A 72,089-nucleotide genomic window follows, 5' to 3' on the forward strand; every position below is an offset into this window, starting at 1 on the left:
TTAAGTACTCAGTATATATACCCCTAATTTCTTTAACTTTATATATTCCAGTTGCATCATGTGGAGTGTGGACAGTCTCTATCACTTTAGAATGAGAAAACTTCTTGATATATGCTAGAGAAAACTTCTAAATATTTGGATGTGTTTCTAAAAAAAATAACATTGTCACAAGGTTTTGAGGAGTCAATTTATAATTCCATCATTTTTTTACGGCTACCAATGTTGAGTTTAAGAGAATTATTTATATAATTATTTTAAGATTAAATATGCTTTTGTCCCTAAAATATCTCAAGTTTTGACTTTTAATCCATTTAAAAAAAATTATGTTTTAGTCCTTATAAAATTGGTTTTGCATGACTTTTTAATCCTTCTAAAGAGACTAAAACTGCGTGCATAACTAATTTTATAGGAACTAAAACATGATTTTTTTTTTATAGAGACTAAAATTCAAAATTGGTAATTTTGTAAGGACAAAAAAATATATCTAACTCATTATTTAATACAATAGAATTATATTTTCATTGTCCATTCCAAAATTAAAAATCACTCATTTTACTTGCATGTTCATCTAAATTAATTTACCCAACGATGTAATTATTAATCCTATTAATATGTTACTATTATAATTTTTTTTACTGATCACTATCACAACAATACTTATTTTTTTAATTAACCATTATTTTTATATAAGAAAATTTACTATTAATTCAAATGTTTTTATAATTGATACTAATAATTTTATTTTGAAATTATTTTAATGTTATTGATCGAAATATTTTTTTATTAATTATACATTCAATTATTATTTTTTCACGGGTACCAGACATTTTTTTATTAAAATATATATCTAATATAAATGCGCGTCCCGTATCAGAAACCGTGCGAACGCACGGGTTTGTCACTAGTTAAGAGTAAAGACTGTACAAATTTTCTAATATATATCATTTATTTTATAACCGAAAGAATGTAGTAATATCGTGATTAAACATGTTGCAATTCAGTCTCTAATTATAAAATTCATTTTTCATATTTGTTCTCTTTTTATATATCATATACAAATTTTCACATGAATTAATAACTTCTTACTAAGATATAACACATTAAATTCAAAAAAATTAAGTCAAAACAGTCTCAAGTTTTTTTGGATATTACATAGTTGGTTATAATTTAATTATGATAAAAAAAATAGAAGTCTTATTTAATTACAATTTAATCTTACAAATATATTATGAAGTTCAATTTAAATATAATTTAACCTTAACAAATTTATATTATGAAGTTCAATTTAAATATAATTTAATCTTAACAAATTTGAGATTATGTGCAGTAACTTGTGTTACACGATTTCAAAGTATCATTCTATTTATTTCGGTGGTTCTACTATAATATAAATTTCGGAGAATTGTGAGTTATAGATATTTTTAGAGAATATTTCAATTCATCCCTTGATACTCTTAGGCACCTAACAAAATTTCATTTATGTCATATGATTTCGGAGATACGCATCAAGAAGCACATTTTTTTGCCAAGATTTGTTTTTTTTTTCGGAGCTACATCTACGGAAGCGTTTTAAACTAGTAAAAGTTGTGAAAAACTTCAAATTAATTTAGTTCAGGGGTTTTTTCGTAGCTACATCTAGAGAACGTCTTAGCGCCAAAATATTTTGTAGATGTAGCTCCGGAACTATCTGATATACTTTGAACCAGCATGATCACTCCCCCATTGTTGATTTTCTTCGTCAATACTCACCTCCACTAACCTAAAAACCCTACATCATCAATAACATTTGTCATCCTAAAATTATAACTTTTTGGTGCAACAAATCAAAGGGAGTAAGAGAAGACTGAATTTTAGGTAAAAATTCAACTTAGTCCATTACATTGCTCACATTAAGCATCAAATTTATGTAAAAAAAAATGTAATGTTGCTTCTGTTGAGAATCAAGTGTGAGGAAGAAGTCTCACATTAGTTAGAAAATGAAAGAATGAACACTTTATAAGCGAGGGAACCCACACACCTATCACCTTAAGGTTGGTCTCTCACAAAGTGTGTCCCAAGTGTAATATGCTACCTCTTTGTCCCCCTCGTGTTGCCTCCAACAGTGGTATCAGAGCCTTTGATTCGAGAAATGGACCAAGCTTTCACATGAGGGGGAGCATTGTGTATAGACTCGCACTTGAGGGGGGTGTTGAGAATCAAGTGTGAGGAAAAAGCCGCACATTAGTTAGAAAAAGGGAAGAATGGACAATTTATAAGTGAGAGAACCCACACACCTATCACCTTAAGCTTTTAGGTGGAAAAGTGGTGTGTCTCTCACAAAGTATGTCCCAAGAGTAATATGCTCTCTCGTTGACCCCCTCGTGTTGCCTCCAACAGCTTCCGTAGGTATAACTCCGGATCGTGTTGAAGATGAACATGTTTCGTATGTACATCTACGAAACATGTCTGTTTTATTTTTTCCAGCAATCTTATGATTTTGTGTTATTTTTATTATTGTTTACAAATAGGTATGGTGCACCCCGATAACATTTTAAAATAATTAGTTTCTACAAATGATATTTCTCTGAATGTTGAAGGAGTTGTCGTAAAGACGGTAGATATCGGCGGTGACTTAAATCCCGTAGAATTAAATGACAACAACACTTTGGTTGAAAAAGTAATCTTGATTATAAAATTTTATGTATAGAATTATATAATTTCATCCTTTATATTGGAGTTGATGGATTTTGTATGGACGGGGTGATTGCAATTATAGATGTTTTTAATTATTTTGACAACTATTTTAAGTCTAAGAGGTTGTCTCCAAAGTGGAAAATGTGAAATTTCTGCTTAGTTTTTTAATAGTGAATCACATAAACTAATAGAAGTGTTTTGCATGGTTAAAATGAAGTAATATTTTTGGTTTATATGAAGTAAATTTGAATTTTGCTAAATAATTTTGAGATGATATCAAAATGGATTTCATGATTTTTTTTTTAATGAATGTATTTCAATTAGAGACTGGTTAAATGTTCAAAGTGTACATTTAATATTTTGATTCTATAAAATGACAATCATAAAAAAATAGTTAATTTTTGACTATGGATTGTATGTAAAATGCTTTCAAAGGTTTTAACAAATATATTGAATGGCGTTTCAAAAGTTGAAAGATCTTTTATCACATTTTTTCGTTCTTGATTGTAGTTAAGGTCTAAATGTGATGTTAAATGCATCAAAGAATATGGGCCAATTTACTCGTTTTCATGGAGATTTATGACAGCTCACAATTTTATACTTTTTGTAAAGTTTTTGTAAAAACAGAAGAAAATTTTTTTGGCCACCTCCCTATGGGGTCACCCCAGCGAAAATCCCAAAATACCCCTGCTTCGGAAATGAACTTCCGAAGCGCTTTTTTTTAAAAAAAATTTCCTTAATTCGGAAGTGCATCTCCGAAAACACCTCATGGGGGGTGTCTGCGGAGATGAACTTCCGAAAACACCTTTGTTCAGATTTTGGGGGGTTTCGAAAGTTCATTTCCGAATTATGCAGAAACTGTGTTTTTTTTTTTTATGTTTTATCTAAAACAGTCTCGCATTTTAATTAAACGTAAACGCCAAATAAAATAAGCAATAGATAAACTGAAAATACTAATATAATAAATAAACAAATAAAAATACTAATCCGATGAAAATAATATATACAAACCGAAAAAAATAAAAATAGTGTGCTAAAGATACAATCCGATAACAAAAAATATATAAACCCGACCACTACTGGGTGTGCCTAAACCTCTCGCCCTGAGACCTCCTCTGCCGCGTGTATGTCGCCGCACGGCCCGCATCAGTGACGATCATCTCCATCACGGCGACTGCCTCTGGACCGCCCCGCTCCACGATACCTCGATCCAACGCGTCCTGCCCAATCATCGATATCCGCTGGCAGATCGGCATGAGATCAATGGCGTGATCATCCTCGGCCTGCTGGTTCTCCAGGATCTCCTCGTGTGCTGGCCTAGGAGCGCCGGGAATGTCGGGTCTCAGAAGAGGATGTGACACCCGGTAGAACCATGTGACGTATCCCTCCTCACTGTGCCAGTCCTGGGTGACCCGAGTGAGACGGTACTCCAGCGGTACCACATGATCCTCCCAATGCTCCCATATGGCAGTGAGTTGCACTCGGGTAACAGTGTCGGGAGCAGCCTCAAAGGGTGACCTGGGTATCCGCTGCACGAATCCGAACTGACGCATGCACCGCTCAGGGAGATATCGAACCATGATGCCGGTCCCACAAGCCAACCAGCCAGAATAAAGTGCAATGCCGTCAAAGGGGAGAATCTGAGCGTAGTCGATGAACGGCCTCCAGGTGACGTCGTCGTGCAGAGTGCGGTCCAGGTATCCACGGTATGGTCCCACCGCATCGTTCCCCCTCTGGAGATCGTATCTGGCGGCCCTGGGCAAGGCGTCCACGTACGCAGGATCGAGGTGGTAGCCGTGGATGCGGGAGAAGTAGGAGATGATCCAGCTCTGAAACAGAAACAAGATAATGTATTAAAATTAAATACGAAACATATATAAATAAATAAATACGATAATGTATTAAAATAAAACGTACCGTAAGCAGTGTGCAGGATCCGACCAACTGCCTCGTCCTCCAGTTGGAGGCCTCATTCAGCTTCTGGTAGAGATATGCCAGAGTAGCTGACCCCCAGTTCCACTGGTGAACGGTATCCAGGTCCATGAAATAGCGGAGGTAGGCCACGTCGACGTACCTGGCACTCTTGTCCACAAAGCATGTAGCGCCTACCACATGCATGTACCAGCACCGGAGAGCGCAGCCGCGGTGGTACTCCCTGAATACGTCGTTACCCTCCTGCTCGGCCTCGGCCGCCGCGTCCAGGTGGAACTCAAAATAGAGGCTCAGTGTGTTGAACCAGACATGACACCCAGAAGTCGAGACGCACTCCAGGTGAGCAACCTCGTGCGGCATGCCCAAATAGTGCATCATCCACTCAATGGCCTCGACCCTCTGGATCCTGGAGTGGTTCAACAGCCACCCCCTGATGGCAGGTGGAGAAGACACTGGACGTCATGCAAGGTGATCGTCAACTCCCCCACCGGCAAGTGGAAAGAAGACGTCTCCTTGTGCCAGCGCTCCACAAATGCCCCCTGCATGCCGGTGCTAATGGTGGTGTACCCGGTCATGCAGAGCCCGCTAAGCCCTGAAACTCGCACATGGTCGTTAAACCACTGAGCTGCTGGTTTAAACAGACCGAAAATCTTCCTGGAGTGGTTCACCATTTTCAATGGCTCTCTCTCCTGTTACAAAAAAAAACAAATAAGCGAGAAATAAACGATAAAATTATAAAAAATGGTGACAAATAAACGGCTAAGTTAAAAAAAATACCTCTCCCTCCCAGATCCGCCGAGCGACGTGATCCTGGTAGTGAATCAGCAGGGAAGTGTCAAAAGGCCCTCCCGGATAGCTATCCACCTCCTGCTCCTCCTGCTCCTCCTCCTCCCCGACTGGAGAGTCAACATCCGGTATCACCTCCTCCTCATCCCCATCCTCCTCCTCTCGCTGGCGGGAAGAAGATACCCGAGCCAGCCTACTCCTAGAGCCTGAAGCAGATGAACTCTCCACCAAGTCCTGTGGAACGCGCACACGGCGTCCCCGGCCCCGCCCGCGTGTCGACGCCAGCTGCGCCGCCGCCCGCTCGCCTCTAGCCGACGCAGTCTGGGACTCCCTGCCCTGTCTGATGCGTGCTGGCTGGTTGCCTGACATGTTCCTGTAAACAATCGAAATCGATTAATATGCGAGACAAATAAAAAAACAAAAAAAAATGCACTTCTGATACAGTTCGGAAGTTCATTTCCGAAACTGGGATGGAGGTGTTTTCGGAAATGAACTTCCGAAACACCCCTGCGCAGAGCTTTTCTGCAACCTTCAATGGCAGACCCCAAAATCAAAATTCAAACATATGTATACACATTCTAAACATCCTAAATATCACTATAAACCTAACCTAATACATTTTTTGCTATTTGTAAACACCCTAATATACATTTTAATCATAGATCTTAAAATCAAAATGCTTACCTATTGAATAGATTGGAGGACTTTAGAATGTAATAGAGCAAGTAGATGGAGCCTTTGAGGTAGCTTGGAACTGGTTTGCACAAAAAAATCTTTGGGGTTGAGTTTGAAGAAGATTAGGGTAAATGATTTGGGGGAGGGGGCTGTTTTGCTTAATCTGCAAAACGCGCATTATTTCGGAAATGAACTTCCGAAATGGTGTTTTCGGAAGTGCATTTCCGAAATAAGTTAAATTTTTCAAAAAAAAAGGCGCTTTCGGAGATGCATCTCCGAAAACACCTTTTTCTTGCATTTCGGAAATGCATTTCCGAAGTCAGGGGTAGTTTGGGTTTTTCACCAGAGGTGGACTAGAAGGTAGGGAGGTGGCCAAAGAAATTTTCAAACAGAAAGCACAAAGAAAATGATAGTGCAAGTAAAAAAATTCGGGAGTGTGTTTTAAATTTGGTATGCGTTTTAACAAAAAAAAATACCATACCGGATTTTGTAAAAAACACGGTATATAATTGTTTTTTTTTCAAATTGTTGAGATATCCAGTAGTGTAAAATTATCAGTTTTTAAAAATTTTCATGCAATTATCGAATTTTTAGATGGGCTGTAAAAAATTCAATAGTGTAATTTTAAACAATTGAAATTTTGTCAACAATTTTGTATGACTGTGATTGCACTGACAGTTGTGTGGCCCATAATCTGAACGTGTATACATAGGGATCATGTGTTGTAAAAAATATCTTAGAATGTCTCAATATTCGTTTATAGCAGGTGTGTCCTATAACGGTGTGAAACCTCATATTGATTTTCGGCAACCCAAGGAGGCCGCCAGTCTCGCTGTTTTGAGATCTTTATTGGATAATCTGTTGCCCCACACTAAGAACAGAAATGTGGGTAAGGTCGAGTTTCGTGCACCCTAGATTGATATTGGAGAAAATGTGAAATGCAACAACATTGGGCTGAAGACTGGTGAAAATTTGAACATTATGTGGAGAACATATCACTGTAGGCAAACAAAAGGATCATTCGAGTTTGATGTGACAATTGCTAGATTTGTCGACGATATGATCAAGATGTTGAAATGTCCAAAATCATCTAGTACGGTCTAGGTTTTGTTATTTATTATTGTTTTGTTAAGTGATGTAATCGTTTGTGCTAAGTTTTGTTAACATTCATGAATTAAGTTATGTTAATCGTCATGTGTTAAGTTATTTTAATCCAGCAATAATAAAAACAATAATTTGTTATCTAATAAATTGTACAAATAAGATGTTTAAGTAATAATACAAATAATATATGTATAATACAAAAATAATAAGTTCTACACAGGTTCCCCACATATTATGTAGGATACCAAAGTATAAACCTCACCATCTGGATTTACCAAGCCCATAAAGTTATACCATAATGATTTCTATCATCTGCAGATGTTGCTAGTCATCCACACAATATAGAGGCGGTGGCACGTCATTAGAAGGTCTCATAACATTGAAAGGTCCAAAATCATTTGCATGCTCAACTTATGGGATGATGCGAAGGTGTGATATAATAAGGTACCACTCTATGTAACCATCCACACACTGTGCATGGAACTGAACTTCCAGTGCATGATCTGTAATGGCACATGTAAAGCTAGAAATGTTACCCATAAACCATATATCAATGCCCTCAGTTGGAACAGTGGGGATTGGTCGTGGGATGTCCTAGACTTACCCAAACTAACACAAATTATGTATGGTGTATAGGTGTTATCGTCTATAGAGAGCGCATTAATCATCCTCCTATACTCCCGTAGACCTCCTGAATGTGCATTCCCGACCTTCGATCTCTTAGCATGTGTGAAACTAACAGTATAAGAGCCAACGGGGCATCTAAGAACTTCTTCATCTTCATCGAGGCATCCAAATTTTCCCATGGATGGGCACCTTCAAAGGCAGACAGTCCTGTAATAAATAAAATAAGAAAGCATCAGTTAATAACGTATCAATGATAAATAAAAACAAATTCAAAATAATAAGGATTATCAATTTCGTTTATAGTTTAAATATGTGTAGTATTGTATTAGAGAGATTGTTAATTTTAGATATGTTTAATTTTAAATGTATTCTTATTTAGTATTTTAATTTTTTTTTTCAAATCAAATATTAACTTATGTAATTTTGTTATATTGGTTTTGAACAAACAATTGATATTGAAGAAAAAAATTAATAAAAAATTAATATTAAAAGTGTCATTTAACATGATTATAAGACAAATGTGCTATCTAATAATGATATAAGACAATATTTAGGGGTAAAAAGACGTCCTCTAAAATTGACCTAAGACATCACTTTTAAAAGAAAACTATATGGGTGTGTTTGTTTCAAGTATTAAAATTTCTATCACGGAAGTATTATTATACGGAACTTTATTACCAGAAACTTTATTCTTATCTTTGTGTTTAGTAAATCTAATAAGTTCATAGGAATATTTATAAAATATATTTTATTTAACATTTTAAATAATAAATAAATAAAATAAATATATAAATGTGGGAAGTTATTGGAGGTTACCTCTTATTCCCAAGGGAATATAAGATTCTCACACTTTTACATGGGAATGAAAACTAAAAAAATCAAGTGAAAATAAAATTTCCAGAAATAAAAAAATTCCAAGGTATAATTTATAAATACGTGAAACAAACGTGGAAATGTAAAAAATTAAAGTAACATTCCTGGGAATAAATCTGGAATACATGAAACAAACACCCCCTATGTAATAGGTAACATTAGACAACATAAAAGAAAATACTATAATTAAAATCGTTGTGTAAATGACATAATATAACCTTTTTTTATTAAATCCATTGTCTAAAATTTATATAAATCGCTTATAAAAAATAAAAGAGTGAAGGTCCATTTTAGTCTCTCAGAAAAATTGCAGAGGTCAGATTAATCTCTGAGAAAAAAATTCATATTAAATCTCTTACAAAATTTAACCGAGTCATGTTAGTCTCTCTACTAATATTTTTTTCAAACCGCTTTTTTTCTTACTTTTGAACCGTGACTGGATTGCTATTTTTAAATCGTGACTGGACTCCTATTTTACGGTTGATTTGAAATTATTTGTGAAGGGATTGGAGATAAATCATCGCGATACACGATGTTCTTTTTTTTTTGTTGGGTTTATTATCAGGCTTATGGGTGGGTGACTACGGTTTTTCTTATTATGTATTCTTGTATATTAGGTGTTGTTATTGTTTCAGTTGTCTAAGATCTTTTAGGAAGGTTTAGTTCTGCTAAAAAAAGAACATCGTGTATCGCGATGATTTATCTACAATCCCTTCACAAATAATTTCAAATCAACCGTAAAATAGGAGTCCAGTCACGGTTTAAAAATAAGAAAAAATCGTTTGAAAAAAATATTAAAAGAGAGACTAACATGGCTCAGTTAAATTTTGTAAGGGATTAAATATGGACTTTTATTTTTGGACTAATTTGAATTCTTTTTTTTTTTTTGCGAGAGACTAAAATAGGTCTTCACTGGCAGTCCAATCACGGTTCAAAAGTAAGAAAAAACTGATTTGAAAAAATCTTTATGGAGGGACTAACATGACTCAATTAAATTTTATAAAAAATTTAATAGGGACTTTTTTTCCTTAGGGACTAATATGACCTCTGCAATTTTTGTTAGGGATAAAATGGACATTCACTCAAAATAAAATGTTGTTGCATGGGGACACGTAAGAAATTTTACTTTGTACCCTTACAATTATATCTATACCCCTACACGAAAAAAATTTAGACCAAAATACCCTCATATAAATAATATATATTTTAAAAATTTTCACTTTTTCCTCACATTTCAGAAAAAAAATCTAAACACCCAAAAATATATAAATCGGAACATTTTCTCAAAGTCTTCCGGTGTAAAAAAACACATCGGGACACTTCGAAAATGAGTTCCGTTAATTTTCAAATTGTTTAAAGTGGGGTTTGAATGTGTATACCGGAAGTGTTCCGGTGGTTTTTTTTATTTTATTTTTATATTCTAGATTTTAGGCACAGTTATAAAATGTTGCTTAAAGTTATTGGCCAGAGAAATCGTTGTCTAAGGTGATTGCTTATTAACCGATAGACGTTTTTTACAAAATACACCTTAGACAACGGTTTTATTTTATTTGACATTCACTTTAGGCAACGGTTTTGAAACTGTTGCCTAAAATCTACAATTTTAAAAAAAATCCACTGGAACACTTATTTCTTTAAATAAGTGGTCCGGTATGCACATCTAAACCTCATTTTAAACAACCTGAAAACTATCGGAACTTTTTTTCTAAGTGTTCCGGTGTGTTCTTTTTACACCGGAAGACTTTGAAAAATGTATTACGATTTATATATTTTTTGGATGTTTCGAAAAAACATTGAAATATAAAAAAAAAAATGAAACCTCTATACAAAGGTATTTCGGTCCAATTTTTTTTATAGAGATATAAATATAACTATATAGGTATAAAGTAAAATTTTCGAACATGTAACATAAATATTGTTTTAAATTGAAACCTCTATACAAAAGTAACATAAGACAATGCTTTTAACTAGTTTCTAAGAGTGTGAGTGTTGTCTATGAATAAAATAAGTGATGTCTAAATTCATTTTTGGAATACTCCCAACCCTCTATTTTATTAGGATTCAACTAGAACAAAGAATCTCGACCATCCTCAACCACCTTAACAAGATTGTCAGAGAACAAATACCTTAATCTATTCCACTTTTAATCTCACGTTCAATAAGATGATAACATAAAAAAATAAATTATAAGAGGGAAAAATAGTGCACAATTACTCAATTAAAAATGCTAGGCCAATATCGTATCAATAGAACAAATACCGTATCAATGAAAAATGCTAGGCCAATATTTATCCCTCAATTATGATATTATTAGAACTTATATCAATCGAACTTTGGGTTGTCCACCACTCTCAATCTTAATAAAAATATAAGTTGATAACATAAAAAAAATATCAATATCTTTTAAGCTGAGTTTGGATAGATAGACTAAAACATAGAGTGGAATAAACGTAACGTAATGGAATGAAGCAACACTTCATTCTTAAGTTTAAGTTTATATTTGTGGTATTAGATGGAATGAAATCAAATGAGGTGATAAATAATTGAATTTCTTTGTTCAGTTTTGCAAATAAAATTGGAATGGAATGAAATATAATAGAACTGATTTCCTCTCATTCTATATCATCTTTCTTTTTTATTCCACACAATTTTTTATGTAAGGGAATAAAATGTGATTTTATAATTAAAATACTTAAACAACATAATGGAATTTCCGCTCCACTCAAATATGTTCGGTTCGATTCTCTTTCATTTGATTTCATTGTGCTTCCTTCTAACACATTAAATCATACATTAGCCTTAAAAAAAAATTCTAAGTGGTTTTAATTGTTTATTTTTTAATTAAAGTAAGTATTAAATCATTAAAGGATATGTGTGAATATATAAGAGGAATATATAATCTCTAGTTGGTTGAGTTAAAATAGTTGAATGAAACAGTCATCAACCGACTACAACCCCCCAAAGAAAACCACAATCTCTCTAATATTGATGAATAAAAGAAACATAATCAACACTGAAAACAAATACGGTTTGGTAAATAGCACATGCATGCTAAGAAAACATAGTGAACATATAAAAAGATCTAGGGTACAAGAAAACAAAAGACCTAAGGTATCAAAAATAAGGGATGCATTTTGTTTCAGGGTCGGCGACAATGAGCTTTACACATATGGTGACAATCATAGTAACATGGTCCACCACAATGAAGAGGACATTCTAATCTCATTCCTTTGCATCGTGTTTTAGTCATGCATTCTGCAAACTCTCCCGCAATATAATCTTCCACCTTATTATTATCGGATATGCTGCTCCTTTTACCTTCACACCCCCATTTCCACCATCCACCACCCCCTCCTCCCCAACCCCATCCCCATCCACCTCCGCCACCTCCTCCCCCTCCGCCACCCCATTCCCCTTCCCCACCTCCCCCTCCTCCTCCTCCTCCTCCTCCACCACCTCCACCACCACCACCTCTATTATACAAACTACGTTTGACAACCTTATTATTGGTGTTATCTTGTTTTTCTTTCCCTTCTTCGTATATACCTTGACTAGAGTTAGAGAGCGTTACAATTGTGACATTACCTTTATTAGAAGCAATGGCATTTGTTTGTTCTTGGTCACCTTTGAGTCCAACGATCGCCATTAAAAGGAATACTAGATAGACGAAGATCCCATAATTTCTGAAGGTCTCCATCTTTCACCTCAAACCTCACTAATACACTGGCGAAAACGAAATGTTATATATGTTACGCATGATGTCTCCTACAAGTTAACCTTATATATAGATTAACACTAATTATGAATATTATATTCAGTCCCCACCTACTTCATCAGATCCATAAGAAAATTTTAACAATTGTCTTTGATGTTTAGTTAAGGTATCTTAGTCCTCACTTTATGCCCTTCAGCCACTTGAGATATATCTATTGTCCCCAACCTCTCCCCACTTATATAACACTACATAGGTCCCCTCCTGGCTTTGAGAAATACAATATATTCTGTTTGCTTGAGTTTTCTCATCTAGATTTTATTCGACTTCTATTTTTTCTTCTAAAGCGAAACTTCTAATTCACACATTATAATACTCCCTTCCTCCCAGAATGAATGATCCATTTGGAATAAAATGGTGTTCTAAAATAAATGATTCATTTCAATTTCCAATATATTTTTTCCAATTCTACTCTCTAATTATTAAAAAGTTCACCATTTCCAATATATAATAAGGGTACTATAGTAAGAACAATATTATCCCTCTTACCTTTTTACATTTTTATTAATCTGTATGAAATGGTGTGTTGGATTACTCATTGTGGGATAGAGGAGGGAGTAACAAGAACTTTGTCTTGTTAGATGAATAGACTCATATTTAATGTCTTAAAATTTAAGTTAAATTTTAATGTCAAATTTTACTTGTATATATTTAAAGACCAATGTCATGATATATCCTTTAGGACCCATCATGATCCAACATACATCATCATTGCCAATTACGGACCCCTTGTAGACATATACTATATCAAGCATCATCAGGCCACTGGTTGGTGTAGTTAACTACGTAGAATGCATCATCTTATACGTCCTAATACCTACCCTGAATCGTGTATAGTATAAATTACAATTGCTTGGTCTTTAAGGCTACGATTCCATAGAACCTATCCTCTAAGACCTACTTGATTAGTGGAGACGTATGGTAAAGTTAAGTAGCTACCATCTAAATTAGATAGGTCCAATCACTTATACAATACACATGCCTCCCACCAACCACGTGAAATCCAATATCAAACCACAATGCATAAAATGACTACGAAAAAATAATGCACAAAAAGAAGCACCTTTGTATTGTATCATACGTCAGTCCTAATATCAAATATCATCAATTTTTGCCAATTTATACAAATAAATATTCATACTAATGGCATTGTGGAAGCACAGTCAATGAATAAAGAAATGCTACAAACTCCATCATGGGGAAATGTTGGTTAATAAAAACACCAAAAAAGAACAACTATATGAACATTTTCCCTCTCAGTAAGAATGTTGAAGATATTTAGCCTCTCGTCTGTTAAACTTCGAGCACACTTATAAATGGTCAAACAGAATGATGTCAGGCTTTCTTTGAGAGACTTTTTGGTAAATTCCGGGAGACGATTTAGTTTTATCGTCGTACCATAAGAACAGTCACTGAAGCCGCTCTATCTGACTGCCATTTACATGCAGAGACACTTCTTGACTGGTGAATTTACAATTATGCCTAATAACCTGTACATAAAATATTTTCCAGATTTCCATGTCAGATTGCCTCTTCCTTCTTATTTACCTTACCTATAGCATGATAGTAATTCTCAGAAAAAACTAAAATAAAGAGGTTAGAGTGGAGCAATGAGGAAAAAGGGATAGAATATAAAGCTAGTTCATGGTACTCTTCTCTTTCTGGGGGTTTTCATGTTCACCTTTGTAAACAGCAAAATAATTGTCCAATTCAAGCTGCTCCAGAATTTTTGGTGTCATCCCCAGATAGGAATTGTGGCCTTCTATAATGTGGGTCACATCAACCTGCAAATCAACAAAGGAGATGACACCTTCAAGCAATAAATCATTATACTAAGTAACGAAATTATACAAAGAATTGATGGAAAAGCACTTACATTCTCAATCCCGGGAAGGTCAACAGGTTGGATTCCAGCTAAACCTTTAGTAAGTAAACTGTGCATGCATGGAAATATTTCAGAGTAAAGTTACAGGCTTTTTCACTCTTAAGGGTATGCAATGTAATAAAACATTAATTTAATATGATTAAATAATGATAGAACACTTATTACCATTTTCAAAATAACTATAGAACACTAGTCCGAACAGAAGGGAAAAAAAAAGGATTATCACACTAAATTACAGAATATAGAACAATGCTCCCTTAGTTTCAAAAACGAATGTGAGACTCTTAATTAGAAAACTGACTTGTAAGTTGAGGATTGCCCCCACTTATAAACACATGTTCAGGTCATATATTGTTTGATGTGAAACTCTTAACACACCCCCTCACGCCTAGGACTGGACATGCTCTAATGTCATCTTAAGAATGGTGGTTGGGCCTAACTGAACCTTACAAAACCAACTTGTAAGGTGATGAATGATCCCACTTATAAACACATGTTCAAGTCATATATTGTCTGATGTGAGACCGTTAACACAAATGTTGCTTCAAAGAATACCTGCCTAATAACTGATATCAAGCTTCCTAATAACTGCCATTAGGTAATTCTGCCACTGACTATTTCCTAAACATAACTACCTTCAATCGAGAAGATACTCCTACTGTAACATTGTTTCCTACGTTGTTTGGCTGTTTCCATTAGTATGCTTGGTAGGTAAAGTGGAAAATAAGGAGTGATAATTGATAAGGATAGAAAATCTTTTCTTTTCATTCATTGTTGCTCTATAGTGAGACTAGAGAGTGAAAATGGAAGCAAAACTTTCCCATTTCATGCTTTCTGACCCAGATAGAAAGGGTGGAGTGAAAATGAATTAAACTTCATTTTAAACTCTAATTTTGATGTAATGGCCAATTGTAAGTAATTTTCCCATGTGTCCTTATTTTCTTCTCCTGCTTATTTTCAGCTCAGTAAAGCTATTTGATGAATCGAGCTATTAGAACCTAACCAATGATAGCAATCATTTGAGATTCTCCATTAGATCGTCGTAATAACAATATAAAGGAATCAAAAGATTGTATCAATTTCAACAATAGAAAATACTTGATACCTATAGATGTAATTCGAAATTAGAAAAGAAGACCGGGATGTTAGTACTACTTAGTAGATGACCAAAATTATGTTTGTTAAGATTGCAATTTGCAAGGCCTCTGAAATGGTGTTTCCTTAAAGAAACAAAGGAGTTGTTTTTGTTAAATTGCCGCCTCATGAAGTGTTTTTTTTCCATTAGTGGTGTCTGGTGTGGGGAATATAAACGAAACGAGCCATAAGTGTATTAATAACCACTAACTCTCATCATAAGAATCTATTATTATCATTCTGATAAGTATAACTTTCCCCTCGTTCTAATTTCAGATATAACAAAAACTAGCTAAATATAGAACATTTTACTAGCTAACATATATCATATAGATAACCGATACCTGGCACGAAAAGTTATACCAAGTGTCCAGTCATTTGTGGAGTAAGCATTTACAAACCTTCCAGCCACCATCTGCATAGTGGCAGGATCAGTAAAACATAGGTAAAAGTGAAGAAAAAGCTCTAGCATCGCACTCTCTAATGCCCCCTATTTTCAACACTATTCTTAGGTGAAATTCGAGTAACTCCCACTATAACACGTGAGTCACATTTTGTATTTAATTGTACCTATTCCCGAAGAAGTATGAGCTATGTTAATTTCACTCTCTGACAAGCAATAGCAGAGTGTTAGAAAGATAATACTTCCTCCATCTCATTATAAATGTCATGTTTGAAAAAATTATTTGTCACAAAATAAATGTCACTTTTAGTTTCAATGCAATTTTAATTTTCTTTCAAGTGTACCCTCTAATTAACACTTTTAATTTATTATTCTCTCACCTTGCACTAATGATAATTAGAATACACCAAGAGTTTATTAGGATAATTTGGTAAAATGGTAAAATTAGTTTCTTTTTTCTATTTGATTTATCACATTTTCTTAATTTATGTGAAAGTGTCAAGTATGACCACTTATTTTAGAACGGAGAGAGAAATAAGAAATGTATTGCTAGAAATTCTCAAAATTTAATGGATTGACCGGTGCTATTTAATAAAGTGTAGACAAGTTCTAGGTACCTTTCTAGCTACCTCCCATTTTTCATCTTCAATTGAGATGGGTGCTCCAAGGAGAACAACCCTTTCCACTAGTCCAGCTGTAGAATTAAGCATATCATGTAGATTTTATAATCCAACAAATATAAATTTCCAATATAAATGAAAACCATGCGGAAAATATTATACCTTTGTCTTCTTTGGAGTCGGCCAAAAATTGAAGACACTTGAAAATGACAAGTGCTCCCAATGAAAAACCTATCAGTGTCACAGGCCTGGATCGTAAACAAAAAACCATGAACATAATGAATTATTACAATGAGGTTAGGAAACATTATGATCAACCTTTTGCAATAACATTAGATGGCGTCACCTGTTCCCTTGCAAGCCTTTCAGTAACACATCAGAAAGTACCTTACCAGCCTTTTCTGATCTGATCCAACAAAGAGGAAAAGGCAGGCTAAATATAATATTAAAATTAAAAAAATGGTAACAATAGATGTCTCACAACATTGGAGTTGCTGCCATATGAAATATATTCAACAAAAGCCACAAGTTAAATTTGTTTATATACTCCATGACCACACAAAAAAATTATCAACATAAGAATTACTAAATGTTGATGCCCTGATGTCCACTTGATTTTGCAGTAATGTGTGAAACAGGATCTTTGGTAGTATATTATTTATCTATTTTGAGACAATAGATTCAAGTCAGAAAAATCAAAGGAGATGAAATGGATCGGAGTACACTAGAAGATATAGACTCAAATAAGTCTAAAATGTTAAATCCTTGATATCATGAGTAATTTTAAAAGCTGAGAACTGAAAACTTAGAGCAACACGTCATCTTACTTGGGAAAAATTTAGACCACCACGCATTTAATCCTTTAAACATCCATCATTTTACTGGATATAATAGGAGTACTACAACCAAGAAAAGCAAGTACCTGTCCAATGCAATTGCCCATTTGCTGTCTATAAGATCAAATGCAGTGACTAAAGTTGCTGGCCATGCTAACGCTGCCACAAGTGTGCTTAATACTGTCAGCATGGCACCTCCTCTCATCAACTCGGTCATAATTTCTACAATATTGACAATCAAATACTTTCAGTTTGAATATGTAAAATCTATTTGATCATTACTCAAACATACATAGGGTTCAATGAAACTACTTGAAGTAAGCCAGTCCTGGATGGCAGTGCTTAGAGCAATCAAATTTTTAGTTTCGTATTTGAGCACATACCTAAACATACAGGTTGTTAGTGTAAATAAAGTAATAGAAATATTGAGAATGCGACTTTTGATAGAATGCAGACTGGGTTTGAAATTTGAATCCTCAGATATAAGATTAGTAAAGTTAATAATTAATCAAAGGAAAGCTATTGGTTATAGAAGGAAATCATCTGCTTTAAGATTTAGGACCATTGACAGTTTGACACAACCTTCCATTTAAGTATATACTGATTTTTGAAAATAAGAAATTGAAGAAGAGGAATAAAATTTCTAATAAAAATAGAAGTAAATAAAAACAAAGTTGATTAACTTGTCGAAGGCAAGAAATTGTAGAATAATTTCACATCTGCATGAAAACCAATGCTACAGTACAAGGATAAACTGCATTTTAACCACAGCAAGAACACATATTTACCACACAATAAAACTTTCTAGTTCGGAAAGATATCACTTTTATATACCTCTCCATGTTATCGCTGTAACTTTCCCAAGGTTTTATAAAATCGTTCTCTTCGAATGCAAGTCCAGAAATAGAGATTCTGACTGCTAGATGCTGAAAATTGAAAAAACGGGTTTTGCTTCAAAACTTACCAATTATATTAGCATAGATCACAATTAAGATTTAAGATACTACTAGGTTCACCATCAAGTCTTTGCACAAAGTGCCCAGTGAACCTAAACCATGAAAATTCCAACATGTCCACAGAAATTCATATAATGTATTGACATTTTGGAACTTACACCTTGCTGAGTGCCTCCAACTTCTATTAATTCAAATTCCTCAAGACTTCCAATTCTTGTAGCCATCTTACAACCAGTAAGGCCAGCTCCAGCAGCTGTGGCACAAAAGCAACGAGTCACTGAGGATTTATCCATAGAATGAAAAAAATGTCAAGGTCCCCCTTGACACAGAGATAGAGAAGGAGGAAGGGAGAGACGGACACACACAGAGAAGTGATTTTAGTGACAGAGTTACTTACCAATGGAAGAAAAATTCTATAATGATGTCTGTAAGAAGTTGATATATTTCATAATACTTTATATATTATATAATCATGTCAAAAGAATATTTGATTTATAAAAGACAGCCTATAAGCAGGCATTGGTTTGTAGATACATCACTTTTTTTATCCGAAAAAAATAAATACTGATGGTAAGTGCAATCACGACATATGTAAATTAAAATCTGATCTTCCATACCTCCAAACGATGCAGCAACAGCTACAGATCCAGCAGCTGACCCTGTAACAGTTGCTGCTGCAGCAAATCCTCCTCCAACAGCAGGAATAATACCGCCCAATGTAGGGGCTAAAGCACCTAATCCATGGGCAATTGCTGGGGCAGCCAAGCCTGCCATAGCATTAAAAAATAATTAAGATATTGATACTATCTCAAACCTGGGTTGGATAAAGATACGTGTTAGATATACAAATATATACCCCCGGTAATAGCCATTATGGTTCCTCCAGTTACAGCAGCTGCTCCTACAATACCTCCACGCTTCCATTTATCCCAATTTGTTTCTGAAACTACAGATTCTTGATCCTCCTCACCTGATTTACTCACAGACTCCATAAACGAAAAAGCAACCATAGACTCCATTACTTCCTGCAAAGTATTATGTTGAGGGTAAATTCTAGTAATGCAGTGCTTCCCAAGAACAACTTTCTTATATGCACCAAGCCATAGACATACTGATAACTATACCCCCATCAATAAAGAGAGACTTTTTCCCTATGAAGATTCACACATCAAAATATAATACCATATTATATTTAAAATGCAAAGCACGTGTTCCAAGCACACAAACCATTTCATTCCATTCCACACCAAGCCAAACGGCAAGCAGCCGCAAAGAGACACGGTGGCGAGCATCATAACCCTGCTTTGACTTGCGGTGCTTTTTGTCGACCTCAGCAGTATCTGCTACACAAGCAGAAAGAAGAGTGTAAAGAACTGATACTTTTCTCTGGTAACTGATAATGGATGCCTCCTCCAAAGGTTTTCCATTTTCAAGTGCAGTGGAAGATTGTGTTTCTATAGGAAGCAAAGTTGAGCCCTCCTTGGTTTCACCATCAGGCTCAGAACCTATAGCAAATAGTTTTAACTCGGTGTCACGTGGGCTTCTACTTTTCTGCTCATGGCCTCCGCACAAAGAATCAGCATTACTTTTCATGCCCGACTCTGTTGCATCAACGGCATTGGTCAATTCAGCTTCTTTCTCTAATCTTCCTTTAGAAGATGCATCACCTTCCTCGGCCAGTAATTTAAAGTACTGGAATGACACAATTATCCTATTAGTGTTTTCCTTTTCCAATATGAGAGAAGCAATTTGTAATGCCGGTAACCAACTTTAGTCAGGAAATGAAAAGGGAAGAGAATGAACAACATACATCTTTCAAATTATGCTTGAATTGGGAAGAAGAACCAGTATTGTCCTTCAGGTCATGCCAGGCTTGTTCATCCACTCCAAGGAACCTGTATTTTTACCATGGATTCTTATCAGTGGAGGAGGATGTCAAATTATTCCATAACTTCTTGTAATTTCCCACAATTTTTATCAGTGCGAATAAGAAAAGTGTGTATGTGTAGGTATCGGTGTCCAAAACCAACACCAGTGCTTGTGATTACATTTAATCTATTTTTTTTTCAAATTACCGGTGACTGTCACGTGTCAGTGTCGCGTTTCCAGGAGAAATTAATTATTTATCAATTGATTTCATCCCTCCCACGATTTCCGCTCCACTCGGTCGAATCTCTTGCCTATAAATAGAATTCCTCGGTACATTTAATCTATTAATTTTTTTCAAATTATCAGTGTCAGTGTGAGTGTCGCGTTTTCAGTGTCGGTGTTTTCAAGGTTAACAAAAAAAAAATACTAAGCCTATACTATTAAATAATTCCATCTTATAAAAACAAAAGGAAAAAAAAAATCAGATCAGGAATCAAGCTTTTTGCAACATTAGGTTAGTTTCGTTGAATTGAATACCTAAAAATAGGGAAAAGCAAACCGATATTATCGTTAATCCTGGGAGAGGTTTGGGCGGTGGTCGGAGAAGCATCGCCACCGGCGCGAGGAGTAGACGGAGATCGACCTTGATGAATCTGCGACTGATTCAATGCGAGAGCAAACAAAGCAGCCGATGCGTGTCTTTGAGAAGGTGACAATATCCATGTGGTTTCTTCCATTACTCGATTCAGTTTCAGAACTGCAATGAAATCTGATACGGAAAATCGAAGGTTTTTCGATCTGCATTTACTTGTTCAAACTCAAGTTCGCATTCGCACCGGGTTTTACGAAACGAAACGGTTATTTCTCTACGCAGAAGCGGGAAACACATGTTGCGCGCGATCGCTACTTGTGAACGATTATCATTAAGCCCGAATTTGAAGTTTAGTTTAATCATTATATTGCATGACTTAATGAATCTCCATTTTGTTTTTTTGTTTCTTAAATTTTTGGGTTGGAAAAATAATGATAAATTAAAGATTTAACTTCTCTAAAATCATTTTTGAAAAAATTAATTTGGATTTTCTTTAGGTAATTTTTAAGTTTTTTTTTTAGAATTAATAAAGACTTTTTGATTAATTCAAAACGCAATTTACACAAAGGGATGTCTCTGTTAGATAATGTGCAATGGGCTTTTATTTTAGTTGGGCTAAGGGTATTATTGTCTATTTATATTTTATTATATATTAACTTAGTAAACCTTGTATTTGATACTTTGTTATTTTTCTAATGGAAACCCTAGCCAGCTTTCTCTTTTCACTATTTCTAATATTAACATGGTATCACAGAGCATGGTTAGTTCAGGTTCGGTTATACGGTATATTTTTGTTGCTTCCACTTCTCTTTGCAATTGTTATTAGGTGGTATAAATTTGCATCAGTTTATTTTATTTTAGTTTGTTGACGTTACTGTGAACGTACCAGTACAATAGTGGGGTGATAATTGTTTGGTTTACTGTGTGTGAATTTGTTTCTACTCATTGAAAGTCACTTGGCTACTGTTTATTGAATTTGGAAATACTGTTCATGATGATCTTTGGTTTGTCTACTGTACGTGAACTTGTTTCTAGCCATTGAAAGTCATTTGGCTAATTGAATTTGTATTCTCAAAATTTGAAAGAAGTGTTCTTATTATTATTTGATCAAATAATATTGTTCTCTCACAATGGCTAGTGATAAAGATGACTCTCTTCAATCTATTAGTGTTCAATTGAATGGAAAAAATTATTCACATTGGAGTTATGTAATGAAAAATTTCTTGAAGGGAAAGAGAATGTGGAGTTATGTTGATGGAACCTCTCTTAAGCCTACCGATAAAAAGGATGGGAAATATGAGAAGGAATTAGAAACATGGGAGGTTAATAATTCAAAGATTCTTACCTGGATTAATAATTCAGTTTATCAGACGATAGGCATGCAACTTACAAAATATGATATTGCTAAGGAAGTTTGGAATCATTTGAAACGTTTGTATGTTACATCTAATTTTGCAAAACAGTATCAGTTAGAGATTGATATTCGGGCCCTAAAGCAGAACAATATGACTATTCAAGAATTTTATTCGGCAATGTCAAATTTGTGGGATCAATTGGCACTCACTGAGTCAGATGAATTATGCGCTTTCAAAGCATACATTGATCGTAGAGAAGAGCAACGGTTGGTTCAATTTTTGATGGCTCTTCGAGATGATTTTGAAGGGCTTCGTGGGTCTATTTTGCATCGCACTCCTCTTCCTAGTGTTGATTCAATAGTTAATGAGTTGTTGGCAGAAGAAATAAGACTCAAGTCTCACTCTCATTCACATCATGAGAGAGGTAATATCTTGCCTTCTCCATCTGTCTTTGCTGCTCCTTTTAACAAAGGAAAACCACAAGGAAGAGTTGGTATTGATGAATGTTCTTTTTGCAAGGAAAAGGGGCATTGGAAAGCACAATGTCCAAAATTATTGAAGTCGGGAAGAAAGAATTTTAAGACTCAATCTTCACATGTTGTTACTGGTGCTCCTTCTATAGTTACTCCTCCTGGTTATGGTATTGGTCATGTATACCCATCTGAGACTACTTCACAAGTATCTGATCTTGCTGAGCAGTTTCAAAAGTTTCTTGCCACTCAACCACATGCTATGTCTGCCTCTTCTGTTAAAGGTTTGACCCCCTCTAACTTGTCAGGTATATCTTCTTCCATATGGATTTTTGATTCTTGTGCATCACATCATATGTCATATGATCATAAGTCCTTTGCATCTTTAAATCTTGCATCATCCACGTCTGTCTTGACTGCCGATGGTACTCCCATGCCAGTAGCAGGTGTAGGGTCTGTCTCTACAACAAACTTATCTTTATCTGATGTTTATTATATTCCTAATCTCACTTTGAGTCTTGCTTCTGTTAGTCAATTGTGTGATTCTGGTTATTCAGTTGTGTTTTCTTCCACATCTTGTTATGTGCAGGATTCACAATCCGGGAGGAAGATTGGGACAGGCCGTAGACAGGGGGGACTATATGTTTTGGATCAATTGAAGGTTCCAGACACTGCAGCCATAACATCAATTGCTGATTTATCATCATTTCGTTTGAATTCATCTTCTACTAATTTTTATTTATGGCATTCTCGGCTTGGACATGTTTCTGCCTCTAGACTAAAATATTTGGCTTCTACTGGAGCTTTAGGAAAGTTGAAAACTAGTGACATTTCTGATTGTTGTGGTTGTAAGCTTGCTAAATTTTCGGCTTTGCCATTTAATAAAAGTATTTCTGTTTCAAATGCCCCTTTTGATCTAATTCATTCTGATGTGTGGGGTCCATCACCGGTTCTTACCAAAGGTGGATCTAGATATTATGTCTCTTTTATTGACGATTATACTCGTTATTGTTGGGTCTATCTTATGAAAAATCGTTCTGAATTTTTTGATATTTATCGTACTTTCCGGGCTATGATTAAAACTCAACATAATGTTGTTATAAAGTGTTTTCGTTGTGATTTAGGTGGTGAGTATACCTCTAATAAATTCTCTGAGTTACTTGCTAGTGATGGTACTATTCACCAGAGTTCTTGTACTGATACTCCTCAACAAAATGGTGTTGCTGAAGGAAAGCATCGCCATATTGTTGAAACTGCCCGTTCTCTTTTGTTGTCTGCTTCGGTTCCAAGTGAATTTTGGGGTGAAGCAATTCGTACCGCTGTCCATGTCATTAATAGAATTCCATCATCGGTCACCTCAGGTTTGTCTCCTTTTGAAACTTTATATGGTTGTACTCCTGATTATTCTTACTTAAAAGTCTTTGGTTCTACTTGTTTTGTTCTTCTTCCACAAGTAGAACGTAGCAAACTGTCTCCTCGTTCTGCAATATGTGTTTTTATTGGTTACGGGGATGGTCAAAAGGGTTATCGTTGTTATGATCCTACTAAAAATAAAATGTATGTTTCTCGTCATGTTGTCTTTCTTGAACATATACCGTTTTACTCTCTTTCTTCTGATTTGCATACTCATACTAGGTCCGAACTTATTAATATTGATCCTTTTTCCTTTGATGGTGATATTTCTGGTGATTGTAATGTTGAGAACTGCAGGGTTGATACTACTATTACTCCAGATGCATATGTCTCTCTTGTCCCCACGGCTTCCCAACAACCGCTTGTGATTGTTGATCCTACTCCACATACAACAGCACCACCACCTCCCCCTCCCCCTCCTCCTCATCGTTATCCTTCATGTGATTGTAAGTCTACTAAATTGCCTGATTTTGTTTATTCCACTTATTCTACTTCTTTTGCTTCTTTTCTAACCTCTATTCATAGTTTGTCTGAGCCATCTTCCTATAAAGAAGCTATACTTGATCCTCTTTGGCAACAGGCTATGGCAGAGGAACTTGCTGCTTTGCACAAGACAGATACTTGGGACTTAGTACCTCTTCCACCGGGAAAACGTGCTATTGGATCTCGTTGGGTATACAAGATCAAAACAAAATCTGATGGGTCAGTTGAGCGATATAAAGCTCGTCTTGTTGCTAAGGGATTTTCTCAACAATATGGTATGGATTATGATGAAACTTTTGCTCCTGTGGCCAAGATGACCACTATTCGCACTCTTATTGCTATTGCATCTATTCGTCAGTGGCATATCTCTCAAATGGATGTAAAAAATGCATTTTTGAATGGTGATCTTCTTGAGGAAGTTTATATGATTCCTCCTCAAGGTGTTTCTCATAATCAAGGGGAAGTGTGTAAGTTAAAGAAAGCTCTGTATGGTTTGAAACAAGCTCCACGAGCTTGGTTTGAGAAGTTTTCTAATGTGATTACATCTCTTGGATTCCACCCTAGTGATCATGACTCTGCTTTATTTGTCCGAGCCACTTCTCACGGTCGCATTATACTTTCCTTGTATGTTGATGATATGATTATTACAGGTGATGATGTTGATGAGATTAATAAGTTGAAGTTACAATTATCTAAGCAGTTTGAGATGAAGGATTTAGGCATTCTTCATTATTTTTTAGGGATTGAAGTTGCCTACTCTCCTAGAGGTTACCTTCTTTCTCAATCAAAGTACATTGCTAACATTCTTGAGCAAGCTCGCTTATCTGATACTCGAGCAGCAGATAGCCCTCTTGAGCTAAATGTGAAATATACTTCTTCAGATGGAGTTATTCTACCAGATCCCACCTTGTATCGTACTTTGGTTGGAAGTTTGGTATACCTTACTATTACTAGACCTGATATTGCTTATGCAGTTCATGTTGTGAGTCAGTTTGTTATTTCACCTACTACAGTACACTGGGCCGCTGTTCTTCGTATTCTGCGCTATCTCCGAGGAACGCAATTTCAAAGTCTCTTGTTCCCGTCAACCTCTTCCTTATCATTACGTGCTTACTCTGATGCTGATTGGGCTGGTGATCCTGTTGATCGTAAATCTACTACAGGGTTTTGTATCTTTCTTGGAGACTCTCTTATCTCTTGGAAGAGTAAAAAGCAGGATATTGTATCTCGCTCTTCTACCGAAGCAGAGTATCGTGCGATGGCTTCCACCACCGTAGAAATAGTTTGGTTGCGTTGGTTACTCTCTGACATGGGTGTCTCTCTTTCTGAACCAACTCCTATGTATTGTGATAATAAGAGTGCCATTCAAATTGCTCATAACTCGGTTTTTCATGAACGTACAAAACACATCGGGATTGATTGTTATCTCACTCGTCATCACTTTCAGCATGGCACCATTACTTTGCCATTTATTTCTTCCGCTTCACAGATTGCTGATTTGTTCACAAAAACTCATTCTATCAAACGTTTTCGATTCTTGGTTGACAAACTCTCAATGCTTCATGCATCGTGAGTTTGAAGGGAGATGTTAGATAATGTGCAATGGGCTTTTATTATAGTTGGGCTAAGGGTATTATTGTCTATTTATATTTTACTATATATTAACTTAGTAAACCTTGTATTTGATACTTTGTTATTTTTCTAATGGAAACCCTAGCCGCTTTCTCTTTTCACTATTTCTAATATTAACAGTCTCAACTCTCCAAAAGACAAAACATACAATCACTCTAAGGCATCATCATCTTAGTTATGTGTCTTATAATCTTAGTATTCTCCCAATCATTATAAGCAATGGTTTTTATAAATTTTTCTTGTATATCAATTTTACTTCCATAACTTCTATCGTTTCTATATCTCCAAATCTTGTAAATAGTTCGGCTATAGCACATTTGAGAAGCATTGCTCTCCACCCTTTACCTTTACTGTTTTGAATTATCCAAATCAACTCATCCTTCCACTCTTTTGGCTCATGTTGAACTTGAATCCAATTTAAAACCTTCTTCCAAAAGCTATTAAGCTCTAAGCATTCAATAAACAAGTGTCGAATAGATTATTCTTTCTGACAAAAACAACAATCCACATTTGTCATCATGCCAAACCTATGTAATCTATCTTTTGTAGCCAGCCGATCATGACAGGATAACCACATTACAAACAACGCTTTTAGGTCGGGCTATGTTATCAAAAAACAGCCTCTTCCACCGAATCTCTTGAAAGTTATTTCTCACAGCCATGCACATTTTCTTCATATTGAATGTATTTTCTTGTTGCATCTCATGCCAAGCCTGCATCTTATTCACTTTATCTCTTGTTTTCAAAATTGCTTTCATAATCTAATTGCAAGTATTTGTAATATTGATTGTCATTATGAAGTCGTGCTTTAAGTAATACGTATGAATCAACTTAATATTTAGATTATCAACTTTTCCATTCAGATTACATAGCAACTTAATCATGTTGATTTTGTTCCAATCTTTTATAGAGATGAAATTTAAACCACCCTAATTCTTTGGACTACAAACCTGCTTCCAAGCAATAGGGGACTTTCTACTCACATCCTTTCCATCAGTCCACATAAAACTTCTACAAATGACATCTATTTTCTGGACCACCTTCTTAGGCAGAGGTAAACTGATCGTGAGGAATCAGAACAAGTGGCCCAGCAGCAACGGCTTGATCTTTGGTGATGGTTGTTTATATGATCTCCTAGGTGTTGGACTAAGTCAAACTATATTTGTGGGCTTAGGCGTAAATCCAAGACCCAAAGTATAGAAGACCAATGAATAGGTCTTTGTCTATCTGGGGAAGGGGAACTAGTCGTTGGCAAGGACGGGAAACTAGTGTGCTCGGACGGGAAATTATACGGGCACTGTTAGTCGTGCTCGGCTGTTTGTAAAAAGAAGAAATTGCCCTTAGCTTGCTCGAGGGATTTGACCAATGCTTATTGGGTCGTTTGATACTTATGAGTGGATGGAGCCAATAGGGATAATTGAACTAGTCCCGAACATAAACATTGCATCCAAAAGTTTGTTATAGCAAAATTCACACTTTGAGTCAATTGTACTCAACCTGCATAACTCAATAGCTTTGCACTCCAATGAGTTATCCTACAAACAATTTTATCTATCAGAGGCATATAGTGTTGAATGGACTACATTTATTTGTTAAAGGAACTCCAAGATATCTAAAAGGCAATACTCCTTCACTAAAACCAATCAGCTTCTTGATACCATCTAGAGCTTTCTCATCCACTGCACCAACGTATAGTTTGCACTTCTTTAAGTTTATATTCAGTCCAGTTGACTTATAAAAAATATGTAATTTCTCCATCATAAGCTCAATGGATTTAATATCTCCTCTAGCAAACAACACCACTAACTCAAATAAGTAAAACTCAACTTTTTGCATTTACAATGGAAATTAAACTCTGGATACTTCTGCAGTTGATTCACTGTCCTGCTTCAATTCTCCATAACTATTACAAAAAGGAGAGGGAAGATAGGGTCTCCTTACATCAGGCCTCGCTTAGCATGCATAAACTAGTGTTATCACCATTTACATCGAATTTATAAGATATAGTAGTAACAAGTAGCATTATTCATCTAAAAAACTTACTTGGAATACATGTTTCTTTCAAAATACCTTCCAATTCACAATGTTGTATGTTATTGTTGTGGTTAAGCAGCAAACAAAAGATTTGGAAGTATTTTGAGTTTTATCGTATCCTTGGGGATTGGTGCAAGGGAAAGAATGACGTTAAACAATTTTCATGTTTCTGAGCTTAGGTTGAATGGTTTAAAGTTTAAAGTGCAAAAAGTAAATTATGAACAAGAAAATAAATGCATTCTTTGGATAGGAGAGAACTCGTTGGAATTGTATTTCATCTATCCGTCAAATACTTAAACTTATTATTCAGTTGCACTCAACCTAAATTACTCGTCAATATCATCACATATCACTCAAAACAAAGGTTATATCTAACGCAAAGTTGAGATATCAACTGTTTTGTTCTCAATGCATTTATGAGAATCTTGGCAACTCTTGAATCCCATAATGCTTCTGGAAATCTTGGAAACTTTTGGCGAATTCAATGCAATTCTTTAATATCATTGGCCAATATACTCCTGTTCGACGTAACAACCACTTCATCTTCTGTACAACTTGATGGGTCCACAAGCTCCATCTTGGACTTCAAATGTTGCCACATATCACATATCACTCACAACAAAATTTATGTCTAGCGCAAAGTTGAGATATCAACTGTTTTGATCTCAATGCATTTCTGAGAATCTTGGCAACTCTTGAATCCCATAATGCTTCTGGAAACCTTGGCAACTTTTGACGAATTCAATGCAATTCTTTAACATCGTTGGCCAATATACTCTTGTTCGACATAACAACCACTTCATCTTCTGTCCAACTTGATGGGCTCCACAAGCTCCAGCTTGGACTTCAAATGTTGCCACATATACTTCGTTTTCCCCTAAGCATCTTAATAATATCCCTTCAGGAGTTTTCTTAAATAATTTATTCCCTTTATATTGTAACTTAAAGATTTATACTTGACTTTACGTTATATCGACCCAACTGGATTTCTCAAGTAGTCGACTATGGATTTTCTCCAATCATTGTCAGTTAAAGTGAAATTCTAGTGCAGCAGATCCAGGTGTTTTATAGGATGTCGAGACACGCGATCTGTCATGAAATACCCAGGCAAGGTAAAACCAGTTTCATGTAGTACTGAAAAGTAAAAAACACAAGTGATTGTTAACCTTGTTCAGTGACAAACACACCTACTCTGGGGGCTACCAAGTCAGAAAGAAGATTTCACTATCAGTAATACTATTTTATGTAAACAACCTTTGGTTTACCGATAAACAACCTCTAGTTTACCTAGTCACTACCCAATGTAATATTTATCTTAGAACTCCATCTAAGACAAGAGAACCTCCGCTCACTCCCTAGTGATACCTAACTATTACAACCCTGCAACAACTATTTAAACAATAATTGGAAGACACACTTCCATGACAATACCTAGCCAAGACTATTGACTAATAACAATAACTTAGAGTTACTTCAAAGCTTCCTCCAAGAACAATACACCTCTTGCCTAAAGACTTCAAGGTGGACACTACTTCTCTTGCTTCACAGCTTCGAGAAGACCATGGTGACCTTCCCACAACCCGGGAGATTCACCTTGACAAACCCTGGACTTCTATATTTTGAATCATGTTAGACTATGTTACAAACCCTTCGTTTTATATCTAATATCCAACTGGATTTGGGCCTTCAATCACAGCTAATTTGGCGTTACAAATTAGAAGTTACTTTTGCTAAAAACAAGGTCTTCAATTATTTAGCTTCCAAGAATATCTCATTATTTAGAAACTATATAAATTTGTATATTCTTCAAATATTTTGATTGATTCTTCTGACCTGTTAAATAAAATAATGCCATGTATGATTGCATAATATCCCTGATTATTCTGCAACTATTAAATCATAACAAATTTACTTAATCCACTTCAATTCAGGCACGGTGTTGTATGTTGTTATATAGGACATCCCATATGACATGTCATTCCAGATGTTAAGACATCTCAACATAACATGTCTAAACATGAGATAGGACTCCTTGCTCAATATGTTCCTGTCCACAACTTAATTCAGCCTATCTACTAAACCTACTTTATTTGTTTTACTAAAAATATTGCAAATCCTAAAGCTAGAGAACTTACATAAAACATCAATGGAAAAAACTTTTAATGCCTCAAAATTTCCAGAATACTCATACTCAAAATATTCCAAAATTTTCAAAATTTCCAAAATTTAATTTCTTTCTAACGGAATAATCTAACCCACCAGCTGCCATTTCGACTAACTAGTGCTCAGGAACCCAAGTTAAACTCCTAGTATTTAGCAACCTAAATCTGTTTAGATAGTCATCTATAGATTCAGATGACCTTCTCTTAACCAAAGATGATTCTTTCAAACTAATCTTGGATTAACCCGTGTAAAATTGCTCATGGAATACGCGCTCTAACTACTCCCAAATTCTTATAGAATTAGGAGCTAGGGTGGTGAACCACATGAACTCATTTTTGGTTAATGAACTATGGAAATACCTCATTTTTAAACCTTTATCATTGACGATGTTTCCAACTTCTATTTTGTACCTAGCTACATGTTCAACAGTGGACTCGTTTGTTTCACCTGCAAACTTAGTAAATTTAGGTACCTTACATCCCCTAGGTATCTTTTCCTTTCGAATATAATCAAGAAAAGGTGATGAATAGTTAGGCTTGTGTAAGCCAAATTTGAGCCCACTACGGGCTAAGACTTCTTCGACTACATTCATTATGTTATTACGACCGAACATGTTGTTAGCATTTCTAAGCACTCTATCTGCATCCTGATACCTTCTAACTACTACTGGCCTAGGCTCACACTGTTCGATGAACTCCTCGTCTTCATAGGTAACTGGCTCCACTATTTTGGGTCTAAAAGAATGCTCCAGGTTCCCAAAAGTATATCCACTTCTGGTCGATCTGCGTTCGACCCTAACGACCTATGGCACATTTGAACTGGTTAAACTATAAATTATTTAAGCATTCTACCTATTTGGTCGACCATGGGGTTGAAAATCACCCCCATTTGTTTGTTCAAATTATGTACCAACTCTAGGTTACTTTCATCCATCTGCCACCTTAAAGTAATAATTGAAGTGGTGTTTAGGGATGGTGTCGACCGGGGTAAGTAACTAACCCCACCCATCCGACCAATCAACCCTGTGGCTAGTGGAGGCATAGTAGTATAACCTCCTTGATGCCTAGTATCCATCGTATTATCAGCGTGTAGGTTGATGCATTTGATTGAAGTTCAATCATCATGGATTGAGTCATACCATATTGATATTTCCCAAGAAGTAACGAACCTACTTGGAAAAGTGTTCACGTGGGATTAAACGGGGATCCCATACTTCCTGTTGAGACCGGTATCGTCGAACTAGGAGCAACAATTGATCTCACAGGAGCTAAAACTGTCGCGCTCTATGTTGTGGCACTCATCGGTATGACATCCACATTTTGTATAGTAGTCAGTGTGTGTGACGAGTTTAAAGTGTTTGTGTCTATGCTCGAACGTGACATTTTGGACAATTGTTTCCCACTTATTGAATTCATACACACATAACTATCACCAAAGGTGTGAAATCTGAAACAGAAAAAATAAAAACTTCTACAATAACTTTTGAAAATAACTTTAGCACTGTCCCAATTGGCGTGCCATTTTGTTTACCTTGGAAATTGGTAAACTGCATTAATATCTTCTTAAAGGTTACTTGCGAGATCGACCAGGGAATCTCAGGACTGCGCTTTTGGTTTTCAAGAGTTTTTGTGAGAGTTTTGAGTATTTGTTTGTTTGAAAACAAGTGTTCGACACGACGTCCAACACTATCTAAGTCGAAATTAGAAATTTTGTACATAATCAAGTTTAGACAATAAACATGTAAAGAAAATGAAAAAGTTTGAATGTAAAAGACACAACATTAAAATTTGCATAAAAGTAGGTGGTTCAAACATACATTGCCCCTGCTTGACTTATTTCGCTCGTTCGCTTAGGTACTCTGAGTGTTTAGCGTATGAGTGTTTGCAAGTTGTGAACCCCTTAAACTATGTACAAAGTCTCTTATTTATAATACAGAAATGTAACTACGTAGTGGTGGTTTTCGACCCACACGAACTCCATGTTCTCCATTCTAATTTCTCTCTATGGAAAACTCACGTTCTCTATTCATATTTCGTTTTCCCTCCAAAATCTTCATTTACGTGATTTGAGCCTTAATTCAATCTTTGGGCTTTTGACGTCTCTAGGGCCAATGGACTTATTGATGCTTTTCTGTTGGTTGACCAAATCTACGTTCGCCTCAAGTACCCTTCAATTAAAGGGTCTCTTTTTGGATTCTCCTCTTTTGGCTGGATTTTAGTCTATGTCCAAAATCTCACTCAACACCTGCAGGTTGACATTATTTCTACACATGAAGTTGTCAATAAAGTTATTTATGCAGCTGAAGCTTTCGACATCCCTGCTTCCCCAACTGCAATCCATTGGACAGCCACCTTCTTTAGATCTGGAATCACTTCTTGGAGATTCAAATTATTCATCAAAGATTAAGTTTGAGCAGGAAGAAAAATCATTGCAGGAACATAAAAAGAAAAATGGATGGACCTTGACTGATATTCTTGATATTAGTTCATTCATATGTATGCATAGGGTACTTTCAGATGAAACAAAGTCAGTGAGGCAACCCATTCAACCATTAATCATTGATGTTGTGAGAAATGACACCACTTTCACGTGTACATCCTCACTAAAAAAAAGTCTGATATGCCATCACCTATCTTTCTTAACTCTCTCTTTATTCTTTTTATAAAATAAATTTATTTTTTAAATATATTAAATAACTATTGTATGTGAATTGGATTTTTTTTTATAGAATAGTCTTCTTCCTTCCGTACCGACTAACCCACCCGAGAGGGTTACTGCTCCACGTAGCATCCGAAAATTTGTCCTAAGCTCCTTCGAACTCAGGACCTTTAGAGGAACATACCCTTAAAATCCAAGTATCCTCCCACTAGGTCAACCCTCTTGGGTTATGTGAATTGGATGTGAACAATGATCACGTCTATAATAATGAATATTCAATAAATTTAAATTTTTTTTATAAATAAAATCATAGAGAATTTAGAGACTTATTGTAATGAAAAATATTTATTCCTTACATTTTCATTTTTCATTGGCCTGTGAGCCTGTCTATTGGTTTTTAAGTTTTTATTTTTTCAGTCTCATTGAAATAGAAGAATCCAAACGATGAAGTTCGACTTGTTTTGACAGCGAAGGAACAGGGATATTCTGAACTTAAATCGTAGAAAAACAATAAACAGACTGGTACAAATTACAGACGGCAAAGTTGTAAGAAACCGAAAACAACCCCTTTTACATTCCACACGAGGGGCAGTTCTATGAGGGCAATTCCAAAAGGTGACAACGTCAATAACTATAAAACCGAGGGGTAAAACAGTAAATCAATAAAATTTCAGTTTTAGCGGGTGAAACGATTTCATATTTCGCGGTGGTTGCGGAAACAAAACACCAACGGCTTTGCCTATACCCATAACAACCCGCCTCATCTGATTCTCCAACTCCGTTATCTCTATCTCCGGTCACCCACCGGCGGCCACCGAGACAGAGAAAACGGTTTCACCTATTAACCTATCTTCCCCCTTTCTCTTTATCGTACAATTCAAACACAAACACAAAAGCGATCGTTGCTTTGCTTCGCAGATAATCGAATTATCGTGTATGTTTATTTTCCCTTAGGTTTTGTGAGTAATGTGGAAAATACGATAGCGAAACGTTGAAGAAACGAAATGGATAAGAGAGGCGTTGTTGCTGTTGCAATTGCAACGATTACGAAATTGTTAATTTTCGTGTTAGTGTTTTGACCTTTGTTTTGTGAAGATTAGAGAAACGACGACGTCCGTTATGGAAGTCGGAGAGGAAGAAGGAAACACAGTTGAGAGGATTTTTGTTGCGATCAGAGTAAGGCCTTTGAACGAGAGAGAAAAAGCGAGACAAGATGTGACGGAGTGGGAATGCGTTTCTCATAACGGCGTCAGATTGAAGAACAATGGCTGTGCTGAACCGCGGTCGCCGGCGGATACATATACATTTGGTAACAATGATGCTAATTGAATCGGTTTATGTTATTCTGATAGTTTTTAGCTTTCGAGGATTTTGTTTTCTGAATCCCTAATCCTGTTTATTGATGATTTGTTGGAAGCAGATAAGGTATTTGGGGAAAAGTGTCCTACTAAGCAGGTGTATGAGCAAGGGATTAAGGATGTTTCCCTTTCAGTAGTTAGGGGTATCAACTGTGAGTAGTTTTCTTCCTATTCTTGTTGCCTGCTTGGTGATTACATTTATTTACGTGAAATGTTATTTCGAAAACAATTCTGGTTGTCCAGCAGTGTATTCATATTCGGTGTAGATCATAGTTGTCAGACTCCGGAGTTAACTCGTAGATTCGAGCGAATTTACAAGTCTAGGACACCAAAACAATTTGACTCGCACTCAAACTCGTTTACGAAATAGACTGACTTAGAATCAGATAGATTTGGCTTTGTTGTTGTGTTCATTTTGTTGCTGTTTTTATACTATTGTTTTTTACTGTTTCCTTTTGTAGCTCTGTTTTTTGAAGCAATGTGTTCCTTTGTTTTGTTATAGTTTTTTTTCCCTTTTGTGTGTCTTAAAATACCCCTTTGTTTTGTTACCGATTGAAATCAGATTTTTTTTTTTTTTTGTAATTAGTGTTTTAAAGTGTATATGTGTGATTTAAAGTTATTATTTATTTTACATACTGTTACAAGTTTACGAGTCTACGTAGAGTCACAAGTTTGACAACCTTAGTGCTTATACAATTACATTTTTTAATTTATTCTCTCCTTCCAAGTCACAAGTTTGACAACCTTAGTGCTTATACAATTACATTTTTTAATTTATTCTCTCCTTCCAAGTCACGTGAATATTTATAAATGATTATTTTTATACGGTATCAAAGCATGGTGTCATAGAAAGACTATAAGAGAAGTTATTAAGAAAGATCTCGAAATAATTGATTTAGATAGAAGCATGGTCCTTGATAGAACTTTATGGCGAAAGTTGTTCCATGTAGCCGACCTCACCTAGTGGGATAAGGCTTAGTTATTGTTGTTGTATATGAGCATGGTGTCAAACTTTAGATGTTCAAATAACATCACTCTCTATTTATCGTTATGGTGGTCGGTGGAAGTGTATTTTTATTTTGTTTCTCATTGATGAATTGTATTCTCAGCTAGCATTTTTGCATACGGGCAAACAAGCAGTGGAAAGACATATACCATGTCAGGAATTACTGAACTTGCTGTGAGGGATATATATGAATACATAGAAAAGGTATAAAACAGTTCAAATAGTTGATATTATTAGATTGTTGCCAAAAATATGACATTTCTTCTTTGTCTCAGCATAAAGAAAGAGAGTTTATTGTGAAGTTCTCTGCCATGGAAATATATAATGAAGCTGTGAGAGACCTTCTCAATTCAAATGCTACCACACTAAGACTCCTAGATGATCCAGAGGTAAACTTAATAGCATATTTCCCATAGTCTGTTACTGTTAAGACTTTTTGGCTTTAGTTTTTTTGAATGGTTGAGAATCTATGCGCTTCAAACAGAAAGGGACTATTGTTGAGAAACTTACTGAGGAGACTCTGACAGAGAGAAGTCGGTTGCAGCAACTTATATCAAAATGTGCAGGTACTAGGGTCTACTTAATGTTTTTCTTATGATGCTACTGATACTGTCCGATGCTCCATTTCAAGCCATATCTGATCTGCGTATATCTTGCAGCTGAAAGGATAACGGAAGAGACTGCCATGAATGAAACAAGCTCCAGATCTCATCAAATTCTTAGACTGGTATTCACTTTATCTCTTAATCAACTTAGTAATTGAGATTAAAATTGCATATTTTATTCCCAAATTTCCCCAAAATAAAAGGTTGATGGTATTCTGCAGACAGTTGAAAGCAATCCAGGTGATTTTGTAGGCACTGCAAGATCTGGCGCGCTATTTGCCAGTGTGGTAAGTTTTTCACTCCTTCTGGAGAGGGGATGCTTGTTTGTGTGTATATATATTTGTTCTCCGGTAGATGAAATGAACAAGAATTAGTTTCTTTGAACAGAATTTTGTGGATCTAGCAGGAAGTGAGCGTGCTTCTCAAGCATTATCAGCAGGCTCAAGATTGAGAGAAGGCAGCCACATAAATCGCAGTTTACTGACCCTCGGAACAGTAATCAGGAAACTAAGGTAGAATTTCCTCCGATGTCATATTTTTTCTGTTTTTTTTATTCTTCTTAAGTTTGCTTGTTGTACAATAGTGGATAATTCGTATAATTTGTTGAAACTGTTGATTAAGGTGTTCTGTTTACCATTGGGTGTTATAGTTTCGTAGGTCAGGAAACCTAAAGAGCGGATATTCTCTCATGTTGCTAATTTACATTTCTTATGAAACTTCATTGTCAGGGTCTCTCAACTCACAGCTCAAGTTATTTTTTACCAAACTCTGAACACATGTAAATTTGAGCCAATGTAGAATATTGAGAGCTTGCCCATTATTCTATATACCCTGACAGATCACGACCCGTATTCTGATTCCATTTCTCCAATATACATAACACAATACCAAATTTACTTGGGACATTCAAGACCCAGCCCAGTCAGGAGCTAATTCAGACGGATTGGGTTCTAGAAATCTGTCCTGAATGATTTTTTTGGGGCTGGGTTCATATTATACTCCGAGTTCATGATTTGTGTAAAATAGGTTAATGTTATATATATATATATATATATATATATATATATATATATATATATATATATATATATATATATATATATATATATATATATCTATCTAATAATAAAATGCTAAGAAAATAGTTTCTGATTGTAAACTTAATTTTTCTTAAAGAAGTTTAGTATAATTTGTTTCTAAGCATATACTTAAAACATTTTGGCTAGCACTAATGCTGCATTTGGCGATCCGTTATTAACTAGGCCGTTGTGCTATTTGTACTTGAATTGTGTAAATGTAGGAAAATCTATGAAATTAGAACTAGCCACTTTAAAGAGATTTTGTTAACTAAAGTTTTGCATGGTCTATGCGTCGGTCTTTTGACTGAATGTCATGGAGAATCAAGACTCAATATGGCTTTGGTGTATGCATTTCTCTTGTGCATTTTATACAGTTCTGTTTTTTTGAAGCATACGTTTTTTCGGTTCACCGAATACTGATTCCTTTTCATTGCATCTTCATTTCTATGTTTTTATTCATCTCTGATCTTGGATTTTGACTATTTTCCCCTGCCCCAAGTTATCATTAATGAAAGTTCTCTTTTATCATTCTTGGTCTTTTCATCTTCATCTCTATACTTCATTACATAAACAGTCTAAATAATAAATCAAAATTATTGATTGCAGCAAGGAAAGAAATGGGCACATACCTTACAGAGACTCTAAGCTTACTCGCATTCTGCATAACTCTTTAGGAGGCAATGCCAGAACAGCCATCATTTGTACAATAAGTCCTGCCCGCAGCCAGGTTGAGCAATCAAAAAATACTCTATTTTTTGCTGGTTGCGCAAAACAGGTGACTACTAATGCTCGGGTCAACGTCGTGATGTCAGACAAGGTTTTGGTAAAGCAACTACAAAAGGAATTGTCTAGAATGGAGAATGAGTTGAAGAGCTTAAATACCACCGTACTAAAGGAAAGGGAACTTCAGATTAAACAGGTGAGGACGACTCAATAAATTGTGTTTTGGAGGGTAGTTATACTCTACTGTAATATTTCCGTTGCATAGAATATTATGACAATACTTTAAACAATTTTATAATTTTGGTTCACTTAAAAAGAAGCATATATGAACTTGGTTAAAAATTATTAACTAACTGTTACGAATGAAAATAATCAGCCTGTATTCATTATGATGCTCATTTTTCCTTCAAATTAGTGAAGAACTACAGGGTTAGTAAGTTTCATTGCCAAATAAGGATGAGTTTGTTGCTAAAATATATTACAATCCATTACATTGTATGTCCTTTGTGTCCTTTTTTCTAATTTCCTCAGCACGAACAAAGCTTAGGAGCTACGGAGGATGAGGAATTTGTCTATTTTCCATTTTCATAAAATGTCCTTATTCCTTGTGAATGAACACACCTTAGTTTCTTAAATCTCTAATAATGGCCAGACAAGGCAATTTTTTAAATTATTGTTTCCTTTTTATAGTCTGTTCAAAGACTTGGATTTTGTGAACATCATAATAAGGCCCTTAAGAGGGTTGTATATTAGAAACCCCATTAATAGTTAGATAATGACTTAGAACTAAAATCAAATTCACTAAGCATATATCTGTTGAATTGTTAATACCTGGACCATCAAAAGAAGAAATATCTGTTTACTTGGTGGAAGTGAAGTATGGATGGGGCTAGTGGTTTATAAACATTGACGAGGTTATTTCACAATCAACCATTTCTATAATTTGTTGGCAAAAGACAATTAACACTCACAGATAACATAATTACCAAAGAAAATATATTAACGAAATTTAGTTATGTTCCTTTCTTCTGTTGAAAATTTTATTCAGTTAGTCCTTTTCCTCCTTAATTTGAATATTTGCAGATGGATAAGGAAATTAAAGATTTGACCCGGCAACGTGATCTCTTTCAAAATTTGCTCAAGTCAGTTGGGAAAGATGGGGTTTTAAGAGTAGATCAAGATTGGGCCTCAGAATTGTCAGGCGTTGCTAATGATCCTAGTCCAGTTAGATGCATCAATTCTGGGCATTTTGACAGAACAACATCCATTTCGTCTATTTCTAATGAGCACCTTTTCAAGCAATCTGAGAATTCTGAAGACAACTTTCTCTTGGATGGTTGCCCTCCCACGTTTGTTGGGCCTGATCCATGTCAAGGTTGGGAGGAAATGGATAGGAGATCTGAATCTGGAGATAACTGCAAGGAAGTGCCTTGTATTGAAATAAAAGAAGTAGAAACAGAACACAAAACAGATATTAATATGTCCATTCCTGCTTTTGAAGAAAACGAAAGAAATTCTCCTGTGATTCAATTTAAGGAAGTAGATGATAAATCATCCTCAGGGAATGGGCATAGTGATCAAGATGCAGTTCAGCAAAAAACTGAGGAGATTAAAAGGACCAAGGACCATCTTGTGGACCGCTCAGAAAAATGTAACGACACATTTGAATCCAAATCTAGTTGCTTGGCTGCCATGTCTCCTCAAGTAGATAAGGTTGATCAGGAAGATTCACCACACTCTCCATTCGGTAAGTTGGAGCAGAATGTGTCACCTCCTTTGTTTAATAAGCTAGACCAGGAATCCACATCACCTCTTCAGTTTGATCTGGAAGATTCACCACATTCTCAATTCGGTAAGTTGGAGCAGAATGTGTCACCTCCTTCGTTTAATAAGCTAAACCAGGAATCCAAATCACCTCTTCAGTCTGATCAGGAAGATTCACCACATTCTCAATTCGGTAAGTTGAAGCAAAATTTGTCACTTCCTTCGCTTAATAAACTAGACCAGGAATCCACATCACCTCTTCAGTCTGATCAGGGAGAGCTTAAAACTGTGTCACCTCCTGAACTTGATGATCTGGACCAAGTATCATTCAAATCACCAGCTGGTGTTGAAAACGAATATTCTCTTCAGTCTGATCAGGAATCCACATCACCTCTTCAGTCTGATCAGGAATCCACATCACCTCTTCAGTCTGATCAGGAATCCACATCTCCTCCTCAGTCTGATCAAGAAGAGCTTAAAACTGTATCACCTCCTGAATATGATGATCTGGAACAAGTATCATTCAAATCACCGGCTGGTGTTGAAAAGGAATATTCTACTAATTTGGAATGCTTTCCTGAGAAGCTATTCGAACCGAAGTTACGCGCTAAAAGAAGAAAATCTTCCAGAAAATCTTCTCTAATTCACAAGATGAATGCTTCCGTGGAAGATGCAGAATCTGTTATGGATTCTGATTCAGAGGAAACTGCCAGCGTCCTCAATTTTGTAGCAAGAATGAACGAAAGTAAGCCAAAACCAGTGGACATGGACATTAATAATCTTATGGTAAGCACAAATGGAAATTCTGATGGCATCTATCTTTCTTGCAGTATACTTATTCATATTATTAGCTATTAGACTTTTGGTGAAAAGACAAAACTCAAGTATTAATAATAGCTCATGAACCTTATCATTATGCTAATTCTTAAAAATGACCAGAATAGTGTGCGTAAAAATGACCAGAATAATAGCTGAAGCCCACTAAGCTCTAAGCTTGTTACATGTATACCCCTTTTAAAAAGAAAACATAACAGTTGAGTCAATAATTTGCGGTACATGAATCATATAAATCTTCAACCTTCAGTCTTCTAGCATCACGCGTTACCACAGCACCAGCTTCAAAGAAATATTAACCTCAATATGGCAACGGACAATCTTTATCACTCTTGGGTCTTTTGTGATTATAACTAAAACTAAATGCTACGTGATTAAAAGTTTATGATCTCTTCCCTCAGTTCCTGGATTCTTTCATGAAGCCTCTGCCTGTGTCTGCTTTTATGAATGATAGGTACCTGTGAGGACGCCTCAGATCAATAAAAATGTGAACAGAGTAAAAGGTCTCAGTTTCCCCGGAGTTTGGGGGGATTTAATACCCTCTAAATTTGAGATGCAGCAGAGAGATATAATCAAACTTTGGGATACATGCAATGTGCCACTTGTACATAGATCCTATTTTTTCCTTCTCATCCAAGGCGAACTTTCGAATTCAGTGTACTTGAATGTAGAGCTCAAACGTTTGTCCTTTTTAAAGGACACTTTTTCAAGCGGACAATACATTACAGGAGAAGAAGGTGTTGATGTCACACCTAAATCAAGGTAAAATATTTTTATTTAATGAGTAGATTTTTGACTTACAATCCACATTTGCAAACATGATCAACCATATTGATTGATTTTCACTGAACAGGTCAGTCCATTCTGCATGTTTCATATTTTTGTTATATATGATGATAAACAGAGTTGAAATTCATAATTGTTGAATATTTTTGTTCCCGAATGTAAACATACTTGATCATACGCATTAAAAAAAAAAAATCCTGAGTAAATACACCATTATTTAGAAAGTATTTTTTCTTTCGAAAATATATTTAATAGAAACTTCTTGCAGACTATAGTATAAAACTCTCCATTGACATGCTCTTGTTCTTAAAGCGCAATCGTAAAAAGATTTTCTATTGTGTCAATATGGTGTCATGCCCATTCGGCTTTCAACATCTTGAAAATGTGAAGCACATGATGATCGCACGGTGTTTCATTTGTGAATACTTTACAACAAACACTTGCATAAAGTCACAGTAACTCTATTTTTTGGCCATATATACAATATATTTCACACTATTTTTATGCCACAATTATGGAACAGCCTCGCGTCTCTGACTCGTGAGAGGAAAATGCTCAGTAAGCAAGTGCATAAAAAGTTTTCAAGGAGGGCAAAAGAGGAACTATACCTGAAGTGGGGTATTGATTTAAAGACTAAGCACAGAAGTACACAATTGACATGGCTCATATGGACAGATACAAAAGATTTGAACCACGTAAGAGAAAGCGCTGCACTTGTTGGGAAGCTGGTTGGTTTTATTAACATGGGCGAGGCCTCAAAGAAAACATTTGGACTTGGCTTTTTAATACGACGTAAAAGCAAGGAATCCCTCGATTGGAAGGATACAATGTCTTCTCTTTAATATAGTTAGCTTGAGAGAAAGTAAACGAAGACATTTCAGCTGATTAAATTCAGGTCGGTTCAGTTAGTGTTACGATCTGCTTCCACTTATATATTCTAGGTTCTGTTAAGGTGTATATTGAAAAGAAATGTAAGATGATATATAGTGATTAAATTAAAGTTAATGATTCCTACCACAATTCATCTTCATCCTCTATTGTGAACAAGATGATATGTTAAGTTGATTATTTGTTCAGCTGTACTTCGTTATATATATATTTTTAACAACTTGCCAATTCTTTCTGCAGGCTTATTTTTTCTGCATGGTCTGTCATGGGAATGAGAAAAACCCTTTGTCACACATCATACGTCTCACATTATACTTGATACCGAAGCCAAGAATAGTAAAAGAAAAGTGGGGAGACAAACAAAAGAAAAATAAAATTCTTGTGCAAATAAATCTTGTTCCACTGTTTAAAGTATTTGCTCGTTCAAATAACCTACAATTTCCGGTAAGAGCTGAGAATAACCCCACTTTATATATTTTAGGACTGAGGGAGTATTGTGGAACGCATATTGTGTAATGACTTGTTCCTCATTAAAAATTCAATTATATATATTAATTTATTAATTGCTGTTTTTATAGCATTAGAATGTACTTACTGTATTTGATTATTAATATAGCGAAATAATAACTAGAGGGAGGAAGTGAACATTTTCTTAATAAAAACTTGAAAATTTGTCTTAAAAAAATCTTGAAAATAGAATCTCGATTATTGAAAATTATAATCTGAGTTACTAGCTATGATGTCAGGAAGAGGCACAGAAAAAGCCCCACCAAACAGTAAAATATCACTACCATAATTATTGTTGGGTAAGACTATAAAACCCGTATCCACTAGAGTTAGATATCCAACTCCAAATGACCCACCCGTATATGTAATGAATAGAGTCACAATGTCCATGTTCCAAAAGTTCAGGCTTTAATCCGGTTTCTCTTTCCTTTTCATTATTACACCATTCCCATCCACATGACATAAAAAATGAGGGAAAAAAGTTTCTAAAACTTTTCGGGAATGAAACCAAGACAAGAGAGAGAGAGAGAGGAATCACATCACACATACAAATACAAGACCTGACTCTTGTTGTAGGGAACAGCGTTTGCAGTAACCAAAACACCAAACGCTCCTTTAAACCACAAACAAACAAAAACACCAATCCCAGAATCCACCCACCCACAAAACAAAACACTCATTCACTCACTCACATCATTATTTCTTCTTCTACCTCTTCCTAACCAGAAACACAAATGGCAACAACGGCTATATTTCTCACCATTGCATCCCTCACATACTTCACCACCATACTCATAACACATGCTTCAACAACAACAAACAACGAAATCCAAGCCTTAACAACCTTCAAAAACAACCTCCTCGACCCACTCAACTCCTTAACATCTTGGAACACATCAACACCATCACCACCATGCGACTGGCACGGTATTCTCTGTTCCAACAACAGAGTCCACCAAATACGCTTACCTCGTCTTCAACTATCTGGCTCCATCTCTTCATCACTCTCCAACCTCACACAACTCCGCAAACTAAGTCTCCATTCCAACAACCTCATCTCCTCAATACCTCCCTCTCTCTCACAATGTCTCTTCCTCCGCGCCATTTATCTTCACAACAACTCCCTCTCCGGTAACATACCTCCATCGCTTCTCAACCTCACCAACCTTCAGGTTCTTAACTTTGCTGGTAACTTTCTCTCCGGCACCATCCCAAACCGTCTCTCTAACTCCCTACGCTTCCTCGACCTCTCCTCGAACTCGTTCTCCGGTGACATTCCGGGGAACTTTTCCTCCAAGTCCCAGCTTCAACTCATCAACCTCTCACACAATGATTTCACCGGTCAAATACCTGTTACAGTTGGAGCTTTACAACAGCTGGAATATCTGTGGTTAGACAACAACCATCTCCGTGGAACATTACCTTCTGCTATATCGAACTGTTCCTCTATGGTGCACCTGAGCGTAGAGGATAACTCCATTGGCGGGTTGATACCTTCTACGGTTGGGACAATGCCGAAGCTTCAAGTGCTGTCACTTTCCAAGAATCAACTTTCTGGTTTTGTCCCCACAACCCTCTTTTGCAATGAAGACAACAATAACAAAAACAATACTAATATTAGAATTGTTCAGCTTGGATTTAATATGTTCACGGGTGTTTCGAATCCGAGAAATGGAAAATGTGATAATAATTTTTTGGAGATTCTAGACCTTAAAGAGAATCACATTATTCACACTTTGTTTCCTTCTTGGTTGACCAATGTGAAATCTTTGAGGACTCTTGATCTCTCTGGGAACTCTTTTTCAGGCTATCTGCCTCAAGAAATTGGAGATCTTTTCTTGTTGGAAGAGTTAAGAATTTCGGATAATTTGTTATCTGGCGTTGTTCCGAGTAGTATTGTGAAATGTAGGTTGTTGAAGGTTCTTGATCTCCGAAGGAATCGGCTCTCGGGTCTTATTCCTTATTTCCTCGGAGAGTTGAAGAGTTTGAAGGAGTTATCTCTTGGTGGTAACTTTTTTACTGGTTTAATTCCAAAGAGTTATGGAGTTCTTTCTGAATTAGAGATTTTGGATTTAAGCAACAATAAACTGAATGGGGTTTTGCCTTTGGAGATTATGCAGTTAGGAAACTTGGGTGTTTTGAATCTCAGCAACAATAGATTCTCTGGTGGAATCTCGTCTCGAATTGGAGACTTAACGGCTTTGCAAGTTCTTAATTTGAGTCAATGTGGTTTTTCTGGTAGTGTTCCAGCTACGCTTGGGAGTTTGATGAAACTGAGGGTGTTGGATTTAAGCAAACAAAACCTTTCAGGTGAGATACCAGTTGAGGTTTTCGGATTACCGAGTTTGGAAGTTGTGGCTCTTGATGGAAACAGTTTGAGTGGTTCTGTTCCTGAGGGTTTCAGCAGCATTGCAAGTTTACGGTATCTTAATCTTAGTTCCAATGATTTCGTTGGCAACATTCCAACAACTTATGGTTATCTAAGTTCCTTAGTTGTTCTTTCTTTGTCTCACAATTTCATTTCTGATTCAATACCTAATGAGATTGGTGGTTGTTCTCAACTAGAAGTGCTTCAGCTTCAATCAAATCGGTTAGTAGGTAACGTTGTTCCGAGTGTTATCTCTCACCTTTCTCGTTTAAAGGAGCTGAATTTAGGTAACAATGGAATCAAAGGTGAAATCCCAGACGAGATTTCAAAGTGTTCTGCTTTGAACTCACTTGATTTAAGTGGTAATCACTTAACCGGTAACATACCGCAATCCTTGTCGAAGTTATCAAATTTGAAGGCTTTGAATCTGTCTTCAAATCAATTGACAGGAGAAATTCCGGTTGATCTTTCGCGCATATCCGGTTTGAAGTATTTAAATGTTTCCAACAACAACCTCGAGGGCGAGATTCCACAAATGCTGAGTTCTAGATTCAATGACCCTTCTGCGTTTGCAACGAACAGGAGGTTATGTGGGAAACCATTGCATAGAGATTGTACAAAAACGAGATGGCTAAAGAGAAAAAGACTAATAATCATCATAGGTGTTGCAGTTGCAGGACTATGCTTTCTAGCATTGTTTTGCTGTGGCTATGTTTACAGTCTCTTAAGGTGGCGAAATAAGCTTCGAGAAGGAGTAACAGGCGAGAAGAAACGTAGCTCAACAAGTGCAGGCTCAAATGGAGACAGAAACAGTAGAGGAAGTGGCGAAAACGGAGGGCCAAAATTAATAGTCTTCAACAACAAAATCACATACGCCGAAACACTAGAAGCAACAAGAAACTTCGATGAAGAAAACGTTCTAAGCCGAGGAAAACACGGACTTGTTTTCAAAGCCTCGTATCAAGATGGAATGGTTCTATCAATTCGTAGACTTCCAAACGGGTCAACATTGATCGAAGAAAACACATTCCGCAAAGAAGCAGAATCATTAGGCAAAGTTAAGCACCGAAACCTAACAGTCCTACGTGGCTATTATGCAGGACCACCACCTGATGTAAGACTACTAGTTTACGATTACATGCCAAATGGAAATCTAGGTACATTGCTTCAAGAAGCTTCACAACAAGACGGTCATGTTTTGAATTGGCCAATGCGTCATTTAATCGCACTAGGCATTGCTCGCGGATTGGGTTTTCTACACTCTGTCGAAATTGTTCATGGCGATGTTAAACCACAAAACGTTCTTTTTGACGCTGATTTTGAAGCACATTTATCCGAATTCGGGCTAGACCGGTTAACAAAGGTTAGTGTCCCAACTGAATTAGCAGAGTCGTCCTCTTCAACTACAATTACAGTCGGTTCGTTGGGCTACGTCGCGCCAGAAGCCGTGTTAACCGGACAAGTGACAAAGGAAGGAGACATATACAGTTTCGGGATAGTGTTGTTGGAGATATTGACAGGAAGAAAAGCTGTTATGTTTACTGGCCAAGACGAAGATATAGTGAAATGGGTGAAGAAACAGTTACAAAAAGGCTTGATATCAGAACTGTTGGAACCTGGTTTGCTTGAGATTGATCAAGAATCATCAGAATGGGAAGAGTTTTTGTTAGGTGTTAAGGTTGCACTTCTTTGCACAGCACATGATCCTCTTGATCGACCTTCTATTAATGATATTGTTTTCATGCTTGAAGGCTGTCGTGTTGGACCTGATATACCTTCCTCTGCTGATCCAACCACACTACCTTCACCTGTTTCTTGATTGTTCATTTTTTTTTTCTTTATATTTTTTTTGGAAGAAGGATGATATTTGGAAAATTCATTACTTCATGTTGATTATTGCTGAATTTTTATTTTATGTAATGCAATGAAAATTTGTTTGGTAATTATTACTTTCGATTTGTAGATTATCCTTCTGAAAATATGTTCACACTAGCAGGAAGATTTGAATACATTAACTCTTTGCCATTTGAATAAAGTCATAATTTAATTTTTCGGGTGGCATAATTGATCATTTATTTATAATATTATGGTGGGCTTAATACTAGTCCTACAAGATGAAATTAGAAACCAAATAATCAAGTAATTGAATTTGAGTGGATAATAAGTAGTAAAATTAAAGACAATTTATTGGGCAGCAGATTCATGTCTCCTTATTTGATTGTTATTTATTTATATGAAATGACTTTTACACATCATAGCTAATCAAGTGAAAGCTCGTTCTGGTCAAATTTTTTAAATATGATTTGAGTGGTTCGTCCATTTTTAAACATTTTAAATTCTATTATTATAGATATTTTATCTAGAGATCTTTCATAAACTTTTTTTAATGATATTTCTTAGACTTGTATGTCTAAGAACATTTGTTTAATTATTTATTTTCTTGTTGGACCTTGCTCTATAGATAAATAATTATTTCATCTGTCTATATGTAAATAATTATTTCATCCGTATTAAATTATAAGATATTTTGAATATTTTATAAATTAAAAAATATAATTAATACGGTAAAGAAAAAAGAAAAGGCCATACTAAAGAGTGTCATCAAGGGTTAAACATTCAAAATAAAAATATATTATATATTTAATATATTTAATACGCATAATATTTTTAAAAAAATTAATTATTTATATTTTCATTACATTGAATAAATATATTTTAATAAAATATTTATCTTTTTAATCTATTAAATAACGCTCAACTTAATTTTTTAATCTGTTAACGAGTGACTCGAGGGCACTCGTTAGCACTCCTTCTTTTATTAGAGAAAAAAAAATTTTAAACAATTGAAAGAAGAAATAATAAATAATATATTAATAATAATAATAATAATAATAAATAATAGAGTATATTTAAAAAATGTCATTAATCTTGCATTGCAATCGTAAAATAACTAATAATTTAAAATAACTTTTTTTAACAGAATGACTTATAATATTTGGGAAGAGAAAGTATGAACGAGTGTTTAAATTGTAACCAAAACAATTAATTATTCAAAGTTTAGTTGAGCAGCACACTCACATTTATCATCACTAATAAAGAAGCCAATGAGCATAAGCACATGTAGACATGTAGTCTCACTCTTTAGGTAATGCAACCCTTGAAAGCACCCTAAAGCTTCATCACTTTTGTATAAAACTCATAATGATTATCCGCACTAATGTTAATTCTAATCCATCCCTTGCATATCCTTCATTAACACTGTTAATTGATCCTTATAATTATTGTACCAAAACATTATCTTAAGTATATCTTTGACTCAACGGCGCCGTTTTTGTATGGTCAAATTGTGAGGTACATGATGGACTATGGTCGTTGAAAATGATATGGCAACGTGTCATGTTAGGAACATAAAGAAAATTAGCCGTTAGAATGATGACATGGAATGGAACAGACAAGAATATCGAAAAAGGCGAATGGAGTTTGCGCTCCGTCGAAAGTTGTTGTTTTTCTAGAAAACAAATTTTTTTAGTGGATGATGAAAATATAATGAAGGCAACACGTAGTATATCATGTTACAACAGCACGTGCTACCTTTTGTGATCATTTTTTTCTTCTAATCTTTTATTTTATGCAAACCGTTACAATAAGGTTTTCGATGCGGGCCAAGTTAAATGCATATGGTGCACCATTTGATATGTAGTGCATCCATCATACACATTCTCTTTTTTAATCTTTGAAATTTTCACTTTTTTATTATTATTATTATTATTATTATTATTATTATTATTATTATTATTATTATTATTATTATATTTTACATTACATCGCTTCTGCATTTTATCAATTCCTCAAGCTTCAGGTTTTCAGCTATAATTTCTTTACTTATTTATCATCACTTATTATTTGTCCATTCCTTATTTTAGTCATGACTAATATGAGAGACGAGTCTTGCAAATGTTCTTGACATATCTAGCAATGCGAACAACTCTTCATCTAACACTGAAATAGTAAACCCATAAATGTAAAATATCGCCTCTTTAGTAGTTTATCAACCCATTGTTAACCTCATTGTCCTCAATGACAACTCTAGCTCTGGTGGGGTTTTATCAAAGATGGTAGTGAATCATCGAGTTCTTAACCTAGTAGGAATGCAAATGATTCTGCCAGTCCCACCACTAGGGATACTGTTGATGCCCTCATTTTCTTGAGATTGTTAAGGCCCACAATGGATAACTAGGAACTCGTCTCTTTATTCATGCATTTAGATTTGTAAGTGACAAGGAACTTAGTACTAATGAGGTTAAAGATCACCTCAACTTTTAGAGTCATTCCCTAATTCATGACATGCATTATCATTTTCATAATAGTTGGGAAGACATGGTTTAAAAGGATTGTCAAGGTCTTGTCATGCCTACTGATGTTTCTCAGTACCATTGGGTGGAGGCGAAGTTAGTAGGAACAATTTCCTTATTCAACAACACTTATAATTTGAAGGAATCTTACAAAGATGTGGGACCTTCCTCTGATTGGTTTGTTCCTATTTCTACCTTGACAAAAGGATATGTAGCTCATTCCAAGGGTGTTTCTACCTTTTTTAAGTTTCTGTTTTCCAAGCTAAGATTCAAGTTTCCCTTCAACAGCTTCGAGGAAGGGGTATTGAACCACCTGATATTTTCCTCTCTCAACTGCACCAGGAAACAAGGGCTTTATCAATGTGTTCTAATATTAATATGGGTACTGGGGGAAAGGTTCCTACCTTGAAATTATTCTTCCATCTCTTCAACGAGACATGCACTTCAGTCAATGAAGAACGGGGGCCCCCAAAAATTAAATACGTCTACCTTGAGAGTTTGAAAAACTTCAAGGACCATTACATTTTGGTGACCATAAGAGCCCAAATTCTCATTCTTATTTGTGCATCCTTTAGATAGGAGGTCCTTCTATCTCTGATCCTTCAGAGTCGGTGAAATCTAAAGAAAAGATTTAGAAATTCTAGACCTGACACCATTTCTCCAATGCTCCAAAAATATATGCCTTCGCCTCTGACTCTTTGACCCAAACAAAGATTTAATGAAATATGAATTAGTTGCCTTTTGTGAGATTTTAGCTTATGAAGAAGAAGCTAGCCTTTCAGACACGCCATAGGCATTTTTGATGTTCTAGCCAGTTAACCCTAGTTGTTAATCAATTAGACAAACCAAATATGGAAGGTTTTTGAACTACATTATCATTAATTGATCAAAGGTTTTCCTAATCGATTTAGAGATGTTACAAATGAGTTGATTGATTAACCTGTGCAAAAAGGACTCCTAATTGATTTAAACAAGTCAATAATCAATTAGTACACATATAAAAGTATTTTTAGGTATTTTATCATGAGAGGGACTTAAAATATATTTAAGTGTGTGTGAGAGTTGACTTCGTATCTAGAGTGGTACTCTTATACATTTACACTAAAATGATCACTTAGACACATGACCATACGAGTTTTTACACTTCTTCTCTTTCACACTCTTGAAGGTTTAAGCATCATTTGCTTGTTTCATAATTGACTTAGCACTTATATATAAATTTGGATCTTCTAAATAACGTGGTTTGAGATAACTTCTTTGATTAGACGCAATCATTTGGGATTGCTGGACTAGAGATCATCAAAGACTTAACATAATATCGTTTGACCTTAGGTATGTTATGACTTGATATTTGATTTCACAAAAAACACCTTGATCTTGTAGAGAACATCTTGAACGTTGATTCATTTTAGAAAATAAAGACTTTACATAATATCGTCTGACATAAAGTGTTGTCATCGTCAAAACTATCACGGTCATATAAGGGTTGCAGACAGTTGTACCCGCAAACACATAGATCTACAATAATGTGCAAGAGAATCTAAGGCTAATAACCTATGAATGAAATCATTGTTATAATCCATATATTAACCTTGCATGTAATAAGTGTAGTTGGTGATCATGTCATGAGCCTTATGGATATAATTCATATGCTTACCTTGCACGTTAAATCCTTGTTAATGATAAATAGGAGAAAGTTACTTAAGACATGATATATCATTGCTATCATAATGTGTTAATTTTTAAGTTCAATTGAGAAGGAAGAATATGTTAAATTCAGCGATACGAAATAAAAATTATTAAGGGGCTTTTGTTCGTTGAGGATAAGTAATGTTTCAAGTTCGGGGTTGTGATGAACTCTTCCATATTAGTTTTTAGATTTATTTATCTAGAATTTTGATTAATATTTCATGATTTTGAGTTGATTATAACATGAGTTAATACTTAACTTTAAAGCATCATTATACCTCAAATACTCTAACTAAACAACTTTATAATGCATATACATTGTGAATTTTATGGTGATGTGAAGTAAAGCTAGAAAGACACTCAGAAGCATGATAAATAAAAAGATAATGCATGCTAGACAGATCTCCTTTTGATCTCAAAACTTTGTGGCATCATTTTAAGGCTAGAAATAAAATTTAGGGATGATATTTCCCATTGTGGCACGATGTTTCCAATTGTAGCATGATGTTAAAGCACAAGTTTATAAAATACATCCTAAGAAAAGTTTGAGTGTGGGGTTGATGTATGAGATAGATTTCAAGACAATGAGCCACTCCTATTGAATCATAATCTTACTTGTTATGCCAAGGTTCTCATAGACATCTCTGTTTATGCACAATCTTGAAAATATTTGATGTTACTTTAGGAACACTTTTTTAATTTCAAACGGAGGATTGTTTGAAATGAAATGTATATTTGGGAAATGGAAGGAATAGTTGATTTGAAATTGGTAAGAAATAAGAATGAGTATGAGCTAGTGTGTGAAAATGTGATTAAGGAAAAAGTTCCTTAAAGTCTTACATTAGAGGGATACCACATTTTGTTAGTTCTTAGATAATGTAGATTGGCCTTTTGGGATGTGTCCTAAAAGGTACGAAATTTCGTTAAAGAGAGTGAACACACCACCATAAACTAACCTACGCGTGCCCGCTGTTGGATAGCTCGGTTTTGATAAGATTGGGCTTGGGCTTGAGTGATCCATTATTTTTTATATACATAATAAAAAGATTATTAATTAATATTGATTTTTAAATGTCTTATTTTTAACTGTTGCATTAATTACATTTGACCAAGCATTCCAGGGTTGACCAAAGCTTCCTGCATTTTCCTTGTTGACCAACGCTTCCCACGTTTTCCTTGCTGACCAAGGCTTTTCACATTTTCCTTGCTTAACAAGCCTCCACTAACTACTTCCCTTAATCATAGAAAGAATTGGTCAACTCCACTTCACTCCCCCATTTTCTCTCTCCATCCGGGTACAGAATTCCTCTATAAATAGAGATCTTTGCACCTAATTTTCTCTACTCTCTCTCCCTCTCTCCCCTTCATCTATACTTTTTTTTTTCTATTTTATTTTTAAGTGGTTGCTTTGCGCCATATATCACATGTATCCATACTAGACAACACAACTGATTTTCATACCATATACAGATGGTCTTTGTACCATTAGAATGTGTATTTTGATCTATTACCTACAATGTAATAATCATACAAGTGATTGATTGTCTGTCTTGCACAATTTTTAGATAATGCAATAAAATATATTAAAGAGAGCGACTTAGTCTCTGACATGACCTGGTAATTTCTTCTGTACCATACTTTCTAAATTGTAAAACAATAAATAATAAATTATATATTTGTTTACCGGTGATTTTGGTAATCAATCACTTAGTTTTGAATAATTACTTGCAAGATCAAACTAGAAAATCATAAGGCATTTTGTGTATATTTTCCAGAATAAAAGTGTTCGACCGTTAATGTGAATTGAAAGTTGATCGTTAAGAAAATAACAAGAGTTTTTGAAATAGAAAGAGAGTTAAAAGCTTCAAGTGTGACAAAGTCTATTATGAAGAAAATTGGAAACAAAGACAAAAATTGAAGCAATAATAAACAAAATTAAAAGAAATGCTCTGATTAAATGAATAAAAGTTGGTGCACATAATCATACATATTTCTCACAAACTCGTTTCTCACTTTGACTTGGGTACTTGGAGTTCTATAAAGATTTTATAATGATATTGCCACCACAATTCCTAACACTAGAATCCTTATATATACTAATACAGAAATAACTGCTTTAAACAGCTATATCTTCAGCATTCGACACATATCATTTGCATATTTTCCAACTTCCCAACTCGCTTCCACATGTCTTCGATGTTTGGATAAGGTTAAAAAATCAATTGCACAATTAGATATTTTCACCTTGTCTTAATTGTCACGGCCGACAGCTTAACCTGTCGAGTTATGAGGAAAAGCATTCTCATAAAAAAAATGTCAAGTCCCAACCTAAAGCAAATGTGTCGAGTTCGGCCCTAATGGTAAAAAAACTATTCTTTGGTGAATCAAATACTCACGTTCAAACTACATACTATTTATGCATCATTTTCTTTATCGAGCTCAGCATGTAAAAAATTCTATGTTAACAATATTACAAAAATAATTTTGCATTTTATTACTTAAGTATTTATAGATATTTTATGTTGCTTAGTTTCTTAGTCTACCGGGAGAGACATTTTTTTGTGTGCCTATTTTTCATTAATTTTGTGGGAGAAAAATATCCCTGCTATTTAAAAATTTGTTTTTACTATTCATAAAAAACTATTCATCAATTAATATTTTGCGGGTTTTTAATTTTTTTGGGATTAATAACCCCCACTAAATATTTTAAAAAAATATAATTAAAAACAACAAATAATCATACTCGCTCACGTGAGAGATCTATTAAGGTCTCTAACCGTAATCCGAGTCCTCTATTATTAACAAACATGTGATGCGAATGTCAACAGAATAACACAGAGTTACTAGCAAAATTTGAGTTAAACAATTTCAAGAGAATATGGTAGTCTTAATTTGTGTTCTAAAGACACTTGTTAAAAAAAATCACAAATGAATGTTTGTATTAAATAATAGAGTTTAAAGGTAGTGCACCGACAGTGTAAACAAACTTTACACATACGTCCAATCAAAATGCTTACACTTGCCATGTCATATTAATATTTTTTAATTAAAATTATGCTTTAATTGGATACATGATTGTGATTTGTTGACAGTGTAAAAATATTTTATACTGTCAGTGCATATCCCTTTTTCTCTAAATAATAAGTAAAAAACAAATTATAAAATTTTAGTTAAATCAATCCACAATTTTCAAACACAAACTTTTTACATTAAAACATAAATTTTCTATTTATAAATTGGGTCATGCTAACATGTGCCCGAATGACACATATTAAGGATACTATAAATAGAAAAAGTTAAATGTAATTAAATGCAATAAAGTCATATTTAAAGTTTCGATATATTAAATACACGCGTTTTAAAAAAAAATTTCTATAAATATCTCATTAACAAGGGCACATGTTAGCTTTTCCCTTATAAATTTTCTATTTATAAATTTCATAATGTATGCCCATGTATAAACCATTAAACAAAAGAGACATTGAATTTTAATAGAGGCATATGTACTTGAAATTTGAGCAGAACCCGGACCCTGTTTCGTTGTCGCACTAATTTTGTGAAGCCATTATTACTTACATATAGTAGTACGTATTAAATTCATCAATATATATAATATAGATAAAATCCAGTCTGGTCCCACCCACAGTACATGAGTGTTATTGACTATATCTTTAAAAAGACATGACCCAATTGTAGTTGGAAAAGACATGAAGAAGATGTTGCATTGTATTGCTTTTGTAGGGTTGATTGCATGGCCAAAAGCCTGAAACAAATAAAAGCTTGTGTTAATGTATTCCTGTGAGTTTCGTTTTATTTGCGAGGACAGTCCCAACGTAAAATTAAATAATGGTCCCACAAACGCAAAAGCCGGAATTCAATAGCTCATGACAATCTCAGCGTTTTTTATGCAGAATTGATGGGTCGTTGTCCATTTTAACTTCCCCAGAGAGATACAGGTGAAGAATACCTGTCTTTATTTTTCAATTCAACCCAATTCAGCCATTTGATGTGTGTGACTGTGAGTAATTAAACTCTCAACCAAGTAGTTAAAAGACCCAATTGTGTGAGGTACCGTGTTGGTGACAAACACAATTTATCACAACTGAAATTATGTAAAAAGTAATTTATTTTCAAATATCCATTCACCCCAAATACAACTGGGTGCTAGTTTACCTCGGGAAAATTTTAGTTTGTACTCCTGCACTTGGTTCTGTATCTACAATTTTTAAAAAATGTCAATGTTATCCTCAAAAGATATTAACTATTTTACCATTTTATTTTTACCATTCAGTTAAAAAGTCAAAAAAATCTGGAAACTGCACCCCTACGAGCATATTTTCCGAAACACTTTATGTAAGTATTCCGGTATGAAAATTTACAAATCGGAACTCTTTCCCCAAGTCCCGGTTCATAAAAAAAACAACCGGAAGTCTTTTTTCAACTGTTCCGGGAATATGAAAACCAAACCGGAACACATTATCAAAGTGTTCCGGTATGCTTTTTATCAAACCGGAAGACTTGGGCAATGTTATCCGGAGGAATTTTCCGAAACTCTTTTATTAACTCTTCCGGAATGCTTTTTTCCATTTTTTTTTGAATATTTTATGTTTTTTTCAGGTATGGAAATTCTGCTCCAGATTTGTCAAAAAAACGAGATAACTGTAGATACCACCGATGCTTTCAGTACTTCACAAAGATTTGTCACACGAAAAGAGGTTATCCGATGGGTTAAAGAGACTGGAATCAACAATAAAGTGACCGTTATCATCACCCGTTCAAACGCCCCAAAACAGGCAAAAGAGGAAGAAGCAACAAAGTGATATTTGGGTGCTACTAAGAGACATGGATGTCCATTCAAAATTAGGTCGACACCGGCAAAAGATGGGTCTGGATGGAAGGTTGATGTAAAATGTGGAATTCATAATCATGGTTTACCAGATAGATTGGTAGGTTGACAACAGATGAGAAGCAGCATGTTGCTGATTTGACAAAGAGACATGTTCCGCCTAGACACATATTGATTTCCTTGCAAGAGCGAGATCCTGAAAATGTCACTCGGATCACCCAAATATACAAGCAAAAGAGTGTGATAGAAGCAGAGATAAGAGGTCCAAGAAGTGAGATACAACATTTGCTTAAGCTTATAGAGGAGGCGAATTATGTTTACTGGAGTAGGAAAAGAGATGATTCGGAAGTTGTGAGAGATATTTTTTGGGCTCATCCAGATTCGGTAAAGTTGCTGAATCTTTTTCCAACTGTCTTGATTATGGACGCCACATATAAGACCAACAAATATAGACAACCTCTTTTTAAAATAGTTGGCATGACATCGACCGAGTTGACATTTGCGGTTGCCTTTGCTTATATGGAGTGTGAGCAGACAGAGAGTTATTGTTGGGTCTTGGATAAGCTGAAGCAATTGTTTGTGAAAAAAGATGTGGGTCCACAAGTGATTTTGACGGATAGAGATCTTGCTTTGATGAAAGCAATTGAAGTTGTGTTTCCTACGACGCATAACTTGCTATGTCGTTTTTGCATTAACAAAAATGGGATGAAATGCAAGGAATATGTGATGAAAGACATGCAAGAGACGATAAACACATTGTGGAAAGATGTTGTATGGGCTAGTAATGAGGTTGAGTATGGTGTACGGTTGCAATATCTTGAGCAAGCATGCTTTGCTTGTAGTGACTTCCTCGATTACGTGAAAAACACTTGGTTGATCCTACATAGGTAAAGATTTGTAGGCACATGGATTGATCGCGTGCTTCATTTTGGTAACACCACGACTAATCGGTATGTCATAATTCTTAGTCTTTTTAGTAGGTATTAATTTTTAAAGTGTTGTTTTTTATTAACTTAATTTTTTTTAGGGCTGACTCTGCACATTGGAAGCTAAAGCAGATGATAGGGAACAGTCTTGGTGACATGGTCAAAGTTTGGGAAGCTATGAATTCTAACCTAAAAATACAAATAGGTAACGATTTTTGATGTTGGTGGGTTCTATCTGGTAAAGTGTTCCGGAAAATATGCTCGTAGGGGTGCAGTTTCCAGATTTTTTTGACTTTTTGACTGAATGGTAAAAGTAAAATGGTAAAATAGTTAATATCTTTTAAGGGTAACATTGGCATTTTTAAAAAATTGTAGGGGTATAGAGTCAAGTGTAGGGGTACAAAGTAAAATTTTCATATACGACGAGCAACGTGATCCTCGTATCGAACAAGTAATGATCGATCCGAAGGTCCTCCAGGAAACCCGGCTGGCTGTGGTGGCTCCTGCGGTGGTTCCTATGGTGGCGGAACTGGTACAGAGGGACCAGCTTCATCTATTATGCGGCGGCGTCTGCTAGTAGGTCTCCCGTCTGCTCCGAGTGTGCGCATGTTTCTGATCTAAAAAAAATTAAAAAAAAACAATAAAAAAATCATAAAAGGTGTTCCGATGTGTTATTATTCTGAACCGGAACAGTTTCCAAATGTGTTCCGGTGTGGATATTGCTGAACCAGAACATATCACACAAGCATTCCGGTATGAGGCCAACAAACCGGAAGCCTTTCATAATGTGTTCCGGTGTGTGTTTTGTGTGAACCGGAACACTTTCAAAATGTGTCCCGGTGTGTTTTCTATAAACCGGAACTCTTACCTCAACTGTTCTGGTGTGTACAAAATGCGAACCGGATGCCTTCCACAAAGTGTTCCGGTTTGTGCTTTGGAAATTTTTCAGAGTGTTTTTCGTTTGCAAATGGTGAAAAAGTGAAAATGTAAAAAAAAATTACGTATTTATGAGGGTAATTTCGTCCAAATTTTTTTACTTTAGAGGTACAAGGGCAATTGTAGGGGTACAAAGTAAAATTTTCTTACCTTGAGTGTGCAAAACGGGCCGTGGCCTGACACACCAGCCCACGCATCTGTAAAAAAATATGAGAATTTCTTTCCTGACCCCCTACCTTCTTGGTCACCCACGGCGAAATTTCTAAAATGCCCCTATATTTCGGAGATACATCTCTGAAATCATTTTTTTCTGAAAAAAAGTTGATTTCGGAAGTGCACTTCCGAAAACACCAAAAAAATGTGTTTTCGGAGATGTATTTTCGAAAACACAAAAAAAAAGGTGTTTTCGAGGATGTATTTTCGAAATCAATTTTTTTTTTTAGAGAGGGGTGCTTTTGGAGATGTATATCCGAAATATTTCAATTTTTGGTCTTGGAATGTTTTGGATATGCATTTACGAAAAAATTTAATAATTATTAAAAAATTAAAATTAAGGTGAATCAATATAATCAATAGTATAATTAATTATATTAATTAAAATATATTATTAAATATATATCATTATAATCAAGATATAATAATAATATTAACCTAATAAATATTTAAATTAAAATTTTATTTTTATATAAAAAATTAATAATAATAATAATAAAAATATTTATTTTCTATTTTTTTATGATACATAAAAGAAATTATTTTATAAATTAAAAACATTCTAATTTCATAAGTAAATTTTGAATTTTATAAAATTAAATATATAATTTATTTATTCATTAAATAAAATTAAGACAAAATTTTCTTTTAATTTTTTTAAACTAAATGAAAAATAATTTTTTATCATAATTAATTATTAAAATAATTTTTTCTATTTTTTATTTTTATTTATTATTTTGAAAAACTATGGCCCATTTTCCATTGCCCCAATATTGTGCATGAGTTATCGATTAAGTTTTACTTTTACAATTATATTGGCTTGCAACTTTTTATAATTTTTATCGTTATACCAATATTATATTAACAAAAACAATGAACACAATTGCAAATTGCACTTAATGCAGCGATATTTGTAATTCTTGTAGTAATCAACTACAACTTTTTTTTTTTTTTTTACAAGAACAAGCTTAACATCTTTCATTCATCAAACAAGGAACAATATAAGGAGGTATCATATTAAGAGAACTACGCCTAGATCAAGAATTGGCCGCCTTAGCTAACTTATGGGCAACCGAATTCGCTTGGCGCTTAATGAACTTTACCTCAAAGTTCGGAAATAAACATAAATTATTATGGATAGACTTAATGATAAAACTAAACTCGGAAATACCAACATGTTTAGATTGAATAGAATTGACCACAAATTGACAATCACTTTCAAAGGTAACATGAGATAAGTGGAGAGAGATAGCATCATGGATAACTTCCTTCAAAGCGATGGCTTCGGCTTCAAAGACCGAAAAAAGACCCACATCCCAAGCTACACCGGCTCTGATAAATCTCCCCAAGTGATCCCGAAAACACCACCCTCTATTAGTAGTACCACCAACTTTATTAAAACCTGCATCGACATTACACTTCACCTTATCAATCAAAGGAGGAATCCAAGCTACTGAATTATTACTGGTTGCGGACACATTAAGCTCCTTTCTAGCTAAAAACCAATCATACCAGTTGTGATAAGCTTGTAAACCAATTCTTATAGCATCTTCTCGATCATCTTGCCAAACCACATTGTTTCTGCTTTTCCAAAGGGACTCGAGCAACACAGCAAATCTACCAGCATCCATACGATCCTCTCGACTACACACATCAAAAATAAGGGACTTAGAATCATGAAATTCGAGGATCGATTATAGATGGCAATCTGAAATAATCAAAATCCTCTGACCATTTTAATTTTTGAGATATTTTCGGATACCAATTTAATTTTTGAGATATTTTCGGATATACATATTCGAAAAAACCTCTTACCATTTTTTGGGGATTTTTTCAGATATGCATTTCCGAATTAATCAAAATCAAAATCCCAATTTTTTTGGTGTTTCAAAGATGCATCTCCGAAATAACCAAAATCTCAATTTTTTTCGGAGATACATTTTTGAAATTTGGAAAAATTTTAAAAAAATTACTTCGGAGATACATCTCCGAAGCAGGGGCAAGTTTGGAATTTCGCTGGGGGTCATTCCCATAGGGGGGTCAGAAAAGAAATTCTCAAAAGTATTATCTATGATTCACTCAGTAATACTTTCATGCATGATTTTATTTTGGAGTTAACAATTATATCATATTAATTTCTTATTTCATGTGTAGTCAAAACTGAAATAAGTTCTCAATTATATCATAGGTATATTTATAATTTTAAAAGTGTATCATTTAAGACTGTTTTTTTTACTATATACTATTTATATTTACATGATTTCGATTGTCATATTTTTGGGTAAACAGTTTTGTAATAGTTGTCGTCTCGTTTTGCTCTTGTTTATCAAAATAATTGTGTTACGGTAATAGTAAACCTACTCAAATGACATAACATATGTCTATATTCAGAAGCGAAATTCAGTTTACAAACATGCTAATTTTATTATTATATTATTAAAATTGCTACTTCATAATAAATACACACGATTTAACCGAATTATTGGGTTGAAGATGAATGAAAATTCATCTATAAAGATGTCACTAATTACAATAATATCCTCCTTTACACACCTCTCTCTTTCTACAAGAGTCTAAAATAACCATAGCATAGTTATAATAAAAAAACTATGGCATACAACTCAACCTCTCTATAGTTCTCTTTGTTAGATATATAATTTAATATTTAGAAACTCGATCTCTCTGTCTACATATATATGCCATGCATTATTATAAATCTGCAAAATTTTAAAACTCTGATTATTCAGCTTCAAGTTACTACTCATGATCATATTTCCAATTCCTTATTTCTGATTGTTCATCTTATGCTCTCCGCACTGTTTCTTCCATGGCATAACCATATAAATGTACTGCATAAGTTTTTTTTACATGACACTAGAAAAAGACCCATGCAGAATGGTATATAATTTATTTATATGCATTTGTAAAACCTCATTTTAATTGAACAAATACAATGAAAAAAAATCTAAAGTTAAAATATTACAACAAAAAGTTTGCAATATAATTATACAAAATATAATGGTAAATTTGGTAAAGAATGTATTTATATAGAAAATTTCTTTACCCACCTCCCTATGGGTGGTCACCTCCTGCGAAAAACCAAAACTACCCCTGCTTCGGAAGTTCATTTCCGAAAGCGTGTTTTTTAAAAAAAATTGACTTACTTCGGAAGTTCATTTCCGAAACAATTATTTCGGAAGTTCACTTCCGAAATACTGCGATTTCTGCAGATTTATCAAAACACTCCCCCTCCCCCAATCATTTACCCTAAATCAAAACAAAAAGTGGCAAAGGCGAAAATTTGTGCAAACAGAATTCCAAAGCTCCATCAAGGCTCCAATCACACTGCTAAACAACATTCAAAAGCCCTCAATCCTAACACTTTGTAAGTTTTGAAATTTTTAGATCTATTATTCAAATGCATGTTATTTAGGGTTTTAATTGTATAAATGATATATGGTTAGGTTGTTAGTAGTATTTAGGTTGTTTAGAAGCATTTTGATTTGTTTTGAAGTTTGGTTTAGGGGTCTGCCATGGAAGTTGCAGAAAATCCCATCGGAAGTTCATTTCCGAAAACACCTCCATCCCAGTTTTCGGAAATGAACTTCCGAAATGTATCAGAAGTTCAATTTTTTTTGTTTTTTATTTTGTCTCTCATATTAATCAATTTCAATTGTTTACAGGAACATGTCAGGCAACCAACCAGCACGCAGGACTGACGCTAAGGGAAGAAAGGGTTCTTCAAAGAAGGAGGTGAAAGAGGTGAAAGAGGTGAAGGAGGTGAAGGAGGTGAAGGAGAAGAAGGAGAAGAAGAAGCTTTTGACTGGTTCTGCTTCGCAGCCTTCAGGCGTGATCAACGCTGATGGTTCTGATACTGAGTGGGATGAGGATTGTTATAATTATCTTCATTCGGAGGAGTTCGCTCGTCGGGAAGAATAACGTGTTTTTATTTTGTTTGATGTGTATTTTGTAATGCTCGTCGGGCAGAATAACATGCTTTTGTCTTGTTTGACGTGTCTTGTTTTGTTCTGATTTCGGATTGTATCGAATAATGTTTTTGTATTGGATTTATCATCTTAGTTTTTGGAAGTGGTAACCGGGGCTGGAACATATGACGGAGGAGGTGGATGTCCAGAGGAAGAAGAACCGGAGGTACGTCCACCGCGAGACAAATGAGCCAATCAATGTAAGCTATAGTTTATCATTATCATCTGGGGACGTCATTTCTAAAAAATCAAGATTAAAAATAATAAGATTTTTTTCCCAATTTTTTGTAATGACGTCCCCTGATGATAATGATAAACTATAGCTTAAATTGATTGGCTCCTTTGTGTCGCGGTGGACGTACCTCCGGTTCTTCTTCCTCCGGACATCCACCTCCTCCGTCATATGTTCCGGCCCGGGTTACCACTTCCAAAAACTAAGATGATAATATTATCGTTGTAATCTTCACCCGATTAAATAAAGCGAATTGTAACTTTAATTTTCGTTGGAAGTCTTTTTTTCTCCCCACCACTCTCTCATCCCCACTTACCCGTGTTGAACAATATGTAACTTTAATTTTATGTAATATTATCGTTGTAATCTTCACCCGATTAAATAAAGCGAATTGTTGTTGTTTTTCATTTTATTCTGTCCAGACATATTTTCGGAAGTTCATTTCCGAATTCCCCAGGGGGGTGCGTTCGGAGATGAACTTCCGAAACACCACATTTTCTGAAAAAGTCACTTTATTTCGGAGATGCATCTCCGAAATCAATATTTTATATTAAAAAAAACACGTTTTCGGAAGTTCATTTCCGAAAACACCTTTTTCAAGAAAAAAAGTACAGTTTCGGAAATGAACTTCCGAAACAAGGGGTATTGTGGTAAATTCACCGGAGGTGGCCAAGAAGGTTGGGAGGTGGGTGAAGAAATTCTCTTTATATATTCATATCAATTTAATTTGAATTACTTAATTGTAAAATAAATAATTATTATATAATCTCATTTTTATTAAATATTTAATAAAAAATATAAAGATAACAACCTATGACATAGAGAAAGAAAAAAAATTGACATTTAAATATGAAAATTTTGTCTTCAAATAAAGAAAATTATTAATTAAAAATAAATAGATATGTGATTCGTAAGTTAAAAAATTAGTTGTGTAAATGATTATGTAATATTATTCAATTTAATAAAATATATTTTTAATTTTATTAAAATTAAAAATTAATTTAAAGAATTAGTTGTGTAAATGATTATGTGATATCTTTTTATTGATCCAAATTTCACGGAATCCAGATCACTTACTACACCCACAATTTGAATTCCAAATTGCACAAACAATTTTATTCCCAAATCCAAATCCGAACTAAAATCGAGACTAAGAAAAATCCTACACCAGAATAAATCAAAAACACTACAACACACACTCACAAGACAATTAACAAGAAAAATAAATAAATTTGAACACAAACAATCTACCATGTGCTCCACCAAGATGTTGAAAGGGCATCAATAAAACAACAATGAAGCTATGAATATATGACAACCAGTTTCGCCTTTGTTTCCTCGAACTCTGCAGCGAAGGCTGAGGTGGCTGTTGATTATGTATCACCATCTTCATTCTTCTACAGAAAATCAAACCAATTTTTATCTCAACAATTCAATCAAAATCATCTCAATAATTTATTATCAGAATGAATGAAAAATCCAATTCAATTCATCTTATTAAACTTTGATGTGGTGGGTTTTGTATATTAGATACTGCACATAGAAAGTAGATAGCACTAATTCAATTCAAATCAAGCACACAACACAACACAATGATACTATTGCAAAGAATAGAAAATCCAAACGGTGTTCTCAATCAGCCGCCGGCTTAAACAAAAAGCCATTCTAAAAGAAGTAATTAAAAAGGCAGTACTATGTTTTTACAAACTGTATGAAAGTCAAAACCGAGCTTCTCACAATTCTCTTTGGTCTTGGATCCCCACAAAGGAAACTACATTCATCCAATATTTATTTTTGCAAAATCCATCGTTTTTATGTCTTAACAGTAGGGTTGTTCAAAAGAACCGTCGAACTGCCGAATCGAACCGAACTGAAATTAAAATAACCAAATCAATAGTAATAGTTAGTGAACCAAACTTATATTTTACTAATGGTTCAAGAACCGACCCGTTAAGCAATTAACCAATATCTAATTAACTCCGAACGAACCGTTTGTTATATTAGTTTCTAAATTGACTTTATTTTTCAAAAATAAAAAAAATTAAATTAAAAATTTGATTTTTTTAATATAAAAAAAATAGTTTTTTTCAAAAATTAAAAAAGTCGAGTTTTTATGAAAAATAGAAAAGTAGATTTTTACGAAAAATAAAAAACTCAATTTTAATTTATTTTAAAAAAAAATCGATTTTACTATATTTTCATAAAACTTGATTTTACTGTATTTTGTAAAACAACTCGATTTTACTGTATTTTGGAGAAACTCAATTTTACTGTATTTTCAAAAAAATTGAGTTTACTATATTTTTGGGAAAACTCAATTTTACTGTATTTTCAGAAAAACTCGATTTTACTGTATTTTTGGAGAAACTCGATTTTACTGTATTTTTGGAGAAACTCGATTTTACTGTATTTTCAAAAAACTCGATTTTACTATATTTTCAAAAAACTCGATTTTACTGTATTTTCAAAATCTCGATTTTATTGTATTTTCAAAAAACTCGATTTTACTATATTTTCAAAAAACTTGATTTTACTGTATTTTCAAAAAAAACTCGATTTTACAGTAATTTTGGAAAAACTCAATTTTTTCTATAATTTTGAAAAACTCGATTTTATTGTATTTTAAAAAAAAACTCGATTTTACTATATTTTCAAAAATTCAATTTTACAATATTTTCATAAAACTCTATTTTACTATATTTTTAGAAAAATACAATATAATCATTTTTCTAAAAACACAGTAAAATCGAGTTTTTTTGAAAATATAGCAAAATCATGTTTTCTGAAAAATACAGTAAAATCGAGTTTTTTTGAAAATACTTAAAATTGGATTTTGCAGGAATATACAACAATTTCGTTTTTTTAAAATACAGTAAATTTGAGTTTTTTTTGAAAATTTAATAAAATTAGGTTTTTTGAAAATAAAGTAAAATCGAGTTTTTCCAAATACAGTAAAATTGAGTTTGTTAAAAGATACATTCAAATCGAGTTTTGCAAAAATAAAATTACAGAAAAATTGGGTTTTTTTAAAAAAATTACTGTTAATTGAGTTTTTCCAAAAATACAGTTTCATCGAGTTTTTAGAAATTACAGTAAAATTGAGTTTTTAAAAAAAAAAATGACTGTAAAATCGTGTTTTTTTCGAAAATAAAAAAGTCGATTTTAAAAAAAAAAACAATTTTTTTCGAAAAACAAAAAAAGGCTTTTTTTTTAAAAAACTAAATATGATTATTAAGAACCGTTATACCAAACCAAAATTTTTGGTTCAGTTAGGTTCTAGAAAAATTAAAACGGTTCAGTTCAGTTCGGGTGACCTTATACAATAATTCAGTATGGTTCGATTCAGTTTTCTTACAGAACTGAACCATGAACAGCCCTACTTAACAATGTGTTTGGTAATCATTGAATCATCCTAAAGCAGGGTGATCAAATATTTGTTTAAGTGCTAATTGATACAACTAATTATTTCATGCGGTAAGGTTACTTTCATCCATTCAAAACTTAGTTTAAAATGTGAAATATTCAATTTTATGAGATGAAATGTAGTCCACATACTATGACTTTCTAGAAGTAAAAAGGGATTCTCACAATTCTCTTTTTCAAGCATTTCAGAGTTCAGTAATCTTTTGATGCTTCCCATTCCACCGATGAAACATCACAAGTTATTGCAGGAATCACCACTAAACTAGAAGTACAACTGTTATCAATCACTACCAATCACATTACACACTTACATAACTTAGAACAAAACATGGCACCTGCAGAAACAAAACTCTTACACAAACACAACACTTAAAGAAAAAGAACACATAGTTATACTAATAGTAGTCTATTAACATGTTTCAAAACAAATTATATAACACTTACAATTACATGGCGCTCGCTCCGTGATTCTTTGATTGCTATTTTGTTGATGTTCCATATGTCCAAATCAAAATATTATAGTATTAATTACGAACCAACTTGTCGGTTAAAGCGTATATTTACACCAAATGGTGTTGATTTCATGAAGGACATCATACAATATAATAAAGCTAGATGAGTATTTTGGCAAGTTTGCCACTTGTCAAACTCTCAGCCCATCTTCTATTTATATTTTAGCTATAAATGGAAACCTCTTTTTAATATATTATTTATATTAAATTTTTATGTATTTTTAAATTTTTAAATTTATCTAATTAATGTACTCTCTCCTTTTTTTTCTCACGCTTCACATACCAACCTCGGTACACGTGTAAGCAAATATTTGGGGAAGACTGAAGAAAATATACCTCCATTCGTTTCACATTCATCATCAATTTCTATTCTCCCAATCCAATTCATCTCATCTTCAATGTCACACCTTCAATTTCCCAGGTAATCAATTAAAGTTTTTTTGTTGATTTCTGTTTCTCGCGCGTTTCCATTTCAATCCCGGTTCAAGATAAAAAACAACAACAACAAAACACTCTAATCAAATTCTACACGATCTCTCGCTCATTCTCGATCCTCAAACACATCTATCCAGCAATCAAGAACAAAGAAGAAACGAACCCTAAACCCATCAAATCCCATACCCCATATTTGATATTCACGGTACATACATGGTGAAAAATCGAAGATGCAACAACAACTTACAAACAAAAGATAAAAACGAATTTGAAAAGGATTGGGTATGTGGAATGATTGATCTTCTATTCTCAAATCCTCTTCTGTATGCTTCGTCTTCTTCTCTCTGATTTCTATTCGTTCTTCTTCTTCGTTTTCTTTTGCAGGTTATTATTGTCTGTGCGGTGTCTTAGTTTGGGTAGTGGGAGTTCTTAGTGATTTAGTGAAGGTGCTGATGATTTGCGGTTATGGTTTGTGATGAGAGCAGGCCTGTAGTGACATTGACATGGAAAAAAAAGATGTGAACTAAATGGTTTTTTCAAAGTTTGTTCTTATCAAGGTTTTGGTTGGTCTGGTTTAGGTGAATAATATTGAATTTTAATTAATGATTTTAGTTTTGTTTATTATGGTTTATAGTATTCTATAGATATGGTGTAATGGAGAAAGCTCAAGATTTTGGCTTGTCGATGATAGCAGAAAGCTCAAGAAAGGTAACCTCTATTTGGCACTATAAAAAGGAATGTGATGATTTAATAGAAGATATGGAGTCTATTCATATGAACATATTCCTCCCTTTGATGTTTCCTATTTAACTTTAATTTTCTTTAGGATTTTGGTAGTCATATTCTATCATTTGTTTTCATTAGTGCTTTTTATCTGTTGTATCATCAAAATAAGCTATTGTTTATGTTTATGTTGAATCCTTCGAAGAGTAATGAACCATTTGAAGAGAAATGTTAAGGTTGCTCCAATTCCATGGGAAACAAAAGTCTGGCAGTATTCTTTTCTTTTTTACTTGATATGAGCTACTTGGCAAACAAGTTTAAATGGTTTGCTTGGACCAATAAAGGTATCATCAATCAACACCCTACATCTAATGTTTCATTAATGATTCCAATAAACATGTTTTGTTTATTTTTTAATTCGTCTTTTGGTTTTGAATTTTGATATGTAAAGGGTATGTCAACAACGATATTCTAATGCCCGTGGACGAGAGGACAAAATATAGCCACTACTAGGATCTTCGTCAACAGGAACCCTTGGAAGCTTGAACAACGATGATTCATCTGAGGTAACTATGCTTCTTGAATTAGTTGAAGGAGCAATAAAGCAGAGGAAGAGAAATTAAAGGTTTCTCTGTTACATCTATGTATTAGTTTATACATAAGCACTTATATGATAAGCGATTTTGATGTTGACTAACTTCAATGTTTTTTGTTTGGTTTTATTTGTTCATTCTTTTCCCATGTAATTGCATATTACAGAAGGAGTTAAAAGAAGGGCTCTCATGATATGTCTCTCTTTGCTTTAATCGTCATCTGTGAAGCACGGGTACTCCGTTTTAGGTAAAGTACCGGTACCGGGTACGTACCGAGTACCGGTACACGTACCGTACGCGTACGGTACGCATCGAAGCCGTACCAAATTTTTTATTTTTTATTTTGCTTTGGTACACCAACCGGTACACATTTGGTACACGTACCCAAAATTTTTTATTTCTTTCAATATTAAATTTTTTTGGATAACATAATTTGGGCTTAAGTAAAAATTAGGTTATTTATTTATTCTGTTTATAAATAAAAAACTGAAAGAAAAATTAAGAAATAGACTCATTGAAAAGAAATTGGAGCACGTATGGATTCATTCACTCATTGAAAAGGAATAGGCTCAATCCAAAAAAAGCCGAGGATTTAGTTTTTGTTCATACAAATCTTCGTCTTCTTTCAAGAAAGAGTAAGATTTATAATGAAGGAGTAACAAAGATGTTGGATATTGGTGGACATGAATTGAATCTATTTGATGGAGATGGTATTCTTGAAGTTGTTACTCTTTCTCTCGATGAACCTGGACTAGAAGCTGCATTCATTGGAGAAGAAAATATTGATATTCAACCTTGATTTTATGAATTATTAATACTTTTAAGTGTGATTTATTCAAGCAAATTATTTTTTAATTATATTATTTTATCGTTATTTAAATAATATAATTGTTTAGTTATTGTTATAATTGTATTTTTAAAGCATTATACTAACGTACCCGTACTTTAGTTTTTCTAAAAATGCCGTACCCCGTACCAGTACCCGTACCGGGTACTGGGTACGTACCTGTACCTATGCAACGCAGATCGTCATCATCGTTGTCGTCGCTGTCATTTGAATTCTTTTAAAAATAAATAAGGGTTGATTTGTTTGTAAAATGTTACATTTTTGCTGCAATTGAGTGGAGGAAATCTTGGAGTATCGGCTTTTCCCGTTGCGAAGAGTATTTTTACTTAGGTAAAGGCTATACTGGTGTGTGATACATTCTAAATACATTTTGTTTCCTTATAATGTCAAAGAGCTTATGTTGTTCCATGTAGCATTTAAACCATTACATAAATTGCTAGCTTTGGTATATTTGGTATATTAGTATCTAATTCTATATAATTCTTTTGCTTTATCTCATGATTTAAAAATAGTCAAGTTAGGCTTGCAATGCTAAGCTACTGCCAACGGTTACATTAAACTTAATTTTTATAGTTTCTTCATTCTTCAGCTGCTTTGTAGTTATACTTTGCATTCATTCTGATTACTGGTTGGTAGACCTTATAAAAAAAACTTATGATATTTTTCATAAAAACTTAAGACAAGAACTCTTATTATTGGAAGTCAATGGTTGTAACTTAAAAAACATGTCAGTTACAGATTTCTATAAACTTGTGGTTGCAGCAAAGGCAAGACTTCTTTTATTGGTTATTGTTGGAACAAGCACAAAACCTTGTATGTGAATCAATGGAGGTGATGGATAATTTTGTTGAAATTGGAGAATTGGGAAAGATCAAGTTTAGAGAGAATAGAGATTAACTGAGAGAGTAAAAAATCATATGGCATTAAATCATTCAACATGTTACAAAATGTATATATAGTGCCTACTAACACTAAACAAAGTAACAAACAAAAGCTAAACAAAACTGCCTAAAAACAGAAATATTTTTCTGGTTTTTTTTTTGGAGTAGTCTGACAGCTTTTTCAAAATAGCTTCTCAAATAAGCTGTTTTCCAAAAACACTTCAAAACCAATTACACTGCAATTGACTTATTCTAATCATCCAACACACCACCTTAAGTCAAATGCTCAATGTTCTTCATGCCCAACCTCACCACGAGTCGCTTGAAAACATCATTTGTAACCGCTTTCGTCAACAAGTCTGCGACCTGTTCTTCACTTCTGCAGTGGCTCAAGCATAACTGTCCAGAACTTACTAAATCTCTCAAGTAGTGGAATCTCATCTCAATATGCTTGCTCCTCCCATGTGCTATGGGATTCTTAGCAAGGTTGATGGCTGAAACATTGTCCACCAACAGCAGAACAGCTCCTCTCGTGTTGCTGTCCAACTCACGCAGCAGGTTCACTAGCCACACAGCTTGGCATGCACATAACGAAGCTGCGATATACTCCGCCTCACAAGAAGAGAGAGCAACCACCGGCTCCTTTTTAGAACACCAAGAGATTGGTGCTCCTCCGAACATAAAAACATAACCGGCCGTTGATTTCCGATCGTCCTTATCTCCGCGCCAATTGGAGTCGGTGTATCCGAGTAATTCGCAACTTTTACCCATGTCACTTGCAGGAAATAAAATCCCACAGCCAAGAGTACCTTTCACATATCTAAGGATCCTCTTAACCGCTGCCAAGTGTGATACCTTCGGCCTCTCCATGAACCTACTTGCAATACCGACACTAAACGCTAAATCTGGCCGCGTATTGCACAAGTAACGCAATGATCCTATCAATCTCCGGTATTGAGTAGGATCCACATCTTGCTCATCTTCACTCTTGGACAGCTGTAAACGTGCCTCGGCTGGTGTTGTGGCAGCATTGCAATGCTCCATATCACACCTCTTCAAGATCTCCATTGCATACCTCTTTTGATGCATGAGCAGCCCCAACTTTGTCTTTTGGAACTCTATGCCTAAGAAGTATTTCATTGTGCCAAGATCACTCATTTCAAACTCCCTCATAAGCTCTTCTTTGAACTTTGAAATATAACTTTCACAGCTGCCCGTAATCAATAAATCGTCCACATAGAGACAAAGTATGATTACTCCTTCGCTTGCATCCGACTTCACATAAACACCATGTTCGGATACGCACTTCTTGAAACCAATGTCTATAAGAAAACCATCTATGTGTTTGTTCCAAGCTCTTGGAGCTTGTTTCAAACCATAGAGTGCCTTCCTTAACTTGTAGACCCTTGCCTCTTGATTTTGAATAAAAAACCCAGGTGGCTGTCCAACATAGACCTCCTCATCAAGTGGACCATTCAAAAATGCCGATTTGACGTCCATTTGATATAACGGCCAGCTGTTGTTGTTAGCTATAGCAACAACTAACCGGATGGTTTCATGCCTTGCTACCGGTGCAAACACCTCATCAAAATCTATCCCTTCCTTTTGCAAAAATCCCTTTGCAACTAATCGAGCTTTATGCTTGATTATTTCACCTTTCGGATTCGCTTTCACCTTGAAGACCCACTTCACACCAATTGCCTTTTTTCCTTTCGGTAAGTCAACCAACATCCAAGTATTGTTTTTCTCAATTGATTCAAGCTCTTCCTTCATTGCATTCATCCATTTTGGATCGCTTAATGCCTCCTCCGTATTCACCGGTTCGGATTCAGCCATTAAAGCGAAATGGATGAGATCACCATCATGATTGATCTCGCTATCACGGAATACCTCACAATCTCGGAGTCTTTGAGGCATACCTCTCTGCCTCGTTGGTCGTCTATTCGTTTCACTATCCTCCGTTGCGAATGGTTGCTGTCCAGGATCATTAGTAGGCTGGAAATTCAAATTTCCTCCCAGGTAATCGATTTCTGGGCCTGAATTTTGACTTCCAGCAGCACCACGGGGCTCTGTCACAGGCTGGAAATCAATTACCTCATTTGGTAAATCGATTTCCTGTACAGAAACAGCAGAAATTTTGCTGTCAAACGTCCGGATTTCGTCCACAATCACGTCCCGACTTACCACAATCCTCTTGCTACTAATATCAAACAATTTGTAGCCTCCGGTAGGATGATATCCAACAAGTAACAACTTCTCACCCTTATCATCAAGCTTCTTTCTAAGCTGTCCCGGAATGTGTCGAAACACAACCGAACCGAAAACACGCAAGTGACTCAAACTCGGTTTGAATCCGGACCATACCTCTTCTGGAGTTATCTTTTCCAGCTTCTTTGTCGGACACCTATTCAACAAATAGGCAGCTGTAGATACCGCTTCACCCCAAAGCTCTTTCGGTAAATTTTTGCCTTTTAACATGGTTCGTACCATGTTCATGATAGTCCGATTTTTTCTCTCCGCAATGCCATTTTGTTGTGGAGTGTAGGGAGGCACCACCTCACGGATTATCCCCTCATCATTGCAATAGCTCATAAACTCACCGGATGTGAATTCACCACCACCGTTTGTTTTG

General features: G+C 34.8%; 4 protein-coding genes across 6 annotated transcripts; 2 read left to right on the forward strand and 2 right to left on the reverse strand.

The window, feature by feature from the left end:
- Positions 1-11,636: 11,636 nt before the first annotated feature.
- On the reverse strand, positions 11,637-12,316 carry LOC131657517 (uncharacterized). Its single transcript, XM_058926906.1, has 2 exons — positions 12,170-12,316; positions 11,637-12,118 (listed from the first exon to the last, which is right to left on the reverse strand). The coding sequence occupies exons 1-2, from the start codon at positions 12,314-12,316 to the stop codon at positions 11,810-11,812; spliced, it is 456 nt and encodes a 151-aa protein (XP_058782889.1). The 3' UTR covers positions 11,637-11,809.
- Positions 12,317-13,038: 722 nt separating this feature from the next.
- Positions 13,039-21,100, reverse strand: LOC131660236 (uncharacterized). Of its 3 annotated transcripts, XM_058929422.1 has the most exons (16): positions 20,683-21,100; positions 20,087-20,171; positions 19,504-19,968; positions 19,133-19,301; positions 18,894-19,043; positions 18,435-18,529; positions 18,155-18,246; positions 17,633-17,703; positions 17,407-17,542; positions 16,831-16,890; positions 16,647-16,732; positions 16,482-16,558; positions 15,806-15,876; positions 14,319-14,376; positions 14,124-14,226; positions 13,039-13,932 (listed from the first exon to the last, which is right to left on the reverse strand). In XM_058929422.1, the coding sequence occupies exons 1-16, from the start codon at positions 20,880-20,882 to the stop codon at positions 13,925-13,927; spliced, it is 1,926 nt and encodes a 641-aa protein (XP_058785405.1). In that variant the 5' UTR covers positions 20,883-21,100; the 3' UTR covers positions 13,039-13,924. The 3 variants fall into 3 exon arrangements, with proteins under 3 accessions (XP_058785405.1, XP_058785404.1, XP_058785406.1); XM_058929421.1 differs by having other exon boundaries at positions 13,039-14,226; XM_058929423.1 differs by lacking the exons at positions 13,039-13,932; positions 15,806-15,876 and having other exon boundaries at positions 14,136-14,226.
- A 12,482-nt stretch (positions 21,101-33,582) lies between these two features.
- Positions 33,583-42,551, forward strand: LOC131660239 (kinesin-like protein KIN-7F). The gene is made up of 13 exons (XM_058929425.1): positions 33,583-34,254; positions 34,366-34,455; positions 35,413-35,513; positions 35,585-35,698; positions 35,794-35,875; positions 35,969-36,036; positions 36,136-36,201; positions 36,302-36,426; positions 37,600-37,912; positions 38,800-40,266; positions 40,769-41,076; positions 41,624-41,995; positions 42,229-42,551. The coding sequence occupies exons 1-12, from the start codon at positions 34,065-34,067 to the stop codon at positions 41,940-41,942; spliced, it is 3,243 nt and encodes a 1,080-aa protein (XP_058785408.1). The 5' UTR covers positions 33,583-34,064; the 3' UTR covers positions 41,943-41,995; positions 42,229-42,551.
- Positions 42,552-42,676: 125 nt separating this feature from the next.
- On the forward strand, positions 42,677-46,869 carry LOC131660238 (probable LRR receptor-like serine/threonine-protein kinase At4g36180). Its single transcript, XM_058929424.1, has one exon. The coding sequence runs from the start codon at positions 43,230-43,232 to the stop codon at positions 46,680-46,682; it is 3,453 nt and encodes a 1,150-aa protein (XP_058785407.1). The 5' UTR covers positions 42,677-43,229; the 3' UTR covers positions 46,683-46,869.
- Positions 46,870-72,089: the final 25,220 nt, after the last annotated feature.

This window comes from Vicia villosa, linkage group LG3, assembly GCF_029867415.1.
Source record: "Vicia villosa cultivar HV-30 ecotype Madison, WI linkage group LG3, Vvil1.0, whole genome shotgun sequence".
NCBI lineage: Eukaryota > Viridiplantae > Streptophyta > Magnoliopsida > Fabales > Fabaceae > Vicia > Vicia villosa.

Excerpts from the sequence above, each read along its gene's own strand:
- LOC131657517 (XM_058926906.1), bottom strand. The coding sequence starts at position 12,316 with ATGGCGATCGTTGGACTCAAAGGTGACCAAGAACAAACAAATGCCATT. Across the intron at positions 12,119-12,169 it reads AAGATAACACCAATAATAAG|GGAGGAGGAGGAGGAGGAGG; the intron begins GTTGTCAAACGT and ends GGAGGTGGTGGA.
- LOC131660236 (XM_058929421.1), bottom strand. The coding sequence starts at position 20,882 with ATGGAAGAAACCACATGGATATTGTCACCTTCTCAAAGACACGCATCG. Across the intron at positions 17,704-18,154 it reads TACAGCGATAACATGGAGAG|GTATGTGCTCAAATACGAAA; the intron begins GTATATAAAAGT and ends CTGTATGTTTAG. Across the intron at positions 14,377-15,805 it reads GGTATAACTTTTCGTGCCAG|TTTACTTACTAAAGGTTTAG; the intron begins GTATCGGTTATC and ends ATGCATGCACAG.
- LOC131660239 (XM_058929425.1), top strand. The coding sequence starts at position 34,065 with ATGGAAGTCGGAGAGGAAGAAGGAAACACAGTTGAGAGGATTTTTGTT. Across the intron at positions 36,037-36,135 it reads CTCATCAAATTCTTAGACTG|ACAGTTGAAAGCAATCCAGG; the intron begins GTATTCACTTTA and ends GGTATTCTGCAG. Across the intron at positions 36,427-37,599 it reads ACAGTAATCAGGAAACTAAG|CAAGGAAAGAAATGGGCACA; the intron begins GTAGAATTTCCT and ends TATTGATTGCAG.
- LOC131660238 (XM_058929424.1), top strand. The coding sequence starts at position 43,230 with ATGGCAACAACGGCTATATTTCTCACCATTGCATCCCTCACATACTTC.